Source organism: Sapajus apella, unplaced genomic scaffold, assembly GCF_009761245.1.
Source record: "Sapajus apella isolate SASKATOON/1434 unplaced genomic scaffold, GSC_monkey_1.0 scaffold10, whole genome shotgun sequence".
Lineage (NCBI taxonomy): Eukaryota > Metazoa > Chordata > Mammalia > Primates > Cebidae > Sapajus > Sapajus apella.
The window spans coordinates 20729394-20794677 of record NW_022436950.1 but is presented as its reverse complement, the minus strand read 5'-3'; the positions used below and the strand labels follow the sequence as shown (position 1 = coordinate 20794677).

Sequence of the window (65284 nt, the reverse complement as noted above, 5' to 3'; positions counted from 1 at the left end):
CCCCCCACTCTCCTCCATCACTCTCCCCACTCTCCTCCATCACTCCCCTTCACTCTCTGCAGCACCTGCCTTCTCCTCCTTGCAGGACTTTTGCAAAGGCTGCTCCTTCTGCTGGAAATGCTCTTCCCTCCCTGTGTCTCCCAGTTAACCCCCACTTATTTATTTTACATCTCAGCTAGAGTGTTCCCTCCTTAGAGAAGCACTCCTTGACACCCAGTGACCTGGTCAACCCCCACCAGGCAGCCTCTTACATGCCCCTCCCTTCTTTTCCCCAGCATGGTAAAGTGGTTGGCTTTCCTTTTGCTTGAGAGATGATGTGATTAAAGACTGTCAGCTCCATGCGGGTAGGAGTTATGTCTGCTTTTGCTCACCATTTCCCCCCTCACTATCCAGCTGGGAGCCTGGTGCATCAGCGTCCAATTACAAATCTGCTGACTGCTGTCTAGGGAGAGACCGCAGATAAGATATCAGGAAGGAAGCTGGCTCTGGAGACCTGGATTTTGGAGCCCTGCTTCCTGCAGAGGTGAGAGCTGAAGCAGCAGGGACAGGTGGTATACCAAGAGCAGAATGGAGCAGTGAGACAAGAGAAGGGCAGAGGCTCTTCCCTAGAACATCTGAGGCCAGGCCAGGACCCTTTGCCCATCCTCTGTCAATACCACAGGAGCCAGCCTGGGCCAGCATGGCTGGAGAGGCTCTTGTGGCCAACCACTCCCACTTGGGTCCATGGGGCTAAGGTAAGTGAAAACAAATGTCCCCTGGCTTTCCCCAGCCTGTGATGGGCCAGTAGCAGCCCCTCCCTCCCTAGCCTGAGCTCCCCTGCCCCTTTCAAGCTCCCCCTGGGTTCTTTCTCCTGGGACTGGTGGGGGCATGGATAGGCTTGAGAGATGTGGAAGGTGGGGGGCAGGTGGGCTCTGCGGGAAGCTGGGGCCTGGTGTAGGGGACTTTCTTATCCCTGCCTTGACTAAAGCTGGGAGCTTGCTCTGGAAAAGCACACCCTCCTGACTTCAGGTGGGTTGCGGGCTGGCGTGGGAGGAGAGCTGTCTGCACTGCAGAAGGAAGAGGAAAATGAGCCTCTCTCCTCACTCTCTTCTTTTTCTTTCTCCATTCCCCCCTCTCTCTAAGGGGTTGGCCTTTCCTCTCTCTGTTCTCCAGGGACCCAGAAACCCAAGGCTCTTAGGAATTCTCAAGGCATGTCACCTCCCTGAAGGAATAGGAGTTCCTGGGACAGATGGAGGGAAAGACAGATAGGAGTTCTGGGGACAGGAGGGAAGGAGGGAGGAAGAGGGTGAGGTTATTGGGAGGGGAAGGGTCACAGGCCCAAATTCCTGGGCTCCTGCAGCTTTAGCCATTCTGAGAAACGAAAAACAGAGAAAGTGATTTAGAGACAGACACAAATAGAGACCGAATTATGGACATGACAGTGATGTGAAAAGACGCACAGAAAGACAGCCAGAGAGAGTCTGCCCGAGACAGAGGGCTCTGCTTTCGCCCGCAGCGTTTCTGATGTTATCTATTTCCAGCTGCCTCTCCCCGCCTCAGCTGCCCCTACTCTGCCCCTCCTTCCTCCTCCACCCAAGTCTCTCCTTCCCTGTCTGTCTTTTGCACAGGGCCTAGACATAGTATTAATGGGTTCCCAGGATTTAAGACGGAGCGATGAAGGAAGGTGGGGTGGGTAGGGCCTAGGGCATAGGGATGGGGGATAGACTGTCACCTCCCCATTCATGCCACCCATTTCTGGGCTACTGTCTTCCCACTCCAGTCTCTTGTGAACGTTCTTCTGCGTGCATATCTCTGCAGAGGTGGTGTGTGTGTGTGTGTGCGTGTGTTGCAGTGGCATGTGTTTCAGCCTGCGCCAGCCCATCTGTGTGTCTGTCCATACCTGTGGGTAAAAAATCCCAGCATTGTCTGGGGGAGGTGAGGATGTCCTGTGGTTTCTGTGAGGTTATCTGGGGGCCGTGCCCAGTCGTTGGTGTGTGTGAGGGGGCGTGTGTGTCACATATCTCGATCTATCTTTGTGTGCCAAGATCTGTTACCTCCTGCCACCCCCTCTCCACCCCCTCTCCTTTGTAAGTCTTCTAAGATGATAGCGGTGGGTTGAAGGCTTGGGAATATCTGAACTCGTCTCTCTGAAGGTTTGGGGGCAAAACAACAGAAGTCATTGCTCCAGCTCTGCCCAGATGCCAGCCAGCCCCTTGATGGGGATGCGGAGAGGGCACAAGGGAGTGAGCAGAAGGATGCTTTTGGGGCAGAAGCCCTAGGAATTGGGAATTCAGGAGTCCTGCCTGTCTTAGATTTCCAGCCCACCTCCCTGCCCCGCCCCCCGCCCCCAACCCCACAATGCTCTGCAGGCACCACTGGGCCAACTGATTCTGGAATGGGACTATGTGGGGGAGGGACAAGGGCTTGGGGAGTCCAGAGATGGCAAAAGATTCTGCAAGATCTGGCCAGTGAGTGCTCCAGGAGGGGTGGGGCCAGCTGTGTATGTTTGCAGGAAAGGTGGGGGGTAGGGGCAGAAAGGCCGCCTGCGGGGGAGAAAGCTTCTTGGCAAACGCCCCAGTTTCCTGAGCTGATCCCTGCTCCCTGCCACTGCTCCCAATTCTGTTGTTTCAATAACATCATTTTTATCCACCCCACAGAGAGACTGTGTCTTAGGAAGGGGAGGCGAGGGGCAAGGCTAGGGCATGGGGGAGGGGTGGTAATGGAGCGAGGCTGGGGTCTGGAGGCAGCAGGGACTAGATTTGGGGCGCTCCCTCCGCAGGCAGAGGCAGGGCGGTCTCAGAGCACAGGTCCCCTGATGACAAAGACAAATACATTAAAATTCTTGCCTCGGAGAAGAATGCAGGATAGGGAGAGCATTTCATAATCTGCAATAACAGTAGCAGGGTGGGAGCAGGGCTGGGCAGGGGGTTCGGAACCCAGGCGGTCGCTCCCAGGAGGCTGGCCACTGGCCACCTGCAGCCTCCAGGGATCCCCCGAGCCCTCTAGCTGCCTATTTGGTACCACATGGCCAGAGTGTGCACCCATCCTGGGTATGTCTTTGAACGGGTAGTGTCCAGATTTGACATTGCCCTGTAGAAACTGTCCAGATTGGCATTGCCCCATAGAAACAGCACCTGCGTGCAAAGTTACTTAGATGCAGGGGCTGTTCGTGGCATTTGGATGCTGTTAAAAGCTAAAATGGGCAGTCCTTGGACCAGACCCTCTCTTTATGTTACTGGACATTGTCCCCCGCCCTGTTCCCCTTCTTTAGAGTGTCGTAGCCCCTTCACCAAAATTCTCTGTACCCAGTACAAGGGGTTGAGCTGACCCAGCCTGGACACCAGTGCCCTGATGTGGGGCTTGCTCGCTGGGCAAGGCCAACACTTCTCCAGTTCTCTCACCTCTGTCTGCTTATTCCTTCTCTGACCTGCCTCCTCCCCTGGGACTGCCCCCCTTGGCCCCTTGGCCTCATCTTGATCTACTTGTCCCCCCTTCTGGGTGACTCAGGATCTTGTCTTCTCTCTCTGCTCACCAAGGTTGTTTGTCTCTCTTGGCAGTGATCTCAGTCCACAAGTTCAGGTCCCCTCTCTCCCAACAACCAGGAGCGCTCTTCTGGGCGCCTGACGTTTCTGCCATAGGAACTTGATCTGGATCAGGACAGCCTGAAAGGTTGATGGTTGCTCTTGATGGTAGTGGCAGGGAGAATGTCCCACACCACCTGTCGCTCGGCACCCTGGGGCACGTCGGGGGCAGGAGGAGCAGGGTCTGCTGCCCGCTGCCAGCTCCATGGCCTGATGAATGGAGCTGTCCCTCCGCCCCACAGGGCCTTTGATCTCCCCCCGTGGGGAGGGGGCCAGGGGCATCAAAGACATTTTTGTGGCATTAGAAAATCAGATAAACGCCATCTCACCTGCAGCTGGCTCTCCCACCCCTTCTATCTGGGCCAGGTTGGGGGAGGAACCGAGGCAGGGACCCATGGACACCCGGCTGCAGCGAATTTTGACTCCTCGATCTCTTGGAAGTCTGCGACCTCCATTCTCCCGCTTGCTTACACGTGCCAGCGCTTGCGCGCACGCCCTCGAGAGGCTCCTCTTGCCGCCTCATCTCCCCCACCTCCCCGGCCCCGAACGCGAGCTTGAGAGGTGGAACATCTGGGGAGCGAGGGCGGAGGCCCAGGGCTTCCTCCCTTCTTCAAGGAGAGGCTAAGGAAGGGGCGTGCAGCACCGAGAAGAGCCAGGGAAAGAGAAGACCCCTCTAGCATCCGCCTTTCGGGCGCTCCAGTTTGACAACCCTCGCCAGAGCACCCCGCGCCCCAGGCCAACTTCCTCTCTCGCCTCCGCACCAGCGTCTCCCTCTGCACCGCCCCCCGCCCCAAACTCCCTCATTCCTGGGAAGTTTTCTCTCTTTACAGTCAACAAACCTGTCAAACGTCTCCCTTCCAGCCCGTCCCCCATTCCTCAGCTCTTCTTTCTCCCCCCTTCACCCCTCTCTACTCTTCTTCCCCGCCCTTCCTTGCCCCCGACTCCCGGCAGCCGCGAGCGGCTGGGGGCTCGAAGTCTGGGAGAGGCGAGGTGAGGGGGCCAGGCGGGCGGGTCCCGCAGCACGGAGCGCGCTGGGGCCCCGCCCCAGCACCCCGCTCCCGCCCTCCGCTGCGCTCCGCTCCCGCCGCCCTGGGGCGCACGGCTCGCTCCCGAGAGTCCCGCCGCCTGACTGTCGCAACTGCCACCCCCCTCCGGCCCCCTGCCCCCCGCCCCCGCCTCGGCCCCGCTCCCCTCCCACCCCCGCCCCCGGCTCTGATTTCTTCTCCCGAGCGAGCTCCGCAGGAGACACAGGCGCGGGCTGCCCCGTCCGCTCTCCGCCTCCGCCGCGCCCTCCTCGCCCGGGATGGGCCCCCGCTCAGCCGCCGGAGCCCTCGCCTCCCGGCCGCTGCCGTCGCGCTCCCCGCGCTCGCCCTGAAGCCCTGGCCCTCGCGCGCCGCAGTCGCCCTGTAGCCTCGTCCACTGCCCACACCCGCGGCCCTAGGGCTGTCACGATGCTGCCTCCCGTGCGCTCCAGCCTAGGGCTGCTGCTGCTGCTGCTCCTGTGCCCGACGCACGTCGGCGGACTGTGGTGGTGAGTCCGGCTGTCCTGCCTCTGGACGCCGGAGGGTGGGGACCCCGGGAGCCGGGACCGATTGGGGTATTCCGCAGCCTCCGGACTCTACTTGCTCTCGGAGCCCAGCTTTCTAGCCTCGGCCAGGGGCATTTCCGATCCCTTCTTCGACGTGCCTAACCCCTGGGCACATTCTATTGTGTTTCCTCTTCCCAGGTTCTCCCCAGCCCCCTCCAAGTTACTCGCTCACCTAGGTCACCAAGGAATAGGTCTGTGGGTAGGAAAGAGCTCTCAGGGAGACACATATTCGAGGAAAAGAATGTGTGAGGAGGGTCCTGGGTTCAGGGTAGGGGGTTGGATTCGGGAAAGACAAGAACAAGGTGGGAAGCCACAAGGCAGAGAGGACCACATAGCTGCCCCTTCCCCGCCCGGTTTTGCCTACCAACCCACCAACTTCTCTCCGGGCTCCTGCGGAGTGGGCCATAATGGCGAGAAAGGGAATATAAAGGGGAAACTGAGTCAGGACCCTGGCTTTCTCTACTTCGTCCTCCCCGAGCAAGGAAAAGGAGGAGAAGAAGAAACGGGACCCAGGGGTCAGGCCCTTCCAGACGTGGGGGTCATGAATGAAAAAAAAATGTGCAGCCGGGGAGATACCATAATGGGAGGGTCCTGCGGGAAAGGAGAGGGGCCTGGCCAACCAAGGGAGGGGGTATCTTCCCAGGCCTGGCCCAAGCTAGAATGGACACCTAGGCAGCGAAGGTTGCGAGAACTTCGAGCCTTGGGGGCGGGGAAGAAGAGTGCCCGGCCGGGATGGCTCAGAGAGCTAGATCCAGAAGACTTTTTTTCCCCTTCTTACTCTTCAGAGCCGCAAACCCTCTCCCGGAATAGCTCTGTGTTTAGAGAGGAGATACTTGGACAATAGCGTTGACGAACCAGCCAATCCTAAGAAGGCAGGGTCCTGTCTATTTGCATATTGCCACGTGATTGGCTGGATGCCGACCCTCCGCTCCTCCCCCGGCCCCCGGATTTGGAAGAGAGGCAGATCCCCGTGCTCCGAGGAGATAGGGAGTAGAATGCCCACACAGCGAGCAGAGAGCTGCAATCCCCCCTCTGCGATGAGGAGAGGAGTCCCACGCGAGTGTCACGGAGGGGGCGAACCGAGGACGATCCAGGTCCCATCTAGGGAACATACGGCCCTTGATCTGGCTTAGTAGAATGCAGTGGCAGCTTTGAAGCAGACAGATCTAAGATCTAAACATAACGTTTGTGATCTTGGGCTAGTCACTTCCTCTCCCTACCTCTCAGTCTTAACTGGAGATAGGATAACAGTCTCCCTGCCTGGCAGCCTTGCTGGGAAGGTGAGGTGGGAGGACGTGTAGAATGATAGGACCTTAGAAGGTACTCGTTATGTGCAGTGCCCTCCTCACAGCCCAGCTTCTCCTGGCCAGGTCCCGGGGAGTGAAAGGGGATTCATTTAAATTTAAAATCCATGGTTCCAAGGAAAATGTTGTAAAGGAATCTCTTTTCCCCATAAATGCCTTTCCTAACTTTGTCCTTTTTCAAGGTGTGGAGATGGGGTCCCTCTCTGATGGCCATGGTCTTCCCTCCTCTCCCTCCCCCTCTGTCTAAATCGTTCTTATCCTTACAGTTAAAATATCACTACCTCCCTGAAACTGCACCCTTGTCCTTCCATTGCCTTGTCTATGCTCCCACTGTATCCCATACATTGGGCAACTATGCTAGTTACTGCATTTACCTGACAAGAGTCTTTTGGGTCTCTCTTCCCTGCTCCACAGAGCCCTTGTCTTTAGGAGCCCTGAGGCCTAGGACAGTATTGGTGCTGGAGATGTGTTTGTGGAGTATCGCTGGACTGGCTGATTCACCTTTCTGGGCTCTGTATCTGTGGGGGTTCCTTTGTTCAGGAGGGACTGCTGGGTGGCAGCCAAGCCAAAGGAGAGCGGCCTGGTCCCTGAGAGACTGACCCTGAAGCTGTGAAGAAGGGAGTGGGGGAGGAGGTGACACGGGCAAGTGTGGGAGAACACAGGGGCCTTCATGGCCACAGCTGTAGGGCATGCCAGGTGAAGAGTGAGGGGCCCCAGTGATAAGGTGTCTGACTGCCTTGCTTAGATGTGCCTCAGAGGGAATGGGCCTCTCCTACCTGCCTGGGCCCCTTCACTTTCCTTTATCCTTTTTTTTTTTTTTTAATTTTTAATTAATTAGTTAATTTATTTATTTTGAGACAGAGTCTCGCTCTGTCGCCGAGGTTAGGGTGCAGTGGTGTGATCTTGGCCTACTTGAAACTCCCCAGTTCAAGCGATTCTCCTGCCTCAGCTTCCTGAGTAGCTGGGATTACAGGCACCCACCACCACGCCTGGCTAGTTTTTGTATATTTAGTAGAGATGGGGTTTCACCAAGTTGGTTAGGCAGGTCTCAAACTCCTGACATCAAGCGATCTGCCCACCTTGGCCTCCCAGAGTGCTGGACTTACAGGTGTGAGCCACTGCACCTGGCTACCTGTCTATTGCTGACACTTCATCTCTTTGGTCTGAGCCCAGACCCCCTTCCCCTGGATCTTTGACTCTGCCTACACTCCTGACCCCTCCTCACCCCACCAGTGCCCTCCAAGGTCAAGTCTGGGCTGATGGGCTGGACTAATAATTCTCACTGGCCTGAGGCTCTTCCATGTCCCCAGAGCCCAAGTCTCACTTCAGCTGGCAGCTTTTCCAACAGGGGCTTCCAGGCTGTTCCCCAATGCCCAGGACCTGCTTTTGCTGGCCCTCTTCTCCCTATTTGTCAGAGAATCCTGGCCAGGTCAGAGCTCCAGTGCTGGCCAGGAAAAGCAGCTGCAGCAGCCTCCTGCAGCCGACTCTGACATTCTAGCAGCAGCCGGGCTGGAAGGAGAGAGGACCCCAGGACCTCTGAGTGACTCGACTGTCTTGGTCAGGAAAAGGGAGTCCTGCAGGGGTGTGGCCCATGCTCCAGAATTGGCCCGGAGACCTGGCTCCAGGTTCCTGAGAAGTTTCCCTCCCACCTTCTTTTTTACTCTCCCTCCTTACTCCAGTGAGATGCATGCTTTCTAAAACTCTGCCTCCAGGCCAGGCATGGAGGCTCACTCCTGAAATCCCAGCACTTTGTGAGGCTGAGGAGGGCAGATCACTTGAGGTCAGGAGTTTGAGACCGGTCTGGCCAACATAGTGAAACCCTGCCTCTACTAAAAATATAAAAATTAGCTGGGCGTGATGACAGGTGCCTGTAATCCCAGCTACTTGGGAGGCTGAGGCAGGAGAATCGCTTGAACCTGGGAGGCGGAGGTTGCAGTGGGCTGAAATCCATGCCACTGTACTCCAGTCTGGACAACAGAGCAAGACTCTGTCTCAATAAATAAATACATAAATAAGTAAGTAAATAAATAAATACTCTGCCTCCAGCCTCTCTATCTTTCTCCAATCTGTAATCATATCTGTGAATTACAGAATCCCAGATTCCAGGACACTGGCCAGGAATGTCATCTTGTCTGGCCTCATTGCATCCAGGCCATCCAGCCTATGCTGTGGCCCTGGCAGACCTTGTCTTGGGAGTAAGGCAGAGAGGGAGAGCCTCCCAGTCACCAGTTAACCACTTCCACTCTGCTCCCTGCTCCAGTCTTGCCCACCCCCAGGAAGTTCTTTACAACATCTGACCCATCGTTATTTATACCTCTAATCAGTGGATGTAGAAAATAGCTCACTCTCATAGAACGGTCAAATCCTCTTTCCTCTGTTTTATGTTTTCTTTCTTTCTTCTTTTTTTTTTTTTTTTTTGAGACAGAGTCTTGCTCCTTGCTCTGTTACCCAGACTGAGTGTAGTGGCACAATCTCAGCTCACTGCAGCCTCCACCTCCCAGGTTCAAGTGATTCTCCTGCCTCAGCCCCCCAAGTAGCTGGGATTACTGGTGGCTACCACCACGTCCAGCTAATTATTTTTAGTATTTTTAGTAGAGATGAGGTTTCACCATGTTGGCCAGGCTGATCTCAAACTCCTGACCTAATGTGATCCGCCTGTCTCAGCCTCCCAAAGTGCTAGGATAACAGGTGTGAGCCACCATGGCCCGCCCTGTTTTATATTTTCTATGAAAGAAACTAACCCTTTCCTTGTTCCACTAGGGAAAATACCACCCAGTGTCACTCCCTTCCCCCATTCCATCTAGTCTTTCACCCACCACCCTCCTGGAAAAGGAAACAGGAGCCAGAGGCCTAGTGCCTCATCTGTCCCCACAGGGAGGCAGGGAAAGGACTCAGGCTTCTTCGTGACACTGAGCTTTCCTAGCTGCCACCACCACCCCAGGCTGTGCCCTTTCCCATCCTGTCTTTATCTAGGGTCCTGACCCATTGTGGGCAGTCCTGTTGCTGGCCTCTGCTGAGTTCAAGGGTGGGGTGGGGAAGGGGGTGGGTTGGCCATCCTTCCCTCCCTCCAGGCCTCCCGCCTTGGCAGCTTCCCCTGGAGGGAGACAATGGGGCTGTGAGCAGAAAAGGGCAGGGGCAGAAGGAGGCTGGCCCAATCCAGGCCAGAGCATGCCCCGAGCCCACCAGAGTTCTGGCACTGAGACATTTCCTGGGGGGTGCAGCCCCTCCTGCCCTGTTCTCATCAGAAGCCAGGAGTTGGTGCGGAGAGGTCAGCAGGAGGCTTGCTCACCAGGCCCAGCAAGGGGGGTTCCAGAATGTGCACTATAATAGAGAAGTACCACTGTGGAGGGGATGAGTGAGGGCAGGGCGGTCAGGCTGGCAGAAGGGTGGCCGGAGGCACTCGGAACACAGACGTCTGTCCTTTGTGGGTCGGTGAAAGCACCCTCCTTCCTGCCTGGGCCGGGAATCCTCTCGGGTGCTTCCCCAGAACTGCCGGAGGAGGAGCTAAGGGAGAGAAAGGCCTCTGGGAGGCTTCTCCACCTTGGCCTCTCGGGCTGGTTCCTCCAGCTACAAGCCTTCGGTTTAATCTAGAAAGTAGATCTAGTGTCCGGGTGCCTGTAATCCCAGCACTGTGGGAGGCCAAGGTGAGAGGAGTTCAAGACCAGCCTGGTCAACATGGGGAAACCCCATCTCTACTAGAAATACAAAAATTAGCTGGACATGATGGCTTGTGCCTGTAATCCCAGCTACTCGGGAGGTTGAGCAGGAGAATCGCTTGAACCAGGGAGGCAGAGGTTGCAATGAACTGAGATCGTACCACTGCACTCCAGTCTGGGTGTTGCAGTGAAACTCCGTCTCAAAAAAAAAAAAAAAAAAAAAGAAAAAGAAAATAGATCTAGAAAGCCCTTAGAGATAATCAGGTCCAATATTTTCACTTACATGTGAGGGCAGCAAGGTCTCCGACAGGTGGTAAGAAAATGATTTGGCCTTGGCCACCCAGAATGTAGGTAGCTCAGAGCCAGGCTGAAAGTCCACCTCCAGCTCAGCACCTCATTCTTGCGAGTGGCGTGGGGTGGGGGCGGTCAGGAAAGGGGCACAGGACCTTTCACAGACCTCTTCTGCTCCCCGATCCCACCCTCAGATAGGTGCTCCCCACCCTAATATGGTCGAGCAGAGAACCCAGGACAGTCTCCTGGGGCACCTTCACCTGCCACAGCCCTGACCAATAGGAAGCCCTTTTGTACAGCAAAGTCTGTTGGGGAAAGGAAAGCCCCTGCCTCTCCTAAGAGTGATGAGGAGAGACAGGTGAGCAAGGGCAGAGGGAACCAACTTGGATCAGGGGTGGTGAGGGGTGGAATGGAGTGGCTGGGGGGTAGTGGGGAGGCAGGGGTTAATGGAGCTGGGTATCACTGGCTTTGATGTGGTGGTTTGGGTGGGGGTAGAGGCTGGGGGAGGGGGAGGGGGAGCAGTAATTACCGAGTTAGAGCAGGACAGGACAGGCGGGCGGGCACAGGCCCGGGCCCAGCCGCCTCAGCAGCCGTCAGGCAACATTTTTCTGCCCCTTCTCCACCACCCACCTCCCCCACCCCTGTGCAACCCCCACCCAGAGCCTCAGGGCTCAGGGCTCCCTCTGCTGGCTTGTGGGAGGTGGGGTCAGTGTGGGGACTTTGGGGGTGGGGGTGGGGAAATAGAAGGAGGCTGGCTTGGAGAAGGTTCAGAGGACATTGGGCATCCAGTGGGCTGTGATCTCTTTGGCCTCAGTGATGCACTCCAGTGCCTGCTGGGGAAGAGGAGGGTCCTAGAGGGTGCATTTGGCCCCTGAGCAGGGCTGGATGGAGGAGGAGGAGACACAGGGTTCCAGGCTGAGAAGAAACAGCAGAGAGTTGGAGAAAAGGGTGTTCTCAGGAATCCACAATGCTGCCTGCACCCTACTGCTTATCCTGAACTGTGCAGGCCCAAGAGATCGATAAGGATGTGAGTGGGAAGACAAACACCAGCTGTTGGAGGACACCCAATCTCTGGACAGACTCTCTGCATCTATAATCTGGGAGGGAGGTGGGTATCACTATTGTCATTTGACAGCTGAAGAAACTGAGGCTTAGGAGGTTAAGTCTCACCATCCGTCTAATGAAGATTAAGTGCCAATTTCACAGGCTAGGGACTCACCGAACATCATAGCACAAGCAAATGGCAGAGCCCAGATCCAAACCCAAGCCTGTGGATCCCAAAAACCCTGAGTGCACTCCGTTAATACCCACGCAGGAGCTTACTGTCTTTGATGAGTTTTCTATCTAGTTGGAAAGATAAGACAAGCAAACATGAAAAATTAATTATACCACTGGCAGGATAACAGACACCCCCGAAATGAGTGACACCCCGGGTGATGCATGGGGTGAAGGTCGGTGGGGATTGGGGCCCAGGGAGGCTCCTTAGAGCAAATGGGATCTGAGGTGAGTTTGGAGAGATGCTAGGATTTTGATGATTTAGGACGGGTCTGAGTCCAGAAGTTCAGCGATGCTATCTAGAATAGATTACGAGTTAACCCTGCTAGGAGTACGGGGCTGTGAGGAGGAGGGTGTGCGAGGCCACCGGAAGTCTCCAGACATCTCCTGTGCCCATTTCCCTCCAGCACTGTTTGTGTTTGAAATATTCACCTACTGTGTCTTGCAATAGAGATCCCTCCACCAGTGGCCAGGGTGTCACCTCCTCTCTTGCTCATCTGTATAACAAGCTGAACTGGATGATCTCTGACAATGTTTTTGGCCCTCTGACTCAAGAAATGGAAAGGTAGGTTAGGCCGGAACCCCAGACCTCCAGGGCTTAGGTCTACAGATGTTGCCAATAGGGACAGGCTGGCTGCTGACACTACCTCACCGGGCAATGGGTCCTATCAACCATGGTCCTTGGGAGAGAGACCTTGGCACAGGCCAGGCCAGTTAGAATGACCATCCATAGGGTTGTCCCTTCTTGTCCACATACCGGTTTCTTTGAGGGCGAGCTTCATTGTTTTCTATGCCCAGGAATGGCTGTTTGATGAGGATCCCAGATCCTATATATTGTGTATTCCCTACCACCACTGTGCTTCAGACCCCAAAACATGCAAATTCTCCCAAAGGAGCACATCTTCTCTGGTTCATCCCAGGCCAATGCTGACCCAATGGCCTGAAAAGCAGAGTTCACTCCCTAGGGAAGCGTAAAGGAAGGAAGGTGAGAGGTGAGTGGGAATGGGGGACTTATTACTTGATGTGGTGTTAAAACCAAAGTTATAGGCGGTCTGTGAGCCTCTCATGCTAACTCCTCAGTTTTTCTGAAGCCCACAGAGGGAATTGACTTGCTCAGAGTGGCTCAGCCCACACAGAGTTGACAGAAACCAGAGTCTGGAAGCGAAGCTTGGTGTTTTGCCCAATGCCCCCTGCCACGCCCCTTCTGGAGTTTCATTTCCTATGTATTTAGGATGGGAGAAAGGACAGCAGGGCAGGGAACAAGCTGGTCCTTTGGGATTCTAGCTGCTACTACTGCCCATCCCTCCCCCTGACCAGCTTGTAAACAAGTCTAGTTCCCAGGCAGCCAGCCAGCCTGGGGAGCCAGACCCAGATCAGGAACTGGCTCTGGGCAGCCCCCCAGCCCTGTGGAGGGTCAGCCCCACCTCCTGAAGGTCCTTGGGCTTCATACTCCTCATGATTCTCCCCTGGCTCTAGTCTCTGGAAACAGACAAGGTCAAGAGGTCTTTTGTCTTTCTGTCTTGCTCATCTCCACTCCCTCCTGCTTTCTTAAGGGAGGAGGAGGGAGAGGAGAAGGATGGGGCAGAGTAACCTTGGGAAGATAAGGCCCGTCACCCTGGGAAAGTAGGGAGTTAGAGAGGGCAGGATTGAGAAGGAGGGACTGGGGAACGTAGAAGCAGGGGCAGCGGGGGTGGGGAAGATGAGCTTGCAGAGCCTCAGACTCACAGGTAGAGCCCCAGACATAGGAGCTGGAGGACTGCAGAGAGGACTCATTCCCTGCCTCTGATTCCCAGTGGGGGAAAAGAGCATGTTTGGGGATATGAATTAGGAGTCATAAAATAACATGTGAACGGGAGCCTGGGCTCAAGTGAGAACTTTCTCTTAGATGACTTACTTATTCATTCAAAAACACATATGAAATGATGTTCTTTGTATAATATACTACAGGTAATATTCATATATAACACAAAATTCATACTATGCAATTTTTTTGTAATAAAAATTGGGATTGGGGGAGAATAAAAACTAAGTAACTAAAAGTCTTCCAGGAGATCCAAAGGAAAATAAGGCAGTTCTAATTCTCAAAAAGCTCATAGTCTTACCTGCTGACCCTTCACAGCCATATTGAAAGCTGCCTCCAATCCTTCTTATAATGAGGTGGGATAAATGGGCAGAGGAGGAACAGATAGATTGATGGATCCATAGAGAATGATCAACTCTCAAAAGTCACTGGGTCACTGGGCTCCCCTGACCCACTCTCCATTGCTGTACTTATGGAGGCTGGGAAAGGGTGGGGGTCAGTGCTGGACTGGTCTTAAGCATGCAGGAAGGAAGATGTGGACTGTAGCCTCTCCACTGAGAGACATCTGGTTCCTGAGCTTCTTGGGTAAGGATGACGGCAGCAACTCGATTTTGTGTGTGTGTGTGCACGTGTGTGTACGCGTGAGAATGCACACGTGCGCATACGTGTTTGTGTTGTAGACCTTAAAGGACTGAGCTTACTACACATCTTCCTGCACCACCACTTCAAGCATCTCCGTCCTTAGTGTTAAGAGTTCTACCTTAAGACCTAAATTCCTCTTGCTTCTATTTAAGACCATCATATTTCACTGTTGTGGAGACAGAACATGCCTGGGCAGCCTGTGCTTGTGGAGCAAATGGGGACAGTAGGGCGGATGTGCACTAAAGCAAAACTGAAAAGTAGGCCACCTTGACCTTTGGCGCCACCTACCACCATTCAACAACATGTTTTCTATCTCTTGGGACCCCTCCCCCCACCCAGTTTTTTTCTGCCCTCTGCCGAAGGGCTTTTGGGTGGTCTCTAAGTACCCTCTGCTCCCAAATGCTCTAGTCATTCGTTTGAGACGGGGACCCCAGCTAAGTGTTCACATAGAAGCGATCTGAAAGCGGTTTCCCAGGTGTAAATCTCTAAGGACTTAACCTCCAGGGGTCTGGTGTACAGAAATCAAATATCAGCTCTCTCCTCGGGCAGAATGAAGGCCTGGAGTGGAGGGATTTCTGGAAGTGCGTGGAACTTCCCATGAAGTCTTCCCCTACCAAGCCAAACATTGCCCGCCCCCCAGCCGTGATGTCACCCCAGGGCGCAGGGCTTGGCTCACTGCCATTCTGCTCAGAGAAGGCAACAGATCCTTGGCCGTGTGCGGTGGCTCATGCCTATAATAATCCCAACACTTTGGGAGGCTGACTTAGGTGGATCACCTGAGGTCAGGAGTTTGAGACCAGCCTGGCCAACATGGTGAAAGCCCGTCTCTACTAAAAGCACAAAAAAATTAGCCAGGCGTGGTGGTGTGTGCCTGTAGTCCCAGCTATTTGGGAGGCTGAGGCAGGAGAATTGCTTGAACCCAGGCAGTGGAGGTTGCAGTGAGCCGAGATCTCGCCACTGCACTCCAGCTTGGGTGACAGAGCGAGACTCTGTTCCAACTTAAAAATACCCCCAAAAAAGACAGAAAACAGCTCCTAGAGTAGAAGGTCAGTGTCACCTACTTCCCAACAATGCTTCAGAGACCTGGCCCCCAGCTCCTTCCTCCCGCTTTCCAGTTCAGGGACACAGAGGGTATCAGGGTGGGAGGGTCCACCTTAGAGATGAAAGCCCAACACACCCCTTTTGCAGGAGAAACTTGGGCTACAGAGGGGCTGCGACTTTTCTCAGAGAGCCTCCCATTCCCTAGCCGTCCAACATCGTGGCATTCTCTCTTCCTGGGATTGTTCTTGCCTTTCATCAGGACTGTTCAGCTGACACATATCCAGCTTGTGGTCCACTAGGACCATATTATTCCTTGATACTGCTTACTTGTCTTTGATGTCTCTTGATGACACATACTTTCTTTTCCTTGGCGACCTTCTTGATCTTTCTTCTGTCACCCTTTTGGGCTAGACGTTTGAGGTTAACTTCTGCTTACCTGGGGCCAGCTGCCTTCATCTTGAGTCAAATTTCTATAAGGATTTATTTACAAAGATGTGTGCAGAAAGATAAGATTGAAGCCTTGCTCTGTAGCAATTGTTGGGCTAGACTCTAGTTAAGAGGGGACACAGACTTGGAATAGTAGGAGAGCCACACAGGACAATCTCAAGCTCAGTTTGGGGGTAGGGCAGGAGGGCATGTAGCAGCTCCTGGCTGCGGGCTGAGTGGGGCTGGTCTCCCTCCCCTCCACCTCATGCCCTTTTTGGGGTTACACCCCTGACCTGCTACTCTCTGCTTCCCAGGGCTGTGGGCAGCCCCTTGGTTATGGACCCTATCAGCATCTGCAGGAAGGCACGGCGGCTGGCCGGATGGCAGGCGGAGTTGTGCCAGGCTGAGCCGGAAGTGGTGGAGGAGCTAGCCCGGGGCGCCCGGCTCGGGGTGCGAGAGTGCCAGTTCCAGTTCCGCTTCCGCCGCTGGAACTGCTCCAGCAACAGCAAGGCCTTTGGACGCATCCTGCAGCAGGGTCAGTGTGGGGAGGGGGCGGAAGTGGGGCTGCATTCTCCCCGCTGGGGCACTGGAGGAGAGGGAAGCTGGTTCGTGGAGGGGAGCTGGTTCGCAGAAGTTGCTGAGTCCCACTTCCCCGACGCAGGGGTCTGGGCACCCTGCAAGGACCCTGCCTCCCAGGCCCCTGGGGCAGCCCTCCCGCTGCAGGTTTCGGGTCCCAGGCCCCAGCTGACTGCCCCAGCCCGCGCTGACTGCATCTCTGTGCATTCACAGACATTCGGGAGACGGCCTTCGTGTTTGCTATCACTGCTGCGGGCGCCAGCCACGCAGTCACGCAGGCCTGTTCCTTGGGCGAGCTGCTGCAGTGCGGCTGCCAGGCGCCCCGCGGGTGGGTCCCGCCCCAGCCCTCCGGCCTGCCCGGCACCCCCGGACCCCCTGGCCCTGCGGGCTCCCTGGAAGGCAGCGTCGCCTGGGAGTGGGGAGGCTGCGGCGACGACGTGGACTACGGGGATGAGAAGTCGAGGCTCTTTATGGACGCGCGGGACAATCGGGGACGCGGAGACATGCGCGCGTTGGTGCAACTGCACAACAACGAGGCAGGCCGGCTGGTGCGTATGGGCAGGACTGAGTGAATGTGTGCAGGCATGTGAGTGGGCGTAGGAGCGTGCCCGAGAAAGTGTGGGCAGGAGTGAGGGTGTGCAGGTGGAGGGGTGTGTGAATGTGTGGGGGAGTGGGCACGGGCAGAGGGGGCGGAGGGAGGCCTCGGATAGACTGGCTGCAAGCATGGATGGACACGTGGGAGCAGAGATGCCCAGCCTCAAAGAAGGAGTCATTTAGGGGTCTGGGAAGGCCAGATGCTGGGCAGTATAGCGGGCAGAGAAGGGAAGGAACACTCAGGGAATGGCGTTGAGGGCCTTTAGGGACCCCAGGTAGAGAGGGCACAGCTCCAAGACAGGACAGGTGAAGCAAAGCTTGGAGTAGGTAGCGGGTCTAGATGCTTGGGCAGGAGTAGAAGAATACAGCAAAGGCTGGGATGAAAGACAGGAGAGAAGCTAGGGTAAGGTCTGGGGTCTGGGTGGAGAGAAGCCTGGGTGAGTGAGAGAGGCCTAGAAAGAGTTAGAGCACGTCTGAAGGGCAATAGAAAAGAGCGAAGGACAAGGACCCGGTCCTGATGGAGGTTGGAGGGAGTCAGGTGGAGGCCAGGACAGCTGTGACCAATTCTGGGCACTTGCCAACTGGCTGCCCAGCAACCCCAGCCCAGGTCTCACCTGCTCAGAGCCGTGGCAGGCTCTCCGCTCCCGTCAGAAATGAAGACAACCCCAGGAAGTCTGGTTCAGGGGCAAGAAGGTTGTCTGTGTGTGATGGTTTCAGGAGGGGGTAGGGTAGACTCAGGAGATGAGGGTGGGGCACATGGTCAGGTTGGGCCCCAGACTCTGAGCTTCCAGAGATGATTTTCCCTGGGTCTTCTGAACCATCAGTCTTTGCGGGGGTTCGGGAATCTTAGACCTTGCTTCAGGCAGTGAATCGGGGAGAGGCCGCCTGGGTTCCACTCTGAGTACTGCATTACCAACAGGCCCTCCTCCACCCGATGCCTCAGTTCGAGGGTTCTCCAGGGACACTGCCACTCATACCTTGTCTTCTAGGGTTCGGAGCCTGAGGCTTCGCGCAGGGGGGGAGGGGGCCGGAAGAGGAATGTCAGGACAGGCCCACATACCTGCTGAGAGAGTTGGGGATGGGTGGCGGAGACAGACGTCCAGGCGTCTCTGCGTCTCTGCTCAGCCCCGGGCCTTGAGGGGTAGGAATGAGGGGGCCAGGTTGGCAGGGGGGCTAGGCCTGGACAGCTGCCACCTCTTCCGTCCTTCAGAGAGAATCTCACCTTTGCTGTCCATTCTGCTTTCCCCCCCACTCCCTGGCTTTGGACCCTGGAATCTCTGCGCTCCATATTCTCCCCCCACCCTCACTTCGTCATCCTCATACTCATCATCCCTCCTGCTCCCTCCCTCTAAGCTGTCCTTTCCTTGATTTCCTCCTCCCGACCTTGCGGTCTCCTTCTTTTGTCTGCATTTTCCTCTCTTCCTTTCACTTTCCATCTCCAATCTTATTTTCTGTCCATCCACTGGGCCCTTCCTCGCACCCCCCATCTGTTCACATGCACCCGCCCCTCTGCTCCCCCGCAGGCCGTGCGGAGCCAAACGCGCACCGAGTGCAAGTGCCACGGGCTGTCGGGCTCGTGCGCGCTGCGCACCTGCTGGCAGAAGCTGCCTCCGTTTCGCGAGGTGGGCGCGCTGCTGCTGGAGCGCTTCCACGGCGCCTCACGCGTCATGGGCACCAACGACGGCAAGGCCCTGCTGCCCGCCGTCCGCACGCTCAAGCCGCCGGACCGAGCGGACCTCCTCTACGCCGCCGACTCGCCCGACTTCTGCGCCCCCAACCGCCGCACCGGCTCCCCTGGCACGCGCGGCCGCGCCTGCAATAGCAGCGCCCCAGACCTCAGCGGCTGCGACCTGCTGTGCTGTGGGCGCGGGCACCGCCAGGAGAGCGTGCTGTTCGAGGAGAACTGCCTGTGCCGCTTCCAGTGGTGCTGCGTAGTGCAGTGCCACCGCTGCAGCGTGCTCAGGCAGCTTACCCTCTGCCTCTGAGCTGCCGGCGGGCCCCTAGACTGAGCGCAGCGGTGGCTCTCGCCAGCGGGATCTCAGGGTACCGGCACCGGGCGCCCGTGGAGCCCAGCCTCTCTCTGCCAAAGCCCAACTCCCAGGCCTCTGGAAATGTTGAGGCGCGCGGCTTGAGAGGAACAATCCCCCAAGAAGGCCCAGGACACCAGATGGCCCCTGAGAGGCGCTCACAGAGCACAGGCACTCCCTCCCCTTGACCCCTAGGCGGAAACCAAAGAGCCAGTCTAAAGGCCTCTGGGTACTGGGTTCCCCAGAACTGCTGGCCACGGGATGGTGGGTGAGGTTAGTATCAATAAAGATATTTAAACCACTAGGGCTGGACTCACAGTTTCAAGGGAGACTGATCTACAGGCTGCCAACTTCCAGAAGAAGGTGGTTTTGCTACAACTAGCATCTCAGGGAGCTTCACCTGGGTCCCCGTCTCCCAACCAGGCTGGCCTCTCCTGAACACTCTCTATTTTCTCCTTGGCATTCTTCTTGTTCACTCCTGTCACACATCTAGGGCCTGGATCTGCAAGCTGGAGAAGAACTAGCAATTCTTCTTTAAAGGGACGGGTCATCAGAAGCTTCTGATGGTATGCTCAGCTCTCAAACTCACCCTTATCTTAATTTTTAGGGGATTATGTCTGTTTCTGTGACACCTGGGAAATTCCTGGGTGGACTGGGGCTGCCTAAGCCCATGGGATTAAAGCACTTTTTTTTTTTTTTTTTTTTTTTTTTGGGGTTGGGGTTTTTTTTTGTTTCCCAGGCTAGAGTGCAGTGGCACAATCTCATCTCACTGCAACCTCCGCCTCCCAGGTTCAAGCAATTCTCCTGCCTCAGTCTCCAAGTAGCTGAGATTACCCGTTTCTGCCCCCACACCCGGCTAATTTTTGCATTTTTAGTAAGACAGGGTTTTGTCATATTGGCCAGGCTGGTCTCGAACTCCTGACCTCATGATCCGCATACCTTTGCTTCCCAAAGTGCTGGGATTACAGGCGTGAGCCACTGCGCCCAGTCCTAAAGCACTTTATAAACTGTAGAATGTGATGAACACTTGTTATTAGCTCCACCAGATTTTGTTACCATCAAAACTAACTTCACCACATTCGCATTGAAAAGACTGTCCACAGCATTTCTGATCACACTTAGAGGGAGAGGAAGTAAGTTTGTCCCAACGTTTCTCTTGGCACCCAACAATGTTTCCTTCCTTCTGTTTCCTCTTGGGAAGCTCATGGTGAAAGTGAGTGGACAGAGGGCAGTTCTGGATTCTCCAGAGCTGAAGCTTGAGCACCCATCTTCCTCCAGGGAGAAAGAGGGAGGGCAGAGCACAACTTCCAGGACTCAGAGCCCCCAGCTTTCCTCCAGTCCAAATACTGTAATGGGGAATGACTTCCCCATCAAGGTATGGAGACAAAAAATGAGCTTTGGGGTCAGACACTCTGTTGTTTGCAGTTGGTGTTACTGCTTATAAATTTACAACATAGGTCAAGCTAGCCTTATTTTCTTTATGTGGTGGGGATTCGGCTCTGTTTCAGTTATCCAATACTATGTAACAACCCCAAAGTAATTACTTCTCAGGAATCTTGAGGTCTTGATTTGTCAGAACTCAGCTCAGTAGGTCTGCTGTATATAGCAGAACCATTGGCTTGGGTTCTCATGGCTGCATTTTGCTGGAGCCTCTGTTGTGCTGGACAGTCCAAGAAGCCCCACTCACATGTCCAGGGCACAGAGCTTCTCTGGTGCTCTCATTCTCTCCATGTGGCTAACTTAGGCTTCCACACTGCATGTTAGCCTTAGGATCATCAGACTTCTTACATAAGACTGGCTTTCAAAAGAGTGTACCAACCTTAAAGGCAGAAACTGTAAGCCTCTTCTCAAGTCCAGCTTTGGAAGTTACATAGCATCACTGTAACTCTGTATTGGCCAAAACAGGTCACAGAGCCAGGCAAAATTCAAAGGGAGGGAAAATCAATTCCACCTCTCAATGCAAGGTGTGGCAAAGAATTTGCAGCCATTGTAATCTGTCCCACACCCTCACAGGATTGATGGGAGAATTTTTTTTTTGAGATATGAAAGCCTTTAGCATAGCTCATGACACATACTTTGTCAACCATATGTTTAATAAATGGTAGTTGCTGTGAGAATGGGGATAGACGTGTGACACTTTGAGGTTATTGGGCTGGCCCTGATTGCAAATGAAGGTACCTGACTTTTAGCCGAGTCCAAACAGAATTAATGAATGGCTCTTATGCCCGGGAAGTCCAGGGGTAAGTCTGAATTCAGGTACAGCTGAACCCAGTGGTTCACATGGTCCCAGGTCTCTTTCTCATCTTCCCTTTCCCTCACCCTTGCACCTATTGTTTCTGCTTGTCTCTGTCTCTCTTGGCATACTGTCCTCGCTGTCTCCTCCTGCAGACTTTCTCCATACGACATGCTCTATATGCATTCTTAGATCCAAAAAAGAAGAATGACCTTCTCAGTTGTCTCCAAAAGAAGTCCCAAGGAAGACCTTGCTTAGTTCAGCTTTTTCATTTGCTTATTTCTGAACCAACAATGGAGTCTAGGGAGATGTACTGCCACCTGGGATTGACAGCCTCTCTAGGACCACGGGTGGGGGGGCACACAGGGAGCAAAGCATACTTCTTCAAATGAAACAGAAGGAAAGGGAGCTCATTCTGGATGTGACAGACCCTCACCGTGACATCCAGGACTCCTGTCCTTCCCCTGCAATGCCCCTGCATTCAGTCTGTGACCCAGCCTGCTTCAACCCTCAAGGCTCATGGTGGGGAGGGGTGTCAGGCTGCGGGAAGGTGGAGGCGCCTGGGTTTTCCTTTCTGTCTTCTCTTGGCTCCCTTGGGCTTTGGGGAAGTCATGGAGAATTTGGACTTAGAACTCCTCGACCAAAGGAAACTGTTAACTTACCAAAGGAGACATTGGGACTACATTATGGTTCACATGGAGGAGAAATTAGGCTCCCTGAGGGCAAGCTTTGTAGTCATAGATCTGCCTTCCCTAAAGCTCTGCGCTTGTCTTCAAACCAACCAACCCCAAACCCAAACTCCTGCACTTCTCACACAGACCACCAGGGGGCATGCGGAGCCCAGCTTCTCTATTAGCAGCGAGTGACAGACTGGATCCGCAGGACATCTGCGAAACTCAGAGAATGGTGGGCAGGAGAGGGTAGGACTGAAGAGAAGCAAAGGAGACCTATAGACAGCTCGGGTCAAGCTTCTAGGGTTCCAGAGCATCTGGAATGTCTGGGCTGACCCAGACTTAGGGCTGGGACACCAGCCTCTTGGTCTTGGCCACTGCTGGGTCCTGCAGGGAGTGAGATAGGGTGGATGATGCGCCACCATGCCAGAGAGAGAAACTGGGAAAGTGGCATGAACAGACACCACCCCAGGCAGGTGAAAAGGAACTCAAGGAAATAGTATGGTACAATGAAAAAAGCCTCGTTTGCGTTTGTCCTTGGTCAAGCCAGTTAACCTGTCTGAGCACTTCCTATTACCTAATAGGGGTGCCTGATTGCTTTTCAGCACTTTGTGAAAGTCCACTTCAGTCTTTAAACTGCTGGCCACATGTTACTGGTCCATCTTCTGTGACCAGGCCCTGAAGACATCTGGGAACTGCCTTCTATGAAGGGTGGGAGTGATGACCCAGGAGGCACCATTGGGACTTCTAGTCTCATCTTCTTTCAGTCCAGAGATAGATCTGTGCTCTTTCCCTGCTGCCTGGGAAGGGGCCGGAAGGAGAGCTCCCACCACCACCCCACCCCTGTCATCCAGCTGCTCAGCCCCAGGCAGTCTGAGCCATCAAAGTCCCCTGCTGGCTGAGTGGCAGGGGACATGTGGAACTGGGGAGATGGGGGAAGTGCACAGAGGCACCCCAGATGTGCGTGTGACCACATCAGGAACAGGCAGAACACAGGCAGATGGCTGAGGAGGCCGAGTAGAAGGCCTAGAATTAGCCTGAGGCTGAGGGCTCGGGGAACATTTCCCTTCACTTTCAATGACCAAACACTTTAGGAGTTTGGGGAGACTGAAGCAGCAAGCCACTTCCCGTTAGGGGGATGCTGAGGGTTAGTGGCCCCAGAGGCCTGGACAACAAGGCAAAGAGCCCCCGTATTGGCCTGGGGCTCCTTGGCTCTCTTCTTCATCAAGACAAACTTCTCCAGCTGGGCACCAGGACTGGGCTGGGGCTGGACTGGGCTAAGCTGGGGCTGTGAGGGTCCCACCTGTTCTCACCCTGGTGCCTCCCCTGGCCCTTCCTCCCTGTGACCTTCTCCAGAGCTGCCACAGCTGGAACCATTCTCCAAGCTGCCTTTCATCCCCAGTGCTCCCCCGCCCCCCAGTGGCCCCTGTAATTGTGGTCTTAGGCGTCGGCTGCGGGGGCTGGGGCTGGGCTGAGGTCCAGGGCCCAGGGCAGGGCCAGAGTGGGGACTGGGGGGTGCCAATAGGGGCTTGGCCATGGTATGGGTCATATGGGGCTGGGGCCTCAGCTGCAGACAGTCTCTGGGCCTCACCTACATACATGCCAAGGCTCTGGGCAGACACAGGCCCTCCCCTCCCTGCACTGAGAAGCTCTGACTTGGGACCCTCCTGACACCAGGCCAGAGCCACGCCTGAGTACAAACCTCAGGAATCACCATTTACCTTCTGAGTTTCTTTTTAAGACAAGGTTTTCTCTGTCTCCTTTGCACCTATATATTTCATGAACAGTGGAGGGGGGGTAACAGAGACCCCCCCCATCATCAGAGAGATACCAAAAGGAAACTAAATCCGCTCCTCAACCAGGTCAGCAGCATTTCCCAAAAGGAGTCCCCACCAAAATCACTGGGGATGCTAGCTAGAAAGTCAGACCCCCAGACCTTGTCCCAGGAAAGGCGGATTCAGCTGCATGGAGCCTGGAATCCGAATTCCCACAACAGCCCACCCCAGGGGATACGTGTGCTGCATCAAGCGTGGGAAATGCTAGTGTGAGCACAAGATGGGGAATAGGACATCTGCAACCTGATTATGAATCCCCTCCCCGTGTCATGTTCCTAATCCTTTCTGGGCCTCAGTTTCCCCAATAGCCAATGAGAACATGACTCTCCAGCCTGCTGGTGTCCTCTCCCATCCTGGGCTGGTGCTGATGTTCTGTGTTGAGTCTGGTCCCACCCTTATCCTTCCGGCTTACCCTTCCCAAATGCTAGTCCCAAGCTGTCCCTGTTCCTGCAGCTTGGTGGGGAGAGTGGGGAGGGCAGGGGGCAGTTGGGGTCAAATAAGGCTCTGGCTGACACAGTCTGCTTGCTGCCCCTGGCTGTTTTCCTGCAGTCCAGCCAGACTGCTCCCCCCCCACTGCCCCACCCCCACCCCCAGCAGCCTCAAGCCCTTAATTCCTGACAGCTGCGGTGGCTGCCGGCAGAGATGGGGGAAAGGAGGGGGGAGTATGCCGTCAGCCTGCTGTTGCTCAGGCTGCCCCCACCACCTGACAGTCTGGGGACAAGGAAGGCCCCACACCCTCCTTCAATTCCCCAGGGATGGGCAATTCCAGGAATGGGTCCTTTTTTGTCTCTGAGCCCAGAGGCTCCCATAGTTCTTTCCCTAAGCCAGCAGGGGCTCTCTTCAGAGACAGGGGTGATCGGGTGGGAAGTATGTTCCTGTAGAGTGGGAGGCTTGTGCCCATTTTACAGCAGAGGATGCTGAGGGCACAGGGCAGGAGGAGGATCCACGATCGGGGCCCAGGCTAGCACCATAAACAGAAGGCAGAGCTACCTTTCCCCTACCCTCTGGCTCTCCCCTACCCTTGCCCCATATTGAGGAGGACCCCAGTTGGGGTGGAGGGACAAGACACGATCTCAGCGAGGAGTAGACCTGAGCCAGGAGGCTGGTATGGGGGAGCTCCTAGAGGATCATGTGCAGGTGGGACCAGGGAGGGCCAGGATAAAACTGAGAGTGGCTGCGGGCACAGAAAGGCGCACTCAGCGTTGGGGCCGCAGCTTCCACCATGGAGTCAGGAAAGCTGCGCTGGGTTCTAGCTCTTCCGCTAATTTGCTCTGTGACCCCTCTGAGCCTCAACATTTTCTTGTGAAATAAAGGGGAGCTTAATAAGCTATCTCAAGACCCACTTCTAGGGTTAAAAGGCTTTCTAACGCCTCCTCCCAGGGCGTGCCACCCAGGGCGCTGTGTTCCTGCTCACGCATTTTCTGGGGGCCTGACACTGCTGCCTCCACGGGCTCACTGCGGAGACGAGGTGGTCCCCCGAGCCACATTTCACCAAGGGGCAGAGGGGGTCTCCGCGAGTGGGAGCAGAAGGCACCTGTCTAAGGTAACACAGCAAAGGACAGAAAAAGCCAGAGGCTGCCAAACCCCTTTGCAGGAGCCCACACCTGCCTCACAGCAGGCAGGCCCGGGGGAAGTCCCTCCTCTAGTCGGGGAGGCGAAACAGAGAGGCCAGCCCCTCCCCTCCAGCCCCTGCAGGTGTGTGTGTTGGGGTGGAATGGGGGCGCTCCCCAGCAACTGCGTCTCAGCCAGGCACACACACCTCGCGGCAACACCTCCCCCTTCCCCCACCCCCCACAACCCTGCGCGCTCCACGCCCAGGCATCTTCCCGTGCACGCGCGCCCGGACCCCAACACCTTATCCTCCTGCCCTCAGCAGAGCCGCTCCCACCCCGGGTCCCCAGCGGACGCAGTGGCCTCGGGACGCGTACACGCCTCCAAGCCCCGCCGCGTGACGTCACGTGGGGTAGAGCCCTGAGACACTAAATGGGGGGGCGGGGGGGAGGAAAGGGAAGGCGGCAGAGCTCCCAGAGCCGGGACAGTCACTCACTCTCCAGGCAGTGGGGCCCAGCACAGGCAGCGCCGCCCCCGCCAGCCCGCCTCGCAAGCGCAGGCTCCTAGTGCTGCGCTGAAGGGCTCCCTGGCACCCCAGCCTCGCGTCCCCAGCCCGCTGCACCTCCGGGCCCCCCTTACCCTCGAGAGGCACCAGGAGTTGTCGCAGGGGGGCCTCGGGAAATTCCCCGGACCCCTGTGCCAGGAGGTGCCCGGTTTGCCCGCTCTTCACCCCCCGCCCCCCCCCGAGGGCGGTGCCCGGGGGTGCTGCCCCATGGAGCGGGGAGGCGGGCGCCGTCTGCTCCCGGAGCCCTGACCCAAGTCGGAGCTGTGTGTCGCAGCCGCCCCGACCCCCCGGCGATCATGCGCCGGTGTCCCTGGCTCTCCAGTCCCACTGGGCTGTGAGACCCCAACTCCCAGCCCTTCAGGGCCTGCGCGCCATGGGCAGCGCCCACCCTCGCCCCTGGCTGCGGCTCCGTCCCCAGCCCCAGCCGCGGCCAGCGCTCTGGGTGCTCCTGTTCTTCCTACTGCTGCTGGCTGCTGCCATGCCCAGGTGAGCCCTCGCCTCATGCTCCGCCCTCCTAGAGAGTTAGGACCGGGGGCCCTGCAGGGGCCTCTGCTGCTCTTTCTGGGGTAGAGGACCCTGCAAGGAGGGAGGGACAGGGTCATAGGAAAGTGCTGGTGCCCAACCAAAGGCAGTGAGCTCCCTATAGGAGGGGGTTGGACGGTGACAGGATATGGGCCGTCCAGGGAGACAGGGCAGTGCTCAGGAGCAGGATGGCAACTAGGAGGAGAGGTGTGTATGGGGGAGCAAGTGCTAGTCTGCACTTCCTGCCCTGTTGGGGGAAGGCACCCCCACCCCAGGAGTAAGCACAAGCTGCCTCACTCCTTCCTGCAGATCAGCCCCAGCTAGGGGCAAGGGTTGGGAGGCTGGAAGAGGGTAGCCTAGGTGGGGTCAGTGAGAGACTGCAGCTGCAAGAGCTGTGAGAGAGAGAGAGAGAGAGTGTGTGTGTGTGTGTGTTCGATGGAGCCTAGGATCCCAGCAAACTGTGTTGGTAAACAGACAAAAACAATAGTTTTGTCTGTGTGCCCATGTGTACATTCGAGAGCTCATGGGTCAATGTATGCTAAGATGAGCACATGTCTAAATGCGAGTGTCTGATTGTGTGTGTGTGTGTGTGTGTACTATGATGAAGTGTGCATGTGTGCAAGTGTGCTGGGGTTGGGTTTGTGTGTCCACCACAATGTGTGTGGAAGTGTGTCTGTGTGAATGTGACTGTCTGAAATACCTGTGGGAGTGGGCTCCTGGGGGACCCTGTGTGTATGGGCTTATGCTGGGGATGCACATAGGAAATACTGTGTCCACAGGCATGGGAGAGGTTTGTGCGTTTGCACGTTTACCTGTGTGGGTGTGCAGCTAGCTGGGTGAGTTGCGTTGGGCAGGATGATTGTGAGAAGGTCAAGGAAAGAGGAATGTGGGCCACCATGCGGAAGCAGAGGTTGGAATAGGGAGTGATTGTGGCCTTTGGGACAGTGTGTGTGTTGTTAGACAGGGCTCTCCTGGTCCCCCCGAAACACTTACCCACTCCACCCCATATGTCTGCAGGTCAGCACCCAATGACATTCTGGACCTCCGCCTCCCCCCGGAGCCCGTGCTCAATGCCAACACGGTGTGCCTAACGTTGCCAGGCCTGAGCCGGAGGCAGATGGAGGTGTGTGTGCGTCACCCTGACGTGGCTGCCTCAGCCATACAGGGCATCCAGATCGCCATACACGAATGCCAACACCAATTCCGGGACCAGCGCTGGAACTGCTCAAGCCTGGAGACTCGAAACAAGATCCCCTATGACAGTCCCATCTTCAGCAGAGGTAGCTGCCCCTCACCCCTGCCCCTATCTGCCCCATCCAGCATCTCCACCTCAGAATTCATTCCCAGCCATTTCCAACCCACTGCCTCGAGCTGGCATCCCCCCACCCCCACGTGCCCATCTGCTGGCCATGCTGCTCTCTTCATCTTTCTGGTCTCAGAAGGGCCATGAGGGCAGAGAAATGGGGCAGTGTGGCTCCAGACTGGGCTGTGTGGGCGGAGAGTGGCAGGCTCCATGCCTGAGAACTGGACTCCTAGGTCATCCTGCCCTATCACTGACACTGCATATCTCAAGCCCAGGAAATATCTGTACCTGTTGCTTGCCTCTACTTACCCTCCACTTAGCAAACCGCATTTAGGATGGGGAGCCCATGGGGAAGAACCCAGAGACAGCATGAGGAGGGGTTGATAACTTTGTCCGATGGTGCAGGTGGGGGCAGTCTGGACAGGTAAAGAGTCTGCACTTCTGCAAAGCTCCTCCCGTGGGAGACACCACCGGCCCATGTGTCATTCCTGTGGCCTCTGGAAAACCCTCTCTGAATCAGAGGTGCTGGGTGTGTGTGCGCCTGTGTGCTGCGCCCGGAAGTCCTGTCAACCCCTCTTCCTCTCACAGCTCAGAGGAGCGACAGCCCATTCCCTGTCCTCTCTCCTGGACTTCTGGGTGACGCACCCGGACAATCCCTAGAGTGGCTTGGGCTGGAGATGGCAGGAGGTTTTGTCACTCACTTCTGCTCACACCCGCCTCCTGGCCTGGTCTCTCAGGCCTTGACTCAAATCTTTTGGGAAAGATGGGGCCCTGCCTCTGGGATGGGCCTAGCTGGGTATCTATCCCTCCTCTCAGTGGCCTGGGTGGGCCATTGTGGGCACCTGTAGCCCTAGCTCCTTAGGTCTTGTCCAATTTTTAGTGGATGTGGAGGGAGAGGGGTACGCAAACACCTTGTAGCCTTGGGTCTTGAGGCTTCTTGGAGAGTCAGGCTGTACACCAAATTCGGAAAACTCAGAAAGCCATGGCCTTTCCCTTTCACACCAGGACCCCTGGTTGCATCCCCTGGGCCCCCATGTCAGGGGCCACCCCAGCCTCCACCAGCCCAGCCCCAGGCCCTCCGCCCCGCCCCGCCCCCGTGCGCTCCCTCCTCTCTCCCCCGCACGCCCCGGGCGCTGTTTCTACCCGGCCGAGCCCAGCCCGACGCGTGTGGCGGCATGCAGCCGCGAACTAATCCCCGCGGGCCGCAGCAGACTGCTCCCGGCCCCAGCCGCGCCGCTCTCAGAGGGCGCCCCCCGCCCTGCCCCGGGCTCCCCCCCGCCTCCCGCCCGCTACCGCCCCACCGCAGCCCGAGCCCCTCCAGCGGTCCAGGACATGCTGCCCAGGACCCCCGGGCCTGCCCAGCTCGGACCGCACGCCCTTCCCAGTCCCGCTGCCCGCGCCGACACGAAGTGACAGGCCTCTGCACCATTCACGCCCTGGCCGGGCCGGGCCGGCTCTCTCTGCTGCCGCGCGTCCGCTCCTACCCTCGGGTTTCTAGGTCGTCCGCGCTCCCCGCAGGCGCGGTTCCCTCTGGGCCCCCAGGAGAACTCTGGCTTTTGGTTTCTGCCCGCTGGGGACTGGGGTAGGCGCTGAGGTTCTCACTCCTGCCGCTTCAGGTTAGGCAAAGCAAGCTCTGCATCCATCTCTTAGGCCTCGGGGTCCCCGCTGTCCTCCTGTTCCCTTAGAACGAGTGAACCCAGGTCCCCTGAGTGGCTCCCTGGGTCAGGCCCGCGCGGTCTGCTGGAGGATCTTGGGGTCTTTGAAGCCTGGGGGAGAGTTCAGAGCGGCAGAACAGCCCGGGGCTGGCTGGGTGCCAGGCGCTCCCGGGTTCACCTGCAGTTTAATAAGCACGAGGTGAGCTGGGGGGACGGGTGGTAGGGGGAGGTTAGGGCTGGAGGGGGACGACTTGCCGGGGCTAGCCAGGGCAGGGAGGCGCCCAGCATGCGGAGGGAGTGGGACAGTGGCTGCCAGGCTCCAGCCGCAGAGGCGAGGCTGGGCATTTTCCCCGGGCCTCAGGACACGGGCCTACCTCTGTGGCTTCCCCCCCACATCCATGCCCCTCAATCCACACCTCACACCTCATTTCCACCTCTGGCTTCTCAGAAGGGACTCTGGGCTTCTGAAAAGAAATCTGCCGCTCCTCTCTCCATTGGCCACCACTGCACCCCCGACTCCACCTGCAGGTTCAGCCTTCTGGGGGGCAGTCATTTCTCAGTCCATCTTGGCCCATCTTCTGGAGGACTAGTAAATTGGAATCCTACGAAACCACTCACTATGTCAGCCAGCTCCTGGTCTACTTCCTTCCACCAGGAATCTCCCTTCTTTTCAAGTTATGGATTGTCCATTGTATGGGCTCAGGTGACCTCCATTTCCTCCAAGTGGAATATCTGGGTGGTGACCCCTTTTCTGACCCAGGTTATCAATCAGTGAGGGTCCTCTTAAATGTAGATTCTGTCACGTTTAAACTTCAGACACTTCTTGGGTGGCGGTCCTGGGTCCCTTGGGCCTTCTTTAATGCCTTTCGTGATCTAATTGTCCTGACACCTTCCCTGAGATGAGCTAAGCTGGAGGGATGGGGTTTTGACAGAGGGAGGGGCAAGAGGGCTTGAGCACCTGGAGTGGACAAGCCTGGGAAGGTGAGGCATGCAACAGGGTTTTACCCAGCCAAGGAGAGGGGTGAGCGAGTGCTGGAGCCTAGGCCACAGGGGACAGGGACAGGGGCTTCCCATGGGAATAGAGAGGGTCAGAAAAAGCTGTGGGAGGCCCCCAAGCCCATGCTGGCTGCTTCACCCAGTCCAGGAGCAGCAGTGACCTTAGTGCTTGTACTAAGAACCTAGATGGCTAGTGCCTGGGCTGGGTGCTGGGCAGAACATCTGTTAGAGGGGAGTGCCTCAGTGTGAGGAACAGAGACTGCCTTCTTCTCTCACTGAGGACATGAGGGAAATTTGAGGAGGGGCTGCTGGGAGCTGGGCTCAGCGCTGGAATGAGAGGGGAGGAGAGGTCAGGGAGAGGCTTGATGAAGGGAAATGTAGTAGATTCACACAGCAGTCCCTGGGAGCTCCCACGTGAGTTTAGGTACTATCTTCCCTAAGGCCCAGACCCATTTGGAATGGATGGAAAGAGGGAGGGTGAGGCCCACAGCCAGGATCCCAGCCCAGGGGAAGCCAGCAGTGTGGGCTTCCAGGCTCTGCTCTCCATGGCCCTGGCCTATTTTTCTCCCACGTACATTTTACATTCATCCTCTTGGTTTTATGCCTAAGGCATCCAGGGATGGGAGTGGTGCTCAGATGAGGAAACCAAAGCATGGAGTACTCATGGGTACTCATATCCCAGGATCACCTAAGGTTCTGTTATTCTAATGATACCCAATTTATTAGCCAACATATACTAAGCACCTGCTGTGTGTTAGTATATGTCGGCTAATTAATTGGGTATCATTAGAATCTACAGCATTTTATCCGTGTTTAAGGATCTTCAAACAATCCCCATGTGGTAGATCCTATTCTTATTCGCATTTTATAAATGAAACTAAGAGAAGTTGGGTAACTTGCCATTAGTCACACAGCTTGAAAGTGAGCCGTGGAGATAGCAGTCAAATGCAGGCCAGCTGACTTTAAAGCTTGCACCCAGTCCCCTTCTATACCATCTCCCAGATTGCAAGGCCAACACAAAGTTCCACTGTGTAACCAGAGAGGTGAGCTGGTGTAATGGGGGAGCATACCAAGAAATGAAACTGACATGTGTATGTGCGCATGCGCACACATACACACGCACACACCAAACACCTACTCCTGTTTTTGCATATGTGTGGCTACATTCAGTGTCACGCCTAAGTGTTCCCACATGCACTCCAGTCTCTCTCTCTCCCCAGGAACATGAGCAATGCACAGATTATTTGCATGGAGAGAATGGAGACCAGACCTCTCCCCTTTCCTCCCTCTTTGACTTGAATGGGTCAGGCTCGAGCTTCTCTAACCCCTTCTATTTCCCATTGGCTCCTGAATCCTCTCTCCTGCAGCCTCCTCTGCCCTCCAAATCTCCTCCCCCAGCCCCTTCCCAGCCTTTGGCTGCTGCAGCCTGTAGCAGCAGCTGACTCCACTTAGATGCTGGCAGTCCCTGTCCCAGATCAAAGGCAGGGCGGCTAATTGTGTGTCTTAACGAGCCCCCTGCCTCCCTGCTCCGGGCAGCCCAGCTGGCCATGGCCCCACCCCGCTCCCCCTCCAGCTGGCCAGATGGCACAGTGCCTGCGTCTGCCCCAGACAGTTGGGGCCAGGACCGAAACTGGGGCCCTGAGCAGGAGCTGGGGGCAGACCCAGTGGGCTGGACTTCTGTGAGGCCTGGATACTTGCAGCTGAGGGTGGCCACACAGGCTCTGCCTTGTCACCTCTACATGCAGCGATGACACAGTTAGAGGCCACAGGGTGGTGTAGAGAGGATGTCTTTAGCTGCGTGGGGTAGGGGTGTTCTCTGCAGCTGTGGGCTATGTTTCTCCAGATCTCCCCAGGCTTACCCTGAAATGTAACAGGGCCTAGAAGATGGTGATTGGCCCTGCACACCTCCCTGGACCAGCCTCATCCTCTTTCCTGGTGCTATGCACAGACAGGGCGATGGGAACTAGAAAATGAGCTACCTGGGTTTCTTTCTCAGCAGCAGGACTCCCTTGGAGTCACACATCCTTCAGTAGAAAGATGCCAGCTTTCCAGAAGCTGGGAGAGCTGGGTCTGGATATAGCTCCATACCCCTGTGATCTGTTTTCTCCTTTTGCATAACATGTGTGCATGTTTGGTAGTGGTGGCGGTGTCTGTGTGGAGGTGATTTCTGAGGCCTGGGCTGCCTCTGGAAGCCTGAGTATTGCCATGTGTCCTAGGAGGTGGCTGATGACTCCCCAGGAATAAAAGTCCTCAGAGTTCCACAGATAAAAGGCAAGGGATAAATGCAGGGTGTGCTTCCCAGGAGCTTGGTTCCATCCTCCTGCCCCTTAGGTTCCATTGCCCCAGGGCAGTTTCTACTCCTCTGCAGCTTCTGCTAATTCTCAGCATCTCCATGGAAGGCTCTAGCCCAAACCCCATCACCTCCTGTCTGCTCATAGCTGAGCTCCCTATGGAAAAATGTACTGAGATGCCATGAGCTGGAAAGAGAGAGGGACAGTCTGCTTCATGGGCGTCTGGTGGCCCAAGTGACCTATTCTAAAATGGGTCATGAGCTGCTGGGCTTTGTCCCTGATTAGGGTGAAACAAAAAACAATGGCCCCAAAAATGCAGCAGGAGTGAGTGAGGTCAGATAGCAGAAAGAACTTCTCAATAAGAGCTGATATTTGAGTAATACTTAATTAGTAAGGCACTATTCTAAGCACTTTTTTTTTTTTTTTTTTTTTTTTTTTGAGACGGAGTTTCACTCATGTTACCCAGGCTGGAGTGCAATGGCGCGATCTCGGCTCACCGCAACCTCCGCCTCCTGGGTTCAGGCAATTCTCCTGCCTCAGCCTCCTGAGTAGCTGGGATTACAGGCACGCACCACCATGCCCAGCTAATTTTTTGTATTTTTAGTAGAGACGGGGTTTCACCATGTTGACCAGGATGGTCTCGATCTCTTGACCTCGTGATCCACCCGCCTCGGCCTCCCAAAGTGCTGGGATTACAGGCTTGAGCCACCGCGCCCGGCCTATTCTAAGCACTTTTAGTTTACCAATTCATTTAATTCTTGGGGCAGCAATGAGGCAGATAATAGCCTTATTTTACAGATGAGGAAACTGAGGCACAGGGAGGTTATGTCACTTGGCCAAGGTCACCATTAGTAGCTAGTAAGTGGAAGAGCCAAGATTTGAAGCAAACTGGTTTCAGGAATCAGTTCTTTTTTTTTTTTTTTTTTGAGATGGAGTCTTGCTCTGTCACCCAGGACAAAGTGCGATGGTGCGAGGCTCACTGCAACCTCCACCTCCTGGGTTCAAGTGATTCTCCTGCCTCAGCCTCCCGAGTAACTGAAATTACAAGCATGCACCACCACCCCTGTCTAATTTTTGTATTTTTAGTAGAGATGAGGTTTCACCATGTTGGCCAGGCTGGTCTTGAACTCCTGACCTCAGGTTATCTGCCCACGTCGGCCTCCCAAGGTGCTGGGATTACAGGTGTGAGCCACTGTGCCCAGCCAGGAATCAGTTCTTAATTACTAAACAGCTTATTTTTGTTTGTTTGTTTGTTTGTTTGTTTGTTTTTGGCAGGAAGGGGAGAACAGGGCTCTGTGATGCAGGGGGTGAGGATTAAGGTGGTATTGGCTTAGGGCCTCTGGCTTCTCTTGCTGCCTGCCCTCTCTCTGGTGTGTGGAGGCTGGTTGGAGACTTGTACCAGAACTTGTTCCTAGCTGCTCCCTTCTCAGATGCAGAATAAGTAAGAGGTAGCCTGCAGGTCTGAGAGTGGGACCCTCCTTTGCAAGTAGGGTCTCTGGGAACACCCCCTGCCACAGATCCAGGTCTTCCCAGAGAATGGCTCAGGCTGGAGCACCAAGGCAGAAGGCAATGTGGACAAGCTAGTGGCCAGGTCGGCCCAGCCACGGCCCCCAAGAGTGGCTTGGTCAGCGAGAGTCTGTGCCTCCTGAGCCATCTGTTGTCTGCCTCAGCTTACCTTTCTCTCTCAATGTTCAACACTACTACATGCAAGAGCCTGGACTCCCCTCTAGTGTCCCTCCAACAGGCAAGGTGGCTGGGTAGTGCCCATTTCTGAGTGGCTTTCAGGGATGTCCTGTGGACAAGGAAGGGGAATCTCTGCTGACTCACTTCTCTACCTCTGGAGTATGGCCATTAGAGAGGGTCCTATGCTGGGCCTAAGATGGGCATATACCCAGCAGGCTGCCTTGGGCAGGGAGCATTAGGAGCTGACTGTCCCTCTTACTTACCCTACTGCCCAATGACATCTCCTAAGGCCTGAAATTCCATCATTGGTGATTTATTCTTTTTTTCCCCCAAAATTGTGTACAGTTTATTTTATGAAATATCATTTATTTATTTATTTCAATAGGTTTTGGGGAACAGGTGGTGTTTGGTTGAATAAGTTCTTTAGTGGTGATTTCTGAGATTTTGGTGCGCCCTTCAACCGAGCAGTGTACACTGTACCCAACGTGTAGTCTTTTATCCCTCTCTTCACACCCACCCTTTCCCAGAGTACCAAAAGAAGTCCAATTCGTCATTCTTTTTTTTTGAGATGGAGTCTCACTCTGTTGCCCAGGCTGGAGTGCAGTGGCATGATCTCGGCTCACTGCAACCTCTGTCTTTCAGGTTCAAGTGATTCTCCTGCCTCAGCCTCCTGAGTAGCTGGGACTACAGGTGTGTGCCACCAGGCCTGGCTAATATTTGCACTTTTTAGTAGAAACAAGGTTTCACCATATTGGACAGGCTGGTCTCAAACTCCTGACCTCGTGATCTGCCCGCCTCGGCCTCCTAAAATGCTGGGATTACAAGCGTGAGCTGCCGTGCCCGGCCCAATATATCATTCTTACGCCTTTGCATCTTCATGGCTTAGTTCCCACTTATAAGTGAGAATACACGATGTTTGGTATTCCATTCCTGAGTTACTTAGAATAATAGTTTCAAATTCCATCCAGTTTGCTATGAATGCCATTATTTTGTTTCTTTTTATGGCTGAGGAGTATTCCATGGCGTGTATACACCACAATTTCTTTATCCACTCGTTGATTGATGGACATTTGGGCTGGTACCATATTTTTGCAATTACAAATTGTGCTGCTATGAACATGTGTGTGCAAGGATCTTCTTCATATAATAACTTATTTTCCTCTGGGTTAGATACCCAGTAGTGGGATTGCTGGATCAAATGGTAGTTCTACTTTTGTACTAGTTTACATTCCTACCACATTGCCATCAGCAGCATCACTGGCAATGTATTCTTTTTTTTTTTTTTTTTTTTTTGAGAAAGAGTCTGGCTCTGTTGCCAGGCTGGAGTGCAGTAGTGTGATCTCGGCTCACTGCAACCTCTGCCTCCTGGGTTCAAGCGTTTCCCTGCCTCAGCCTCCCAAGTAGCTGGGACTACAGGCACACACCACCACGCCCAACTAATTTTTTTGTATTTTAGTAGATACAGAGTTTCACCATGTTGGCCAGGATGATCTGGATCTCCTGACCTCGTGATCCACCCACCTTGGCCTCCCAAAGTGCTGGGATTATAGGTGTGAGCCACTGCGCCCGGCCAATGTATTCTTTAGATTAAATGTTGCCCTCATTCTGTGGGCTTATTTTAAAATTGCGGATACCACTGTGAGAGGTAATAGATTAAATCCTTGACTGTAAAAAGAATGTTTGCCAGATACTTTCTGCCCTATAGTAGAGATGTAGACATACAAATTCTGAGTTTGCTAAAGGTGATGTTAAGGAACAGGAGGAGGAAGTAAAAAGGCAGAGGGCTATTGGGAAACCGCCACCCCCATCCCACTAGGTCCTGTGTGCAGAACAACTGGCTTCTGGTGTGATTTCTGCCCTTCTTTGACTCTGTGTCCTTGTGCTAGACTGTCCTGCATACTTGGCCTCAGTCTCTTCTTGGAATGATGAGAAGGGTGGGCTGGAGAATGGTGTTTTGAGGCCCCTCCAGAGTCCATGTGTTCTGGGTCTTTAATCACAGGTTTCCGAGAGAGCGCTTTTGCCTATGCCATCGCGGCAGCTGGCGTGGTGCATGCGGTGTCCAATGCATGTGCCCTGGGCAAACTGAAGGCTTGTGGCTGCGACGCATCCCGGCGAGGGGACGAGGAGGCCTTCCGTAGGAAGCTGCACCGCCTGCAACTGGATGCACTGCAGCGTGGTAAGGGCCTGAGCCATGGGGTCCCGGAACACCCAGCCCTGCCCACAGCCAGCCCAGGCCTGCAGGACTCCTGGGAGTGGGGCGGCTGCAGCCCTGACATGGGCTTCGGGGAACGCTTCTCTAAGGACTTTCTGGACTCCCGGGAGCCTCACAGAGACATCCATGCGAGAATGAGGCTTCACAACAACCGAGTCGGGAGACAGGTGAGAGCCCCGCCCCCTGGGTCTGCTTCAAATCCCTTTGCCTAGGGCCTACCCCTTGCCCAGGCACGTGCCACCTTGGCAATCTTCTCATTGACCCTGTCTAACTCATTGAGCAAACATGCATTGAGTATGCACTATGCACCAGGCACTGGACTAGGCCTGTGGATACAGGGCTGAAAGGAGCCCTGCTGCCCTGGATCAGCACACCACCGGCTGAGCAACCTGCCTCTCCTACTTCCGCTGGTGATCACCCAGGAGAAAGGACAGGACCTGCAGTCAGGACTGCAGGAGTCTAGGCCTGGCGCTGCCATCTGACTCCTCCGCTATCTAGTTGAACTAGATAATCCCTAAGGTTCCCCTCTACAATGCTAATGTTCCACGATCTGGTGATCTCCTCTCTCAGCCTTTCTGTGCAGTCTAGAATGAGGGATTCCTGCAAAGTAAGGGGTGTAAGTGAAGTTCCTAGGGGCCGCTGTGGAACTGTGTTATGGTGCTTTCCTCCTTAGTCCTCTGCCCTCAAATCCTACTACCTCAAAGGTCATTCATTAAAAATAAATTAAATACATACGCACATACATTTAAAAAAACAGAAGAAGAAAAGAAAGTGAGAATAGCCTTCATTTACTGTCTTGAGCACTTTCCTACACATTAGCCTATTTTTTTGCGGGGGGGGATGGAGTCTCACTCTATCACCCAGGCTGGAGTGCAGTGGTGCAATCTTGGCTCACTGCAACCTCTGCCAACCGGGTTCAAGCGATTCTCCTGCCTCAGCCTCCCAAGTAGCTGGGATTACAGGCATCAGCCAACGTGCCTGGCTAATTTTTGGATTTTTAGTAGAGATGGGGTTTCACCATCTTGGCCAGGCTGGTCTTGAACTCCTGACATCATGATCCACCCACCTTGGCCTCCCAAAGTGCTGGGATTACGGGTGTGAGCCACCGAACCTGGCCCGTATTAGCCTATTTAATCCTTACAACTACCAATGAAGTGGGCACTGTTATTAACCTTATGTTGAGATATGGAAACTGATTGACCAAGAAGCTTGTCCAAGATGATGCAACTAGTGAGAAGGTGGCCCAGGCAGGACTCATCCCCAGGCAGCTGACCTCTGAGCCTGTGCTCTTTTATTCTACAGCATTGAGTTCACCGTTGGATACTTTGTTGGCTCTCATAGTAGCTCAGCACCATCCTTTCCTGAACATTCTGTCTCCATCATCCCTCCTCTTGACTCTGCCCAGCCTGCTGAGGCCTTTTCCCTGGCTTCCTCTCATTCTGGCTGGTACCTTTTCCATCTCACTCACCTTTCACTTGGCCTTTTTTTTTTTTTTTTGAGACAGAGTCTTGCTCTGTCACCAGGCTGGAATGCAGTGGTGCGATCTTGGCTCACTGCAACCTTCACCTCCCAGGTTCTAGCGATTCTCTTGCCTCAGCCTCCTGAGTAGCTGGGACTACAGGTGCTACCATACCCAGCTAATTTTTGTATTTTTAGTAGAGACGGGGTTTCACCATGTTAGCCAGAATGATCTCGATCTCTTGACCTCGTGATCTGCCCGCCTTGGCCTCCCAAAGTGCTGGAATTACAGGCATGAGCCACTTTGACCGTCCTCTCTTGGTCTCTTAGCCTACGATGAGTCATTTCTTCCTGCACAAAGACTCCAAGCTGATTCAGCAATTCCCATCTTGACTTAGAGATGGGGTAAACTGAGGCACACTTAGCCTGGGGTTATGTCCAGCTCCCACCCAGCCTGCCCTGTACAGCTCTTTTCCCAAGCTTCACCACCATCCCAGCCCATACCAACGGTGCCTCCTCCCCCTCCTCGTTAAACTGGTTAATTAATGGCTGCTGCCCGTGGGAAGCAGATGTTCTGGAGCTGTTGGCTTGGGGAGGCATCGGGCTGGTTCCCACGTGGTGCTGACAGCACAGGCTGCGCATGCCCACTGTGGAGCCCTTTCAGACCTCGAGGGGAAGGCACCCTCTCTTACGGCCCAAGTTTAAGGACCCTGGCTCATTGCTGTCACTGTCTGAGGGTGTGTTTTTGGAGTGGACTAAAGGAAAGGAGGGGATATGGCCAACTTCTCACAGGGTTTCTGGTGAAAATAACGTCAAAGAGTTATTAGGGAGGAGACTCTGGAGCAGGCTGTGAGCTGGGTGGAGGGCAGCCAGGTTGTGTTCCCATAACCACCTCCCTTGGAGGTCTGGGAGCCTCTCTCCACTCTTACTGGGCTGGAGAGGCTGGCTCTCTTTGGTTCCGTTCTGTATTCAGGTAGAGCTTTGGCCCCGCTGACTTCCTAGGAGGAACTATGGGTCTCAGCATAGTCAGAATGAGCCCCAGGCAGCATGATTGGGGGCAGTCTCCCCAGCACTTGTCCCCCTTCTTTGGCTCTCTAGAAAGAGAGGCAGGGGAGTGGGAGGGGGAAGGACTGAGAGGGGGACCAAGGCTTTCTCAACCTCACTGAACCCCCCCAACCCACCACACACACACACACACACGCGCACACACACACACACACACACACACACACACACAGAGAGCCTGGAGCGAGATATACTGGGGCCAGCACCCTCCTGCTCCTGGCCCCTACCCCAGGGGTGGCGGGAGAGGGAATTTCCCTGCTGATTTGGGATCCCCCTTCAGGAAGCAAGAGCCTCCAGCCCCAAGGGCCCCCTGCAGCTGCTGGAAAGGTGGGAAGGAGAGGAGGGGAGCCGGAAGGTGGGAATTCCCCCAGGCCTGGCCTGTTGGGAGGTGGGTGGGAGAGGCAGAGGCACAGGAGCAGGCACAGGAGTTCTCCTGACTGCCTGGTCGTGGGACCCTCGCTCCAGGCCTCAGCGTTTGCCTCTGTACAATGGGAGTGGGTTTCAGAAGCAGGCCAGGCTCAGCGCCGGGAGGAGGGCAGTGAGGTTGGCCGCCGATGTCAGCCGATGTCACCCCTCACGGTACCTCCCTCCGCAGGCGGTGATGGAGAACATGCGGCGGAAGTGCAAGTGCCACGGCACGTCAGGCAGCTGCCAGCTCAAGACGTGCTGGCAGGTGACGCCCGAGTTCCGCACCGTGGGGGCGCTGCTGCGCAGCCGCTTCCACCGCGCCACGCTCATCCGGCCGCACAACCGCAACGGCGGCCAGCTGGAGCCTGGCCCAGCGGGGGCACCCTCGCCCGCCCCGGGCGCTCCCGGGCCGCGCCGCCGGGCCAGCCCCGCCGACCTGGTCTACTTCGAGAAGTCGCCCGACTTCTGCGAGCGCGAGCCGCGCCTGGACTCGGCGGGCACCGTGGGCCGCCTGTGCAACAAGAGCAGCGCGGGCTCGGATGGCTGCAGCAGCATGTGCTGCGGCCGCGGCCACAACATCCTGCGCCAGACCCGCAGCGAGCGCTGCCACTGCCGCTTCCACTGGTGCTGCTTCGTGGTCTGCGAAGAGTGCCGCATCACCGAGTGGGTCAGCGTCTGCAAGTGAGCGGCCCGGGGTCCCCTGGGCCCTGCTCGAGATCCCCTCCTGGAGCCTGGCACTCTGAGGCTTACCGGTCTTGGCCAGGCAGCATCGCCTTGGCTCTTGGGAGAGGAGACTGGACCACATGATCTTATAGGCGTGTCCCAGCTCTCAGGTCTGTGATCGCCGGACAGCCCAGGCCTGTCTGAACCCCACCAGTCACTTCTGTGGGCTCTAGGACTGATTGGCCTCCCCCCCCTCCCCCAGGTCCAGAGAGCTCAGTTGGGCTGGGGGTTGCCCCATACCCTAAAACAAGCGTCAGCCAGGCAGCCCCACAGTCTGTCCATCATTTCACCCTTTCCCTGGAGATGGGGTGGTGGAATGAATGGAGGCTGGCGGGCAGAGGAGGATTAAAAAAAAAAAAAAAAAAGAAATAGACATAATTGAGCTGAAGTGATTCCATAGAGGCCCCAGACACCCCCCCCCCACCATTCCCCTCATCATTCATTTAACAAATATTTATTTTGCACTCTCTTTTCGGCACTCTGGGGGCGGTGGGGTGGGTAGGGACGGCAATACGAGGCACTGGGGCCGAAGATGTGAGTAAGTGAGACACAGCACTTGTCCTCTTGGAGATTACATTCTTGCTGGGGGGAAGGCGTGGGCAATAAACAAGTAAATATACAAACAAGGTCATTTCAGACAATGTTATGTGCAGGCTGCTGGGTGTAGTGGGATTTGTGGGGAGTGGGGCTCCTCAGACAAAGCCACTGGTCAGGGAAGGCGTCTCTGAGTTGTGATACCCATGCTGGATCCTGCACCTTAAGAGCCATGTAGAGTGCAGGTAAGGGCTTTCCAGGCAGAGGCCATGTGAAGGCAGAAAGTGTGAGTTGAGAAAGCTCTCTGCCTGCTGGAGGAACAGCAAAGGGACCATTGTGAGTCCCGTGACGAAGTCAAGGGACAGACTAGCAGGAGAGGTGCTCAGAGGGTGGGCAAAAGTCACATGGTGTGTCTTTCGAAGCCAAGGTAAGGAGTTGGGATTTTATTAAAGAGGAATGGGAACCTTGAGATTCTTAAGCAGGGGAGTGTCATGGTTCGAGTCTCACGTGGATCGCTGATGGGGAACTGGCTGAAGGGTGACAAGGTGACAGCTGGCAAGCCAATGTCGGAATAATAACCATCCTGTAAGTCAGAGATGGGGCTTGGACTAGTTGGAGGCAGTGGGGACGTGGAGAAGGGCCCTGGTGCCAGAGCTCTAACCGCCCACCTTGTGCCTGAGCCCTCTGCCACAAGCCAGGACGAGTGGCCGTGCCCAGCAGCAACTGTCTGCAGAGACAGGAGGCACTCAGAGGAGTAATCCTGGGCAAGACCCAGCTCAGCCCAGCCCAGCGCCCCAGGGAGCAGGTGGGGCCAGGAGGTGCGGCTGGGAAAAGGGCGGCGGAGGAGGGCCCGGAGACTCACTGTCTGGATTCCGGTCTCTCTGAGTCCAGGCAGGAGAGGCTGGGTTTGTAAGTAAGGTGCAGGGGGCACATTCTTCCCGGGCCTCTTGTTCTCCCAGATCCCCATAGCAGGGTGCTCCTTAGTGGGTCAGCAATCCCTCCCCACCCTCAGGTCCCTACCAGGACAGTGCGGAGCAGTTTGGTCCAGTATTGCACTCTCCTCGGCTCTTGGATCTGCTGTTTTTCCGGAACAGACCCTCAAGGAGGAGGGCAGTGGAGAGGGAAGTGAGGTCAGGGTCTCAGGGATTCTGGCCTCTTGCTGCTCAAACTTGGGGATCCTGGTGGCTGCCTCAATTTACCCCAGAATAGCAGCCCTCTTAATGAGCCAAGCAAGGATGAAGACTTGTTCCTTTCCTCCACAGTCAGCCTGCACAAATCCCCCATATTTTCTACCCCTGACCCACGTCTCCCTACCCCTGGGTAGGATTGAGAAGGAAAGGGGGCTCTCTTAGTGATACACTCCAGTAGGCCCACCAGCCTGGAGATTTGCCCCCACGAGCTTGCCCCCATCTCCTCCTCCAATTGCCCGCATCCAGCAGCTCAAAGGCATTCCCATGGCAGCGGGCCTTCCAAATGCTCAGCTCTGCTGCTTCTCTGGAGGACAGGGTTTCTTTCCCCATCCCCCAAAAGACAGCCCCACAGGCGGGCGGGTGAGAGTCCCCCAGGAGGAGGGGTAGGCAGGAGCAGCCAGACACACCTGCCTCATTCCTTTCCTCTGGTTCACCTAGGAGAGAGCTGTGGGGGCTGGGTTTTCCACCCCCTTCCTCCCTCCCATCCCAGGGAGGAGGAGAGAAGTGGGGGAAATGGAGGCCTGGGGTTGAGGAGATGCTGCCATGCCCAGCACTGTCTACTGCAACATTAGCCCTAGCCTAACCCTCCTCTGCCTTCCAGGCTTAAGGAGGACCGAGTTGGGGGAGGGGAGACTGCAGATGCGAGGTAGAGGATCAGGCCTGGGATATAAGAAGGTAGGCACAGCCATGCTACAGCTCATGTGTTGAATACAGAGAGAGGGGTGGGTGGTTGGGTGGGGCAGGAGGCTGGACACGGAGTTGTAGGGAGGCGACATGTTTTAATGACATAAGTCAAGGTGATCTGATATGTGCTAGCCTAGACTGTGAAGCCCAGAGGCTGACTAGAATTCTGAGACCGAAGCTGACGCCCACAGTTGAAAGTGGGTGTATGGGACTTGATAAGGGACCTAAGTTAGGAAAATGTGGAGGTGATGGAGGGTGGGAAAATGGGGCCCAATAGGCACTGGGCTTCTGCATACTGGATGAAGGTTGAGGCAGGAATCAATAAGCTGACAGGAAATAGGGGAAATGGGCTGGAATAAAGTGGAAGGGTGCAGTTTTGATGGGAAGAAGAACTTGCCAACAGCCTTGGATGGACCCAGGGGTGAGATCTGGAAATGAGAACAGAAGGTGGGCAGAGATCATTCAGAGCAGGAAAGGACCTCCCCTTCTCTGACCTGATGGACGCTAGGTTACCCCCTTGCAGGAGGAAAAAAGAGGCGGAGGAAAGGAACAAAAAGAATGAGGGTGGTGGACAGGTCAGGGGCAATGGTGGGGTTAAGGGTTAGAGGAGGCAGCCAGGCTGGGATGAGATCAGAACGCAGGCATCCTGCTTTGCAGTCACCCAAGGTCCAGGGTGGAGGCATTCAAAGGTAGACTTGGAGCTGTTAGGAGTGCCCCGGCGGGTGAGAAGCAAGGTCAGGGACATCCCGGAGCTCCCCCTACTTCCCCCAAATTAATGCGCCTTCAGCTAGCCCCCTGCAGGGGGCCTTCCACGTTGGAGCTTGGCCAGGCTGTAGTCACATCCCCCTTCTCTCCTCCTCCCCCCGCTTCTCATGTGGTTGCCGGCAGCTGCCTGCGGTCGCCCCAGCCCCTGCGCTCAAGGCACGGGGACTTTCCAACAGGGGAAAAAATGACTTAATGAGAGTGGGAGCCGGGGGCGGGAGGGACAGGTCCCTGTAATCACCGCTCGGCTGTGGGGCCTGCGCTCCTCCGGGCCCTTCCCCAGCTTCCTGCTGCCAGCGCCTCCCTCGGGCTCTGGTGGGGAGGAGGAGAAGCTGGCGACTGGGATATCCCTTTTCAGGTGCCAGGCTTTTAGGGGCCCCAGATGCCTTTGCTCCCTAGGCTTGCGGTGCGTGGAAGCTGGGACACCTCATGATTCCTCTCTGGACCTTGTCCTTGAAGTTAGGGCTGCCGAAAAGGAGGTCTCTCTCTGGAGCCTCTAACCCCTGCTGGTGGGTTATGGGGGTATGAGATCGTGAGGGAGCCCTTTACCACTTCGCGGCTGCGCACTTTGGAATGCCCCCGGTTACTGTGGTAACCAGGGCAGCCGAGGTGTGTCCTCGGGGCTGGGAGGCGCCCGCCCCCCCCTTTTCTCTCCGCCCGCGGGGCCAAGCCGGGCCGCTGCGGTGCGCGGGGGTGGGGGTGTGCCGTTACCATGGCAAGGGTGCGCAAGGAGGGCACATTCTTCCCCAGGGTGGGAGCGCCCTGGGGATACAAGAAGGGGGGTAACGGGGGCGGCAGAAATGGGAGGGGGGTCAGAACGAGGGAGGAGTCTCGGACTAGACTAACCAGGGATTCTGGAGTTTGGGTGGGGAGTTTGGAATCTGCCCCCACCACCCCCGCAGTTCTCCCGAGGCATCCCGCTCCTCTCTCTTTCACCCTCGCTGGGGTTCAACCCCACATCAAGAAATCCCATTTTTCGGGAAAGGGATCCCTGTCTACCTACCCGAAGGCCTTTGGCTTCTTCCAAAGCCGGCCTGCGAACCTAAGGGGCCAGTTCCCTTCCCCCGAGTGGAGCTGCAGCCCAGACTGCCGGCCAAAGCCCTGCAATTAAGCCCCTCGCCTGCCCCTGCGCCATCCGCCGGTCCTCCGCTAGGCCGGGTCTGCGCCGGCAATTACAGCAGCACGCAGCAGCTGATTACCCCAGTCTGAGCCTGGGGAGCGGCCAGGGGTGGGGACAGCGAGCAGGTCAAGGGGACGAGGTCCCTGGGGTTGTCCCTGGCCCCAGAGACCTTCACTGGAGCTTCGGACTCTAGCGCAGCTTCTTGGCCCCAGACAATATGGGGAGGAAAGGTCTGCTCAGTGCTCCACCCTGCTGTGCCTCAGTTTCTCACTCCTCCAATGCACACCGCACCCCAGAGCAGAAAGAGCTCAGAGATGGTGTGTGTGTGTGTGTGTGTGTGTGTGTGTGTGTGTGTGTGTGTTGGAGCATCTGGAGTCAAGGGCTGGGTACTCTACAAGGCCTTAAAGTCTAACTCTCTTTCCCGCTGCAGACTGCTGCGTGAGTCTCTCCTGGCCCCGCGCCACGCCCTGTGGACCCCTCTCGGTCATGCTAAGGCAGCCCAGGGCCACGGCCAGCCCAGACTGCACTTTGGTGGGAAGCAGAAAACGGCGACCCCCCTGGGTGGGAGGCGCGCCTCTTCTGCGAGACAGGGGAAGGCAATCCGGGAGTCTGCAGAGCAGCGACAGTGGAGTAATCTACCACTACCCTTGCCCCCTGCGGTCCCTTCTTCGCCCCCACCCCCCGCCTCCTCCGCCTGCGGGTCTGCAGGGGCTCGGGTAGGGCTTCGCGCCTCCCGCGGTCCAGCTGCATACATCTGGCCAGCAGCTGGGAGCCGCCCACCGCGAACTACTGAGGACACAGCGCCCTCTGTTGGTGAGCAGCGGCAGCGCATCAGCTTTTGGGCCTTGGGGCGCGTATTCCGTTAGTTGGGCGGATCTCGGGTTCAACCCATCCGCCACCCTTTGACCTTGAGAACCACCCCTTCTCTGCCTCGCACGGCGCCCAAATCCTACTTCACAGGCCCAGTGCTTCCGCCGGCCGCGGCCTTGCCGGCCCTCTTTCCTCCGTCCCTGTGTGCTTAAGCGACCTAGCCAGCTGTCCACCAACCTCCCATTTTTCTAGTTGTCTCAGAGCTTCGTCCCCAGGTTCTGCGGCACTATCTCTCCGCGCCCAACGTAAAAGTCCTTAAATAGGAACAGGATTACATAAGTCACCGCCCATTTGCTCAATGGAATTCCTCGCCGCGTCCTTAAAAATGAGGCGTTTGAAGTATATTTAGTTCCTGAGACAGTGTTTGCTCTAAATGGATGCTTGGTGGAGAAGATGCAAGATACAAAATAGCACAGGGCAGGTCCCCTCTTTAACTGCAACAAATTATAGATGCGATTTGCATTTTAAAAGTCTAAAATAGGCATCAAAATGCTAACAAATTATTTTTGGATGATGGGCATATAGGTGGCTTAAAATGTGTTCTCTGTTAATCTGCATTTTCCATTTGTCTATAATGAGCATGTGATATTTGGGCACATTAATAATTCTAGTAACAAATTATTTTCTCCTAAAATGTGAGCATCAAATTATATCATTAGATTACACTAAATTTTATTTAAATTGATTTATGTAATTTTATTTGGGATAGGGTCTCGCCCTGTCACCTAGGCTGGGGTGCAGTGGTTCGATCAAGGCTCACTGCAGCATTGACTTCCGGAGCTCAAGAGATTCTCCCACCTCAGCCTCCCAAGTAGTTGGAACAATAGGCGCATGCCACCATGACAGGTTTTTTTTTTTTTTTCTTTTATTTAGAGGTAGAGTCTCGCTTTGTTATTCAGGCTGGTCTCTGGACTCCTGGGCTCAAGAAATCCTCCCACCTCGGACTCCCAAAGTGTTGGGGTTACAGGAGTGAGCCACTGCACCTGGCCAGAATACACTAAATTTTAAAAAGAACTGGTTTAAAACTAGGAATTGGAAGACCTGGTCTCCTTACAAGAGCTAATATAATGATGTCATTGTGATTTTCTTTTTAAAACTGTCATGGTTTGTAATGAGAACAGGTTTCCAACTTCTGAAACCCAGGGCCCAGAGAAGTCAAGAAGTTGTTAGTTGCTTCCATGTGGAAGCCAAATCCATATGCACATTCGGTATTGTCTGTGAATGGAATAATGGATTTATTTTCCATTGCATTGCGCATGTATGAAGATGTTGCCATGATTAATGATGCAGAAAATTTGTAGTTTAATACCTTTTTAAAAAAGTATCTTCTGTCGTTTTGCAATAACTACACATTATTATTATTATCTGAGATGAAGCCTCGCTCTGTCACCCAGGCTGGAGTTCCAGTGGTGCAATCTTGGCTCACTGCAACCTCTGCCTCCTGGATTCAAGCGATTCTCCTGCCTCAGCCTCCTGAGTAGCTGGGACTACAGACATACACCACCACGTCCAGCTAATTATTTGTGTTTTTCGTAGAGACGGGGGCTTCATCGTGTTAGCCAGGATGGTCTCAATCTCCTTGGGATTCACCTGCCTCAGCCTCCCAAAGTGCTGGAATCACAGGCATGAGCCACCATGCCTGGGCAACACTGTACATTATGAACTGCCTTCCCCTTACGAACGCTTTGGTGTCAGTAGCTAACATCGCACTGCCTCATCGTCCTCTCACTCCCCACTGCCTCAGGTATTTCATTCACTCTTTCCTTGTCTTTTTCTTTTGAAATGGTTCCAAATGTATAGAAAAGTTACAATGATAGTACAAAGAACTTCCCCTTGTCCTGAACCACTTATGAGTAAGTTGCCTCCATGATGCCTCATTACTCCATAATATTTTAATATGTGTTTCCTACAAATGAGGACACTCTCCTTCACAACCTCAAACAATGCTCACAATTAGGAAATTAACATTGGCACATTAGTTCTATATAACCCCCAGACCTTACTGGACTTTCTTCAATTTGTCCAATGTTGACATTTATAAGCAAAGGATCCAGTCCAGGATTATTCATTGCATTTAGTTGCCACGTCTTTCCAGTCTCCTGTCTGAGATGATTCCTAAGCCTTGCCTTTACTTTCATGACCAAGACAATTTAGAAGCACAGTGAAATTGTAGAATGGTCCTTAATTTGGGCTTATTTGCTGTTTCCTCATGAATAGATGTAGGCTATGCATCTTTGACAGCAATATTACAGATGTTGAGTGTTTTCCTCATTATCTCATTATTTATTTTGACACTCAAAATTTCCCAGAGTTTGTCCAGCTGCCAAGCTGGTTCCTATTGCCATAATTCTTTGAGCACTTGCTTATTTTCTGTCATAGCAATATGTTCCAGGCTCATCTTGTACTATCTTTGCCACAGCTCTGGAATCAGCCATTGCTGCAAGGGACCCTTCTTTTTTTAAATAGAGAATGATGTGTAGAAGCCAAGATCTGGGTGCTAGATGTGCTCATTGTTCTTGGAGTGTCATTGTTTCCAGACTTCTCAGTGTACAGTCCTAGGATATATGTATTATTATACACACATTTATGCCATCTATCTACCTATCTATCTTCTATTGAACTTTCCATGTAAAGAATAATGAGTTCCCAGCACCACAGGGCTTATTTTTGTTTCTTCTTTTTCCACTTGTGTAACTTCCTTCTTCTTACTGGATGAATCCTTTGTAAGTAACTGGTTCATCATCACTGCTGTTGCTCCCTTCACTCCCCTTGCAGACACTGTCTTCTTCCATCTCGGGCTCTGATAACCTATGCCAGCCCAATGTCTCCTCTGCCCCTGCATGGGTCATAGTCTTGCTTGGCTCTACATTATGGCCTTTGAGTGAAATTACTCAAAAAGAAAGACCAGCAGGCAGGCAGGAAGGCTGGAAACCGTTTCACTATTCTTGGAGCTTTATATATTTATTTGTTTGTTTGTTTTTGAGACGGAGTCTTGCTCTGTCACCGAGGCTGGAGTGCAGTGGCGTGATTCTTGGCTCACTGCAACTTCTGTCCCCCAGGTTCAAGTGATTCTGCTTCCTCAGCCTCCCAAGTAGCTGGGACTACAGGCATGTGCCACCACACCCAGCAAATTTTTGTATTTTTGGTAGAGACCAGATTTCCTCATATTGGTCAGGCTGGTCTTGAACTCCTGACCTTATGATCCACCTGCCTCAGCCTCCCAAAGTGCTGGGATTATAGGTATGAGCCACCATGCCTGGCTGCTGTATTTATTTTAAGACAGGGTCTCACTTTGTTGCCCAGCCTGGAGTGCAGAAATGCAAACACAGTTCACTGCAGCCTTGACTTCCTGGGTTCAAGCAAATCTCCTGCCTTAGCCCCCCAAGTAGCTGAGACTACAGGTGCACACTACCATGTCTGGCTAATTTTTGTATTTTTTGTAGAAACGAGGGTTTTGCTATGTTGCACAGGCTGGTCTTGAACTCCAGCTGATCCACCCACCTCAGCCTTCTAAAGTGCTGGGATTACAGGCATGAGCCACTGCGCCTGGCCATTCTTGGAGCTTTAGATGTACTTCTCAATCCTCTCTACTCAGTAAATGGCAAATGCTTTTCCAGCTATTCCGATTTTAAAAAGCCCTGGTGTCACCAAACCCACTGGCAGATCCTGTTAGTTCCCCATCAGTTTCTATCTAGAGTCTGATCACATGTCACTTTCTCTTCCTCCATCATTACCTTCCTGGTCCAAGCCATCATATCTTGCCTTAATTGACTACGACTGTCTCCCAGCTGCTCCCCCTTGATTCTGCCATTACACAACCCCAGTCTATTCTATACCCAGCAGCCCAAATGATCCTTCTAAAGTGTCAGTCATGTGGTGTGCCTCCTCTGCTGAAAAGTCTCTAAAGTCTTCCTGTCTCATGCAGGACAAGAGCCAAAGTACCAAGTACAATTAGCCAGGCATGGTGGCATGCACCTGTAGTCCCAGCCACTTGGGAGGCTGAGGCAGGAGAATCTCTTGAACCCGGGAGGCGGAGGTTGCAGTGAGCTGAGACTTACAGGTTATCATGACTTAGAAGGTTCGATAGAATTAGCTCCCTGAGGAGAGATCCAAGATGGCTGATCACTAGCAGCTTGGGATTGTAGCTCCCAGTGAAAGTGCAGAGAAGGAGAGGACGCCACACTTTCAGATGAATTTTTGTTGCTCACGCACCAGGAGATTCCCAGTGGAGGAGCCCCACGGATCGCCAGCGCGACTCTTGTGGCCAGTGAGGCGGTTTTGCCGCTGCCTTGGTGCAGTGGTTCTTGGTGCAGAGTCAGAAAAGCACCATCAATCATAACGCCACTGTTTTGGCCAGTGCAGTGGGTTGCTCAGATTTTCGCGCTGGGAATCAACAAGTTGGACGTCCACTCAGAAACCCAATTATAAAGACGATAATTATAAAGACCATAGACGGATAGATTCATAACGAAGGGAAGAAAATAGCCTAAAAAGGCTGAGAATACCCAAAATCAGAACGCCTCTCCCTCTATAGGGGATCACAGTTCCTCATCAGCAACAGAACAAGGCCTGATGGAGAAAGACTGTGTTCCATTAACAGAAGCAGCCTTCAAAAGGTGGATGATAAGAAACTTCTGTGAATTAAAAGAACGTGTTCTAACCCAATGCAAAGAAACTAAGAACTTTGAAAAAAGCTTTGATGAAATGTTAACAAAAATACACAATTTAGAGAGGAATATAAGTGAATTAATGGAGCTGAAAAACAACACGAGAACTTTGTGAACTATGCACAAGTTTTAACAGCCTAATCGATCAAGCAGAAGAAAAGATATCAGAAGTCAAAGACCAACTTAATGAAATAAAACGAGAAGACAAGATTAGAGAAAAAAGGGTAAAAAGGAATGAGCAAAGTCTCTAAGAAATATGGGACTGTGTGAAAAGACCTAATCTACGCTTGATAGGTGTACCTGAATGTGACGAAGAGAATCAGTCCAAGCTGGAAAATACGCTTCAGGATATTATTCAGGAAAACTTTCCCAACCTAGCAAGGCAGGACAATATTCAACTCCAGGTAATACAGAGAACACCACAAAGATATTCCTCAAGAAGACCAACCTCAAGGCACATAATTGCCAGATTCACCAGGGTTGAAATGAAGGAGAAAATACTGAGAGCAGCCAGAGAGAAAGGTCAGGTTACCCACAAAGGGAAGCCTATCAGACTCACAGCAGATCTCTCAGCAGAAACCCTACAAGCTAGAAGAGAGTGGGGGCCAATATTCAACATCCTTAAAGAAAAGAACTTTCAACCCAGAATTTTACATCCAGCCAAACTAAGCTTCATAAGCGAAGGAAAAATAAAATCTTTTGTGAACAAGCAAGCACTCAGAGATTTCATCACCACCAGGCCTGCTTTACGAGAGCTTCTGAAAGAACCACTACACATAGAAAGGAACAACCAGTATCAGCCTTTCTAAAAAATACCAAAAAGTAAAGAGCATGAACATAATCAAGAATTTGCATCAACTAATAGGCAAAACAACCAGCTAACATTAAATGGTAGTATTAAACTCACATATATTATTATTAATTCTAAATTTAAATCAACTAAATCCCCCAATCCAAAGACACAGACAGGCAAAAAAAGCCAAAACCCATCAGTATGCTGCATCCAGACCCATCTCACATGCAAGGATACACAAAGACTCAAAACAAAGGGATGGAGAAAGATTTACCAACCAAATGGAGAGCAAAAATAAATAAATAAATAAAAAGCAGGAGTTGCTTTAAAGCAACAAATATCAAAAGAAGCAAAGAAGAATATTACATAATGATAAAGGATCAATGCAACAAGAAGAGCTAAAGATCCTAAATATATACGCACCCAATACAGGAATACCCAGACATATAAGACTTATAAAGAGACTTAGACTCCCACACAATAATAGTGGGAGACTTCAACATCAATATTAGACAGATCAATGAGACAGAAAATTAACAACAATTTCCAGGATTTGAACTCAGATCCGGAACAAGTAAACTTAATTAACATTTATAGAACTCTCCACTTTAAATACACAAGATATACACCCTTATCAGTACCACATCACACCTATTTACAGGTTTAAATGAAATATTGGTTGGCTGCTTGTTTGTTATTTTCTTCCCTCATTTTTTTTTTCATGTCTCTATTATTAAGCACAGTTATAGGCATACCCATTTTTAGACTGCATTCTAGCCCGGGCAATAAAGCAACACCCCCGTTCTCTCTCCCTCTTCCTCTTTCTCTCTCTTCCTCTTCTTCATTCTTTTTTAAAATTTATTCTTTTTTTTCTTTCTTTCTTCTTTTTTTTTTTAGAAAAAAAAAAAAAAAGAATTAGCTCCCTGCCACCTCTTTCATCTCATTTTCTCCTCCAACTCTCTCTCATACACTTTGCTTCAACCACACTGGCCTCCTGCAAATTCTTTGAACAACCAAACACTGTCTTGCCTCAGGGCCTTTGCACCTCCTCCCTCTGCCTGAAATAGGTTTCATCCAGATAACCACGTGAGTGTTGCCTCCCTTCATTCAGGAGCTCACTGAAATATCTCCTTATGAGAGAGGCCTTTCGTGGTGGCTCATGCCCAGAATCTCAGTGCTTTGAGAGGCTATGGCAGTAGGATCACTTGATCCCAAGAGTTCAAGTCTGCAGTGAACCATAAGCGAGCCACTGCACTCCAGCCTGATTGACAGGGCAAGACCCTGTCTCAAAAAATAAAAATAAAAAAAATAGAAAAATAAAAACAGAAAAGAGGGTCCTTGGCAGAACATGCTGTATAAAATAGCAAACTTCCTCTTACCTTTACCTTGCTTTATTTTTCTTCATAGTATACATCTCATATTTGACCGTATTTGTGTATTTATTTACTCTCTGTGTCCACACTCTATAATGGAAACTCTATGAGAGCTGAGACTCTCTTGGTTTTTTTTTGCGGTATTTCTAGTGGCAAGAATGGTATTGAGTACATAGTAGGCACTCAGTAAATATAAGTGAATGAGTGAATAAATACATAAATGTCTATAGAAATGACTACTAACTTCTGTCTTAAGTCCCGACCTTCCTTCCTATGATCTTTCTTTTCTTTTTCTCTTTTGAGACAGAGTCTCACTCTGTCACTCAGGCTGGAGTGCAGTGGCATGATTTCAGCTCACTGCAACCTCTCCCTCCTGGGTTCCAGAGATTCTCCTGCCTCAGCCTCCTGAGTAGCTGGTATTACAGATGTGCACCACCATGCTGGGCTAATTTTTGTATTTTAATAGAGACAGAGTTTCTCTACTGAAAGAGAAACTCTTGTTGTAGGCTGGTCTCGAATTCCTGACCTCAGGTTATCCACCCATCTAAGCCTCCCAAAGTGCTGGAATTACAGGCGTAAGCCACTGCACCTGGCCTCCTATGATCTTTCTTGAAGTTCCAGCTGCCAGCTAGACATGTTTTGCTGTGTGCCTGTGATACCACCAACTCAAGCTCTGTTAATGCAGATTCATTATCCTATGTATGTATTTGCTAAGGGCTGAGACTTTGTTTGTTTACTGCTCTTTTCCCAATGCCTAACACAGTGTTTGGCATAGACCAGGCATGTCTATGAATGAATAACATTTGTTGAATAAATGAATGAATGACTTTCCCCTCCAAACCAGTTCTCCTTAACTTGCTTTTTTTTTTTTTTTTTTTTTTTTGGTCACATCATCATTTCTTTGTCACTGAGGCTCAAAACTGCTGTCTACTTGGACTCTCGCCTTTTCTTCTCTTTTCTATATTCCATCAGTGGCCAAGATCTGCTTATTCTTCCACTTCATTCACATGGTCAATATCCTAGTTCACCACACAGCTCGAACCTCACAATGGCCATCCAACTAGTCTCATTCCTCTTTCTTCCTCTTCAATCCATCCCTACCCTATTATTCTATTTTTCTCTCCCACAAAGTGCTCTGATCATGTCATTTCCACTGATTGAAGCTCTCAATGGGTCTTTGTACCAATTTGGGTTCTTAATTGCAAACACAGAAACAGACTCTGGTTCACTTAGTAGAAGAGGAAGTTACTGCGATGACATCAGGGAACTCACAGAATTGACAGGAAGCCTCAAGGATCAGGCTCAGGAAGCAGGCAGGAGCCAAGAGAAGCGAGGTAGCCAGAACTTTAGCTAAGTCCTGTCTCAAGTGCAGCCTGATTAAGGGGTTTGGGGTCTGTCACCCACATGGCTACCATCACCCTGAGCACTGGCTGCTGTCGCCTCTGGGATGAATTATAAACAGCCCTCTTCCTCCTTGGGTCACTTACTGAAGATTTAGGGTCCCGATTGGACCATTGATTTGACTGTGATCTTCCTTCTAGGGATCAGGAGAGCAAGTATCTGACTTCTCACTAAGACTCTAAGGAGGCTCCACCAGCACATGAAGGGGGCTCAGGTGCTGGGCGGCTAAAGACTCCAGTGTGTATCCAAATGCAGGTTCCTGAGCATTGGAGCTCTCCACCATCTGCCACAAATGGTCATCTCCAGTTTTTCTCACTTGTACACCATGTTCCACTGAAGCATGACTTGTCCCTTCCTGCCTCGGCCCCTATCTTGGCTGGGCCCCAAAGATGGTCCCCCCCAGCTTTTTTTTTTTTTTTTGAGATGGAATCTCGCACTGTTGACCAAGCTGGAGTGCAATGGCATGATCTTGGCTCACTGCAAACTCCACTTCCCGGATTCACGTAATTCTCCTGCCTAAGCCTCCCGAGAAGCTGGGATTATAAGTGCCCACCATCATGCCCGACTAATATTTTGTATATTTTAGTAGTGATGGGATTTCACTATGTTGGCCAGACTGATCTCGAACTCCTGACCTCATGATTAGCCCACCTCGGCCTCCCAAATTTCTGGGATTACAGGTGTGAGCCACCAAGCCAAGATGGTCCCCCTGGAATCATGCTTCACACCTGTGTATTGTCCCCTCCCCTTGAAGGGGCTGGTCCATGCTTCATTTTCACTTAGAGTGCTGTGGAAGCAAAGCTGCATGACTGCCAAAGAGAGGGCATAGGAAGCTTTGCAGTTTCTGCCTTAGTCTCTCGGAAGGTTCACTCTGGGGCAAGCCAGCCACCATGTATGAGGTCTGTCTACCCTGAAACCACCATGATATGAAGAACCCAAAACAAGCCTCATGGGAAGGCTGTATGGAGAGAGTAATGCCTGGGCAGGCCGCATCAGTTCCAGCCTATTCAGCTGAGGTGCCAGACATGTGACTTTAAAAAGTCATCTTAGGGTTGGGCTCAGTGGTTCATGCCTATAATCCTAGCACTTTGGGAGGCTGAGGCAGGTGGATAACTTGAGGCCAGGAGTTCAAGACCAGTCTGGCCAACATGGCGAAATCCCATCTCTACTAAAAATACAAAAAATTAGCTGGACCTGGTGGCACGTGCCTGTAGTCCCAGCTACTCAGAAGGCTGAGACAGGAAAATCGCTTGAACCTGGGAGGTGGAAGTTGCAGTGAGCTGCGATTGCCCCACTGCACTCCAGCCTGGGCAACAAAATGAGGCTCTGTCTTCAAAAAAAAAAAAAAAAAAAGTCATCTTGGATATCCAGCCGAGTTGAGCCTTCAGATTCAGATTCAGATTCAGATTCAGATGACTCCAGCCTTAGCTACCATCTGACTGAACTGCTTGAGACCCCACATGAGAACTGCCCAGCTGAGTGTAGTCAACCCACAGGACTGTGGGATGTAAATGGTTATTTTAAGCCACTGAATTTTGGAGCGGTTTGTTACTGAGTAATAGAAAATGGAAACAGCCCCTCTGTGGGCCCATGTTTCCCCCTCTCTGGACTGTACCCCCGCTGTCCTGTCTTAGCTCCATGTCCACTCATATCTGCTCTTGTCAAAATCCTTTCAGTGTGCATGGCACAGTGCAGAGGAAAGGGCCAGGCTTTGGGGTCAGCCTGTGGGGCGGAAGGGGTTGAATCCTAGGTTAGTCTCTCACTATCCCTGTGACCTAAAGCAAAGTCATGAAGTTCTCTGGACCTCAGTTTCTGTATCTGCTCTACTGAAATAAAAACATCCATCTGCTGAAGTTGTTTTGAGGACTAGATGTAATATATGTAAAGTACCTAGATGCCTCACCCATTTAGTCTCACTGAATGGTGGCCTTTAGCAGACTCAGCCTTCTAGACTGGTAATGATTTGTTTCTTCCTCAGGGACCTGATTACGCTACCTTGTTCATTGTGTTAAAAGAGCACTTAGGATTTGTGTACTTTTCTCTGTGTTACTTCAACAAAAGGTTAACACACACACACAGCTGTTTTGGGAAGAAGAGGAACAGTCCTTTCCCAGTTCAAGCCCTTTGAGGTGGCACCACACAAAGGACTGGGTAAGAGATTAGGTGGCTGGCTGGGTGTAGTGGCTCATGCCTGTAATCTCAGCACTTTGGGAGGCCAAAGTGGGCGGATTACCTGAGGTCAGGAGTTCAAGACCAGCTTGACCAGCATGGTGGTGAAACCCCATTTCTACTAAAAAAAATACCAAAAAAAATTAGCCAGGCATGGTGATATGTGCCTGTAATCTCAGCTACTTGGGAGGCTGGGGCAGGAGAATTGCCTGAACCCGGCAGGCGGAGGTTGCAGTGAGCTATCACGCTACTGCACTCCAGCCTGGGCTACTAAAGTGAAAACTCTGTCTCAAAAATAAATATATAAATAAGATTGGGGACTGGAGGCAAGGACCACTCGGTGTCTGGCCAGACTTTTCATTGCTTTCGCCATTCATTCGCCATTCACTCTGGTTTATTAAGCACCGCCTGCACCTTGAACACTGTACAACATGTGAGAATATAAAAGATTATTAACAGCAGTAGTTTCCATTTATTGAGAGCTTTCTATGGAGTAGGCACTGAACCCTCCCGATAATCCTATGAAGTATTATTATTACCCTCATTTATCAATTGAAGAAAAATGAGCCCCAGAAAGGTTAAGCAAGTTGTTTAAGGTCACAGAACAAAGAAGGTGCCTGGATTTTCCTCTGCAACTGTATCTATGTGGACCCAAAGCCGTCAGCACTTCACGACCAGCTCCAGCGTCCTCTAGAAATCTAGGGACCAAAAGACCTGTTGACAAACTGCTCTACGACAGTAACGAGGCCTTCGAGCTGCAGCCAGACTGACTTGGACTTCCGGCCGCATCCTCTTCTGTGACCCTCGGCAGGTTCCCTCGCTCTTTGAGCCTCAGTTTCCCCATTTGTATAACGAAGGTAAAAAAAATACGCCTTTCTCTCGAGGTTATTGTGGGTATTCAATGAGAAGACGTGTGTGGAGGCGGGTGTCCGGCACCCAGTGAGAGCCTAGAACAGTCATTAGGATTTCGGAGTCCTTATTACTCTTACGCAGCACACGACCATGGGCACAGGGTTGAAGGCGGCTACCTGCTCCTAGTCTCCCGATAGGAACCTTTAGGGACGGGTGGACTTAAAGCAGCCGGTGGGCCTTAAGAGTCCAGTCAATGCAGCCACATAACGGTCCTGAGGAAAAGCCCCGATTCCAAGCGCCAACAGAGAAACCGACCTCAGCCGACCTCAACCTACCCGCGGGCAAGGCTGCCCCGGGTCAGCGCCAGCAACGAGAAGACGCACTATCGCGAGATTTGTGAGACCCACGCGTTTCCAGGGCGGAAGTGAGGGGCGGGCCCAAGGGGGCGCGCTTCTTTTGAAACCTGAGACGGAGACCTGCGGAGGGCGGGGGCAGGTTGGAGGTTGCTGACCCTTGTGGGAGCCGAGCTGGGGTCGCGGGAGGGCGGGGAAGGGTCAGCGGGGACCTGTGAGTGGGGTTTGGCTGGAAGAGGCCACAGCTTCATCTATGGGAAGCTACCTTGGGCCGGCCACACGCCGTGAGCCGGACTGGCGAGGCCCCCGTGCCTCCTCTGAGCTCCCCGACCCGAGAAACTGCTCATCCTGAGCCTCCCGGCAACCTCCCTTTGGCTCCGCCTTTTAAAGGGCCTTTACGGTAAATAAACCTCGACGATTAGGGAGCTTCTTCTTCCGTGCCCTCACTTACCCAGGCCCCTTATATGGCCATGGAAGAGGTCTTAGCAACGTGTTCACATGATCAGGGTTTTAAAAATATATATAAGTAGCAAAACTAAGATATTTTACACCAAATCTGTTCTTAAAGATTTAAAGATTTTGACTCTTAACAGGTTTAAAGAGACCACTGTCCCTTTCCACTGTGACTTTCCCTATCTTGAGGCATTGGAGTGGCTGTGGGCATTTTTAGGCATTTTGGAGTAGGGAATACACTGAGTGTGAGTTTATATGGTTCGTGTGTATACTTATTTTTGCTAGCCTTCCAGGGATACCCCTAATCCCCACTGTGCTGAATTACAAGCACGGTGACCTGAGTGTGCCAGAAGTCTTTTGGTCACAGATGTCCAGCCTCAAAAAAATGGGGAGATATATTGGTCACTGTGCAAGGTAATGTGACGTTCCTTGATCGCTTATGGCTCGTAGCAAAAGGTTTGGTAGTTTCCCAAGCTTGACAACCATCCTAAAATAAGGAGTTGGAAAACCGGATCTTTTCTAAGCTAGCAGCGATAGCAAATTTTGATCAACATGAGAGAGGAATGACTGAATTATCTTCCTCTTCTCTCCATAGAATGACAGAAATGTTGTTAAAGAGGCCATGAAAGAATATGCAGCCAAAAAATGTAGCGAGAAAGTGTTTAGTGATATGCCAGGCAGTTAATTTAACAAATAGTGTTATTTTCAATTTTTTGTATGTAATGTTTTCGGTATGAGCTTTTTCACTTTTGTAGAGTGATGTAATTTCTCATTTTAAATATTTATATTTGTACCTACTTTTGTATTTTAAATTTTCTATTCTTTTTCTTAAAGAATACCATGAGATTACATAAGCTCAGGCCCCCAAATCTAGATCTCCTTTGCATGGTTGTAACCCCACTTAACCACTTTGCTCAGGGCAGGGGATGTGTTTATTCTCCTAATTTTTGAGATAAGGAGATGAAAGCCCAGAAAGGTCAAGTCTCTTGCCCAAGGCTTTGCTACTGAGACCAGCACTAGACCAGAACTAGAACTAGAACTCAGCCCTTTTGGTTCAGTTCAGACATCTGGTCACCCCAGGGAAGCATCCTAATCTAAAACCTTTTGCCCTCTTCAGGGAGAGGGGTTGAAGTGTGTCTACTTGGCCTGCCTTTGGGTTCTGGATTGTACCTGGTCCAGAAGAGAGGCCCAATGAAGCTAAAAGGGAAGGAATTGTGTTTCTGAAGTGCCCCCCAAATCTCAGATGATGGCAGTCCTCTCTGTGTTCTCCCGCCCACCTCTCCCCAAACAGTGAAAGAAGGCTAGCATCTGGTAGGAGATACTGCTGATGAACTTCAGCTGTGGGACCTCTCTATCAGGGTGGGAAGTATGGATTCCTTGAACAGAAACAGAATCCGCTGGTGAACCGGCTGTGCGTGAATATGCATGGGAACATGTCTTTGTTATTTCTCAAGCCAAGTGTATTTTTGGTCTGTTTCCCTGGAGACTTATAGGGAATAGGGAGAGGCCTTACCAAGTGCAGTATAATTTTGCCAGCTCCGCTTCCTTTCCAATTCCCCAAATTAGTCACCCCATCTCTCCACCTGGGCTGATTTTTCCAAGGTCACTAACAACTTCTTGGTTGTTAAATCCAACTTTTCAGTATTTATCTTTAATCAACTCTCCCCTGCTGCTAGCATTCTGCATCCAGGCTGGAGTGCAGTGGCACAATCTCAGTTCACTGCAACCTCTGCTTCCCAGGCTCAAGTGATCCTTCCACCTCAGCCTCGCTAGTAGCTGGAACCACAGGCTCGTGCCACCATGCCTGGCTAATTTTTGTATTTTTTGTAGAGACAGAGGTTTTGCTATGTTGCCCAGGTTGGTCTTGAACTCCTGAGCTCAAGCAATCCTTCCACCTCAGCCTCCCAAAGTACTGGTATTACAGGTGTGAGCCACCATACCTGGCCTACCGGTAGTCTTTTCAAATGTAAATCTGATCCACTCCCACTTAAAAACTCATCAATGGCTCCTCATTGCTTTTAGGATAAAGATTCAGCTGAGCCCATTCATCTCCAGTGTAGTCCCAGTCATGCACATTCATCTTTCATTTCTCCCATGGGCCATGCCCATCCCTGACACAAGGCTTTTGCACATGGTCCTTTTCTTTATACCAACCATTTGCCAGACATAGTTTTGGTGCTGGGGATTCGACAGCAAATAAAGCAGGCAAAAATTCCTGCCATTCTAGAGTTTACCTTCCCGAGGTTGTTTTTTTGGCTGGAATGTTCTTGACCTTTTTGTTTTGTTTTTGTGGGGTTTTGTTTGTTTGTTTTTTCATAGGAAGGAGTTTAGGATTTATCTATTTTAGAATAATAGCTTTATTGAGATATAATGCACGTACCTTAAAACTCGTAAAATTCAGCCGTTTAAAATGTGCAATTCAATTTAGAATATTCAGAGTTGTGGGCCAGGTGTGGTGGCTCACACCTGTAATGCTAGCACTTTGGGAGTTTGAGGCGGGAGGATCACTTGATGTCAGGAGTTCGAAACCAGCCTGGCCAACATGGTGAAACCCCCGTCCCTACTGAAAATACACACACACACAAAATTAGCTGGGTATGGTGGCTGATGCCTGCAATTCTAGTTACTTGGGAGACTAAGGCAGGAGAATTGCTTGAACCTGGGAGGTGAAGGTTGCAGTGAGCCATGACCGTGCCACTGCATTCCAGCCTGGGTGACAGAGCGAGACTCCATCTCAAAAAAAAAAAAAAAAAAAAGAAGAAGAAGAATATTCAGAGTTGTGAATATCGATTGTACCATCACCACAATCAATTTTGAAATTTTTTCATTACCCCATAAAGATACCTTAAGCCCATTAGTAGTCACTGCCCCCACCTCCCTCAGCCTAGACAGCCAATCCACTTTCTATCTCTATGGATTTGCCAGTTTTGTACATTTCATATAAATAGAATCATGTGGGCTTTCGTGACTGGCTCCTTTCACTTGGCATAATGTTTTCAAGCTTCCTCCATGCTGCCATGCCTTAGCATGTATTAGTACTTCATTTTTTTGCCAGGTAATATTCCGTTGCACGATAGACCACATTTTGTTTATTCATTCATGGAAAAACATTTGGGTTATTTCCACTCTTTGGCTATTATGAATAATGCTGCTCTGAACATTCATGTACAATTTTTTGTATGAACGTACCTCTTCATTTTCTTGGGTATATACCTATGAGTGGAATTGCTGGATCATATGGTAGCTTTATGTTCAACTTTTTGAGAAACTGCCAGATTTTTACAAAGTGGCCGCACCATTTTACCTTCCCACCAACAGTATATGAGAGTTCCAATTTCTCCACATTCCTGTTATATTGTAGGTTGAATTGTGGCTCCCCAAAATTCATATGTTGAAGTCCTAATCCCCAGCACCTCATAATGTGAGCTTATTTGGGAATAGGGAAATTACAGATGTTATTAGTGAGGTTAAGATGAGGTCGTATTGGAGTAGGTTGGGCCCCTTATCCAATCCTACTGGTGTCTTTAATTAAAATGGGAAATGTGAACACAGACACGCACACAGGGAGATTGGTATGAATAGACTGGAATTACAGTGCCGTAACAAAGGAACTACTGGAAGCTAGAGAGAAACCTGGAACAGATTCCTTGGGCTTTCAGAAAGAGCATGGCCCTGTCCATAACTTGATCTTGAACTTCTCCCCTCCAGAACGTGAGACAACAAATTTCTGTTGCTTAAGCCACTCAGTTTGTGGGTACTTTGTTATGGCAGCTTTAGCAAACGGATACACTCTGACACTTGTTATTTTCCATTTTTGTAATTATAACCATCCTACTGGGTGTGAAGTGGTATCTCATTTGATTTTGATTGGCACTTCCCTATGCAAATGATGTTGAGCATGCTTTCATGTGCTTATTAACCCTTTGTTTCTTCTGTTAAACATCTATTCAAATCCTTTGCTCATTTAAAAAAATTGGGTTGTCTTTTTACTATTGAATTTTAAGAGTTCTTGATGTTGTCTAGATAGAAGTCCCTTATTAGATATATGTTTTGCAAACATTGTCTCCTATGCTCAAGTATCTTTTCACTTTCTTTTCTTTCTTTTTTTTTTTTTTTAGATACAGGGTCTTCCTCTGTCGCTCAGGGTGGAGTGCAGTGGTACTATCATGGCTCACTGATGTTGCAAACTCCTGGACTCAGGAATCCTCCTGCCTCAGCCTCCTGAGTGGCTAGGACTGCAGGGTTGTGCCACCAGGCTTGGCTGATTTTTTGTTTTTAAAGATGGAGTCTCACTATGTTGCTGAGCCTGGTCTTGAACTCCTGGCTTCAAGCAGCCCTCCCACCCCAGCCTCTCAAATTATTGGGATAATAGGCTTGAACCAGTGAGCCCAGTCCTGTTTTCACTTTCTTGATGGTGTCCTTTGAAACATAAAAGTTTTTCATTTTGATGAAGTCCAGTTTATCTATTTTATGACTTTATTGCTTGTGGGTTTGGTGTTGTATCTAGTCCCCTTCTGTCTTGGCCTAGCTCAAATGCCACTTCCTCAGGGAAGATTGCATTTCTTAAATATATGCAAACTATCTTTGCAATTATAATTTTTTTTTGAGTGAGATTTATTTGGTTGTCCTCCCACTGGACTGTAAACTCCAAGAGAGTCTTGTCATTCTGTCCCCATCACCCAGCACAGCACCTGCGGGTAGCAGGTGCTCAGAGTTGCTGAATGAATAAATGCTGACTTGACTCTGTGGGCCATTCCCTCTATGAAACGCTCAGTATTTCATCTCGAGAATACCCCCTCCTGCTTCTCCTCCTACTTCTCCAGCTGCTCCTTAGTCTGTCTGCTGGTTCTTCTTCATTTATCCATCCAACAGATTGAGACAAAAGGTTAAGCAGGATTGGGATTGGGCACAGGCCCTCCTCTCCTTCCGCCCTTCACACTCTTTGCCTCTGCTATCTTAACCAATTTTCTTAATTGGCTTTTTGCTATAAATCTTTTTTTTTTTTTTTGTACAGGGTCTTGCTCTGTTGCCCAGACTGGAGTACAGTGTCGTGATCACATTCACTGGAGCCTCCAGCTCCTGGGCTCAAGCAATCCTCCCACCTCAACCTCCCTAGTAGCTGGAATTAAAAGTAGGTACTACCACACATGGCTAATTTTTAAATTACTTTAGAGACAGGATCTCATTCTGTTGCCTAGGCAGGCCTTGAACTCTTGGCCTCCAGTGATCCTCCCAAAGTGTGGGGATTATAGGTGTGAGCCACCACACCTGGCTTTTAACTCTTAATTTCATTATTTTAGTGGTTGCTATGTGGTTTATTGCACACATCTTGAATTTATCATAGTCTATGTATTCAAGTTCACTAATCTTTTCTTCTTTAACATCTAATCTTCTGCTAATTTCTTTCAGTGTATAATTCATCTCACACATTGTAGCTTTCATCTCTGGATGATCAATTTAGGTCTTTAATTATATATATCTTCTATGTGTCTACTTCACTTTTGAACCAATAGAATACAGTTGTAACAATTGTGTTACTGTCTTTGTCTCATAATCCTAACGCCTGTGTCAGTTCTAGGTTGATTGATTGATTTTTCTCCTCTTTATAGGTGATATTTTTCTGCTTCTTTGTAAGCCAGGTGATCTTTGATCAGGTGTAAATTTTACTTTTTGGGTGCTAGATTACTTTGTATTCCTTTAATTATGTTTGAACTTTGTTCTGGGATGCAGTTACTTGGAAATGGTTTGGTCCTTTTGAGTTTTGTTTTAAGCTGGGCTATAAAGGAAATCTCAGCAAATTTAACAAGATTGAAATCTCTGACAAATTAAGCTAGAAATCAATAACAGAAAACAATGAGAAGATTACTAAGTATTTGGAAATTAAGCAACACACCTGCTAAAAATATTCTCATGGGCCAAAGAAATCACAGTGGAAATAAGGCAATGTTTAAAACTAAATGATAACAGAGAAATGGCATAGCAAAATTGTGAGTTCATTGAAAATGCCTACAAGGAACAGAAAAAAAATTTGTGGGGGTATTTTGGTAATTGTTCAATGTACATTGGAAAAGATGGCATTCTGAAGCTATTGGGTATAATAATTATATGTCATCTAGATCAGTTTTGTTAATCACATTATTCAAAATCTCCTATATCCTAATGATGATTTCTTGTCTACTTATTCTACCAGTTATTCAGAGCAATGTGTTAAAAAAATTTCCAACTATTATTATGGATTTTTCTTTCTCCTTTTAGACCTGTCAATTATTACTTTATGTTTTGAGGTTATTTTAAATTGCATATGTAGTTAGGATTTTATATTTTCCTATTAAAATTTCCCTTTCATTATTATGAAATGTCTCTCATTATCTCTAGCAATACTTTTTTCCTCATGTTTATGATACCAGTACAGATATACAGGCTTCCTTTTGGTGTTTTCATGACTTATTATTTTTTCTTTTTTTAAAAAAAATCCCTTTCAGGCTGGGCGTGATGGCTCACGCCTGTAATCCCAGCACTTTGGGAGTCCGAGGCGGGTGGATCACTAAGTCAAGAGATCGAGACCATCCTGGCCAACATGGTGAAAGAAACCCTGTCTCTGCTAAAAATACAAAAAATATCTGGGCATGGTGGCACATGCCTGTGGTCCCAGCTCCTCAGGAAGCTGAGGCGGAAGAATTGCTTGAACCCAGGAGGTAGAGGTTGCAGTGAGCCGAGATTGCACCATTGCACTCCAGCCTGGCAACAGAGCAAGACTCCATCTCAAAAAAAAAAAAAAAACCCCTTTTTTTTTTCTTTTTTTTTTTTTTTTTTTTTTTTTTTTTTTTTTTTTTTTTTTTTTTGAGACGCAGTCTCACTCTGTTGCCCAGGCTGAAGTGCAGTGGCATGATCTCAGCTCACTGCAACCTCCACCTCCCAGGTTCAAACGATTCTTCTGCCTCAGCCTCCCAAGTAGCTGGGATTACAGTGTGCGCCGCCACACCTGGCTAATTTTTGTATTCTTAGTAGAGACAGAGTTTCGCCATGTTGGCCAGACTGGTCTTGAACTCTTAACCTCAGGTGATCTGCCCACCTCAGCCCCACAAAGTGCTAGGATTACAGGCGTGAGCCACTGCACCCAGCCAAAAATCCCTTTGTTTTCAACTTTTATGCGTCCTTATGTTTGACGTGTGTCTTCTATAAACAGTATATAGTTGTTTTGTTTCTTGTCCGGTCTGAAAATTTTTGCCTTTAATTGATTTATATTCTGGTAATTACTGATACTCTAGGGTTTAAAGTATACCATTTTACTATTTTTTCCATTTTTCACATCTTTTTTTTTTTTAACCTCTTTCTTGCCTTCTTTTGGATCTATCAGTATTTTTCTAATTATTTCATTTTCCTCCTCTATAAATTAGTAGTCACATGTTTGCTATTATTATTATTTTATTACCTTAGATATACATGCATCCTTGACTTAATAAAGTCACCCTTGAAATTAGTACTTTCACCCTTTCTGAATAATTCTAGGGACCTTATGACATTTTAATTCGATTTAGCCTTCTCCTGGCTTTCATGTTATTGTCGTCATATATTTGTTTTTTTAAACAGAGTCTTGCCATGTTGCCAGGCTGGCCTTGAACTCCTGGGCACAAGTGATCTGCTGTCCTCAGCCTCCCGAGTAGCTGAGATTACAGGAATGTGCCACCACACCTGGCTACAGCAAGGCTTTTGACAGAAATGGTTGAAAGAAATAAAAACTGAGGATCTTAGTGCTGAGAGTGTGATATTTTGCGTTACTGGTCAGTAAGAATGTCTGTTACTTGAGATATGAGTCCTGAAGGTGATAAGAGTTGATTTATTTAAACAGAGTTAATTTTGGTTAGTGAAAACTAAAGAACTGATTTGTATTTTGGTCCAATGTATGGTTGTTTCACCTTTGCTGCAGAAGCACCTACGAGAGGACCAACAGTCCCCAGGAAATTCTGTCCCTTAAAACCATGAGATGAATAATCTTGGTCTGGAAGATATTCATAGAAAGAAGCTTAGAATGTTTGATTTTTGAGTGTGAATTCACTGTACAGACATAAATTAGATAAGCTGATCCATTGAGTAACTGTTGAGATTATCCT

General features: G+C 51.8%; 2 protein-coding genes across 2 annotated transcripts; both read left to right on the top strand.

Moving 5' to 3' along the window:
* The first annotated feature begins 4737 nt into the window (after positions 1-4737).
* On the top strand, positions 4738-19085 carry WNT6 (Wnt family member 6). The gene is made up of 4 exons (XM_032278174.1): positions 4738-5091; positions 15899-16119; positions 16374-16708; positions 18278-19085. The coding sequence occupies exons 1-4, from the start codon at positions 5012-5014 to the stop codon at positions 18737-18739; spliced, it is 1098 nt and encodes a 365-aa protein (XP_032134065.1). The 5' UTR covers positions 4738-5011; the 3' UTR covers positions 18740-19085.
* Positions 19086-25349: 6264 nt separating this feature from the next.
* Positions 25350-40578, top strand: WNT10A (Wnt family member 10A). Its single transcript, XM_032278173.1, has 4 exons — positions 25350-26122; positions 27176-27438; positions 36086-36465; positions 39417-40578. The coding sequence occupies exons 1-4, from the start codon at positions 26010-26012 to the stop codon at positions 39912-39914; spliced, it is 1254 nt and encodes a 417-aa protein (XP_032134064.1). The 5' UTR covers positions 25350-26009; the 3' UTR covers positions 39915-40578.
* The last annotated feature ends 24706 nt before the right edge of the window (positions 40579-65284 follow it).

What these genes read in the sequence shown, in the direction of transcription:
- WNT6 (XM_032278174.1), top strand. Translation starts at nt 5,012, where the DNA reads ATGCTGCCTCCCGTGCGCTCCAGCCTAGGGCTGCTGCTGCTGCTGCTC. An exon ending in CACGTCGGCGGACTGTGGTG is followed by an intron (nt 5,092 to 15,898) that starts GTGAGTCCGGCT and finishes TCTGCTTCCCAG; the next exon opens with GGCTGTGGGCAGCCCCTTGG. An exon ending in TGGACGCATCCTGCAGCAGG is followed by an intron (nt 16,120 to 16,373) that starts GTCAGTGTGGGG and finishes GTGCATTCACAG; the next exon opens with ACATTCGGGAGACGGCCTTC.
- WNT10A (XM_032278173.1), top strand. Translation starts at nt 26,010, where the DNA reads ATGGGCAGCGCCCACCCTCGCCCCTGGCTGCGGCTCCGTCCCCAGCCC. An exon ending in CTGGCTGCTGCCATGCCCAG is followed by an intron (nt 26,123 to 27,175) that starts GTGAGCCCTCGC and finishes ATATGTCTGCAG; the next exon opens with GTCAGCACCCAATGACATTC. An exon ending in ACAACCGAGTCGGGAGACAG is followed by an intron (nt 36,466 to 39,416) that starts GTGAGAGCCCCG and finishes CTCCCTCCGCAG; the next exon opens with GCGGTGATGGAGAACATGCG.